At 41.2% G+C, this 70,325-nt stretch overlaps 2 protein-coding genes across 2 annotated transcripts; both read right to left on the bottom strand.

Annotated features, from left to right (window-relative positions):
- Window positions 1-10,379: 10,379 nt before the first annotated feature.
- Window positions 10,380-58,931, bottom strand: LOC132526260 (tripartite motif-containing protein 77-like). Its single transcript, XM_060160288.1, has 8 exons — window positions 58,792-58,931; window positions 49,075-49,248; window positions 17,555-17,969; window positions 16,761-16,856; window positions 14,253-14,483; window positions 13,201-13,223; window positions 12,374-12,471; window positions 10,380-11,046 (listed from the first exon to the last, which is right to left on the bottom strand). The coding sequence occupies exons 1-8, from the start codon at window positions 58,929-58,931 to the stop codon at window positions 10,553-10,555; spliced, it is 1,671 nt and encodes a 556-aa protein (XP_060016271.1). The 3' UTR covers window positions 10,380-10,552.
- LOC132526259 (lysine-specific demethylase 4D-like) lies at window positions 36,178-38,534 on the bottom strand. The gene is given in 1 exon segment (XM_060160287.1): window positions 36,178-38,534. A coding segment is annotated over 1 exon segment (1,971 nt). The 5' UTR covers window positions 38,209-38,534; the 3' UTR covers window positions 36,178-36,237.
- Window positions 58,932-70,325: the final 11,394 nt, after the last annotated feature.

Here is a 70,325-nt window from a genome sequence, read left to right as displayed (position 1 = left end):
TCAAAAATAATCTTCTAAAAGTTTGAAATTTACTGAAAAGTAAAAAAAAAAAAAAAAAGCATCACTGTTGTGGTGGGGATTACTTGACCTCTGGCAACCATTACTGGGAGCCGGATGTGGGTGACTCTTGGGACTCTAGGCTGCTGTAAGGGTTCCTAGGTAAGAAAGAATGGTACACTGAATCTGAGGACATATTTCTTCTTTTATTTGAGGGGGAAGATAATCATGACTGTCTCTTGACCACTTCCCCAGTGTTGGCAGTATATAGAGAAACCTATATGCTGGGTTGGGTTTGTGTGTTCCTTGATAATCACAGTGGAAAGTTGAGGTGTTTTAATACTGTTAAAATTTCCTTCATATGGAGGTGCCCAGCTTGATCCTTCAGTTTTCCTGTCAGCCCTTTGTTAAACACTGGCCACATATAATGAGGGATAAATCAGGAACCTGACTATACCCAGCAACTCCCTATCTGAGAAGACCTTCCCAGTCGAAGTAAATCAATAATACTTTATTGTCGTTTAAGCTTTTTCTACTTTAACCTCCTTTTATTGCTATTTAATATGAAGATACCAGGAGATAAATTTTGTTGGTTCCATCTTTTTAAAAGTAAAGTCATCTCTCATGGCCGATTATCTAGAATATATGCTGTGGCTGCTTACCTGTTTTGTGAGCTGGATGTAGTTACAAAAATATATGTGTGGTGTGTATGATTCCAACTTAATGGTCTTTTTTTAACTCTCAGGTTTTTTTTCTTTCTTTCTTTCTTTCTTTTTTTTTTTCGCGATACACGTGCCTCTCACTGTTGTGGCCGCTCCCGTTGCGGAGCAGAGGCTCCGAACGCGCAGGCCCAGCGGCCACGGCTCACGGGCCCAGCTGCTCCGCAGCACGTGGGATCCTCCCGGACCGGGGCACGAACCCGCGCCCCCTGCATCGGCAGGCGGACTCCCAACCACTGCGCCACCAGGGAACCCCTAACTCTCAGCTTTATTACCAAAGACAGACTCTCAGACACTTCATTCAATCCTCAATTCTTTTTTTTTTAATATAAATTTATTTATTTATTTATGGCTGCGTTGGGTCTTCGTTGCTGGGCGTGGGCTTTCTCTAGTTGCAGGGAGCAGGGGCTACTCTTCATTGTGGTGCGCGGGCTTCTCATTGCGGTGGCATCTCTTGTTGTGGAGAACGGGCTCTAGGCGCGCCGTCTTCATTAGTTGTGGCTCGCGGGCTGTAGAGCACAGGCTCAGTAGTTGTGGCTCGCGGGCTCTAGAGCGCCGGCTTCAGTATTTGTGGCTTGCGGGCTCTAGAATGCAGGCTTAGTAGTTGTGGTGCACGGGCTTAGTTGCTCCCTCCCGGACCAGGGCTCAAACCCGTGCCCCCTGCATTGGCAGGAGGATTCTCAACCACTGCACCACCAGGAAAGCCCCAGTCCTCAATTCTTCAGAGATTTTACCTATACATATTTTTGAAGCCACGATTGATTGATTGATTGATTGAAGAGCAATTAAAGGTCCTGCTTCATACAGTTCATGCCTTGGGGACCAGGCTGAGTTTTGTCTCACATTTCCTTCCTGTTCTCAGTGAAGTGACCCTTCTTCACCCAGGCTCAAGCCTCACCTTTCTTATGAGGCCTTCCTACCCAACCCCGGCCCAGGCGTTCCTGCAGACTGAAGTGCTTTGTCACCACTGCTGCTGTCTGCTTCCTTCTCCAGATTCTGAGCACCTCACTTGCAGGACTCTCTTCGTTGGTTTTACAACTTGAATGTCCTGCCTATAACGAGATGGGGCTTTACGCAGTGAATGAGCACGTTTAAGGTAAGCGTGGGAGGGATGGAGGTGGCGTTTAATTGATGAGCAGGGCTGGATGGCAGTCTGGCAAGAAACACAGGGTTGCACATCGTGGACAGAGTTGGTTACGTACAATCCCCATATCAATTGGAAACCATCTCCCTACTCTTGTTCTGGTATATCCTACTCACTAATTCACCCTCAGAGAGAAAAAAAATCTATTTCACAGGCAAATCTGCACTGACCCTCAGGACCAGAATAGGTCTTTCTTTATATAAACTCTGGTCTTTTCTTACATAATAGTTTAAATTGCAAGAGATAAAGGAAGTGTTCAGTGCCATATTCCCAGCAGATAATGTCTTTATCTGCAGATAAAGACAGATAATGCCCAGTGTCTGGGCACTAAAATATTTGATGACTGAATAAATTAATAAATGAGATGAGATGATTGTCTTATTGGCAGTAGGGTTTTGATTACGGTGTGCTACTCAATAATCTTTTCTACGGTTTACATAATATACAGTTTCCTTCCAAATTACATTTCTGAAAGGAACGTAGTTTTGAAACACTTATGATACCAAATATTTCTGATTAATAAGTGAGAATAGTCATTAAAAGAAATGTTATAAGCCACTGAAAATGACATAAAATGAATCAGAAGAATAGGAAATGTTGAAGAGAGTATGGAATAAAAAACTTACTTCGGCCAGTGGTTCTCAAAGTTTGGTTCCAATTCAAACAGTATCATCATCACCTGAACCTTGGTAGAAATTCAAATTCTTGGCTTACACCCAAGACCTCCTGAATCAAAAGTCATGTGAGTGGGACCTGAAATCTGTAGTTTATCAGTCATTCCAGGTAATTCTGATGACTTCTAACGTTTGAGAAACACTGAATTAGGCTGATTTACAAAGAAACAAAGACTTGGGAAATTTCTTACTTCTCAGATCTAAAGTATCACTAGACACAAATTGATTTATTACCGTTGATTAACTATACTTTAATGATAAAAGCATAAAGGTGAAGATTAAGTTTGTTTTTAAATTTATTTTATTTATTTTTGGCTACGTTGGGTCTTGTTGCTGGGCGGGGGGCTTTCTCTAGTTGCGACGAGCGGGGGCTACTCTTCCTTGTGGTACACAGGCTTCTCATTGCGGTGGCTTCTCTTGTTGCGGAGCACGGGCTCTTGGTGCACAGGCTTCAGTAGCTGTGGCACGCGGGCTCAGTAATTGTGGCTCATGGGCTCTAGAGCGCAGGCTCAGTAGTTGTGGCGCACGGGCTTGGTTGCTCTGGGGCATGTGGGATCCTCCTAGACCAGGGCTCGAACCCGTGTCCCCTGCATTGGCAGGCAGATTCCCAACCACTGTGCCACCAGGGAAGCCCAAAGATTAAGTTCTTAAAGAGAGTGTTGAGGATTCCAAAAATAAATTTGAATAACAGATTATTTTCGTGGACAACACACATACTCATATTTCTTGAATTGCTAACTACTTAAACTACACTTTTTTTTTTTGGTCTGGGGAAATACAGGAAGCAGACAATATTAAAAAAAATTCCATATGTAGTTAGGTATAAAACTAATGAATTTAATTTACTTTCTTGAAAATTATTCAGAAAAGACATACAATCAGATTTGTAGGAATGTTATTTTTGGAATAACATTTTATTGGAATAATTTGGAGGAATGTTATTTTGTACTTAAAATTCTGAATATATGTGGTATGATGAGATGATTTCAACATGTTATATAGGCAGCACAGGACAGTGAACCCTGAGAAAGAGGAAACAAATGAGGGAAACCCAGTGATAGACCCACCTTACTGCCTGAAGATTTCTAGGTCACAACACAGGGTGGGGGGACCCTGAGTGTAGATGTGAGTTCAGGGAGGTCAAGGTGGTTGGAGTTCCCAGGACTGAAGTCTGGTTGAGGGTAAAGCTGCACAGAGAGACAGAGACAGACAGAGACAGACATCTCTAGAGGGCCCCAAAGGTGGAGTCTGCAGCTGAATGCCGGTCAGTTAATGTTTGTGAGGAAATATTCCAGGTCAAGAAAAGAGGACCCCAAAGAGAACCAGTAGAACAATCCTGCATCTCACACAGGGCTGGGAATAGTTGTTGTTTCCTCACTCACAATGGGAAATCCTTGAACTACATGGGATATAGGGGAGAGGACGCGGAAGGGGACTGGCCCTCTGGTGGGGAAATCAAGCCCAGATTAAAGACTTCTCTCTCCCCACTAACAGAGTTTAAAAGCACGCTTTGAAAGTCAAGATTTGTTCCAGAGTTAACCCCACTTCTACACTCCTGTGCAGCCATGACGTCTCTGGCACAAAGAGGCAAAGACAACAGAGAAATTAAAGGCGGTTCCCCCGCACTCTTCAAGTAACAGACACCCCTTCTCCCAATTACTCTGGCCTGAAGGAAGGGCTCTCCCAGGGCCACTGGTGCCCATGCCACTGGCACCACTCTGCCATTTTGCTGTTGCTACACAGCGCAGCTTCATGACTGAGCCTGGTCTTGGGTCAGGGGTGGGAGAGAAAACAAGAAAAAATGAGACTTCCCACCTCCACACTTTTCTGTTTTCAGGGGCCTCTTTGCTGATCCTCTGACGGGAAAGAGAGGGTCTCTTGGAGTTTTTCTGTGAGCTCCTGCTGTGCAGTTCAGAGACTGGGGACTTTCTTTGGTCCCGGAGCAAAGCCAGGAAAGAAAAGAGCCGTAGGAAAACCAAATTTTTGTCACTCAGTTCTTTGAGATTCTAATTCATTAGACTGATGCGCCACCTGTGCAAGCACCAGGCTGACCTGGCTCTGCTCAGAGACACCCTCTGGTCTGAGTCTTCTTGTCCCTGACAGTCGATCACTCTCCCCAGCCTCTGCCACCCCCTGCCCTGCTGTGGAGCCGTCGGGCTCACGTGAGCTTTCCGCAGGTATCGGAGCAGTGGGCTATGGCAGTCTGGCCTCTGTCAGAGATCAGGACTTCTCCTGATGTGCTGCTGGGTAAACTACAGCAATGCCTCTCCCACCCCGCTCAGATGCCTCCCCAGTCCAAGAAGCCTCTGCATTCTACAGCCAGCTCTTCGCCGGGCCCTGGCAGCCCTTGGTCCAGTGCAGAGCTGCGATGTGAAGTATGCTTCGTGGGGCTGGAGTGTTCGCTAGGCTCAGGCTGGCCACGTGCTGGGGCAGTTTTCAATCTGCCATTTCTGCCCTGCCAAGGGAGCCAGCAGGCACACACATACTCCTCACAAGCAGAGCCCAGGCCTCCCACATCCCTCCTGCTAGTCCCAGAGCAACTCCAATCAGCCAAAGGAGCTAGTCTTCCCTACACAATATTATACACTAAATGTCCAAAAGGGTTGTTTATGTACTTCTTAATGAAAGAAGTTTAATGAGAGAGCTTAAGATTTTAAAGAGAATGTTGGGGATTCAGAAAATTAGTGAAACATTTTGGAAAATAGATTATTTTCATGGAAGATATACACGGTTATATTTTTTGAGTCATTTGCTTACTATAAAAAGAAGAAAACTTCCTTTCTTTAGTTTAGAAAATACAGGAAACGAACAATAGCCAAAAAATACTCTAGATGCAAGTAGGTAAAACATTAGTGAGTTCAATTTACTTTCTAGAAGATTAGTCAGAAAAGACTTTGTAATCATATATGCATTATTGGATTATTTAAATTTCTGGGAATACAGTCCTAAAATGAGAGGATTCTAAGTGATTACTGTATACATATAAATTTTACACTAGACATGGATATCAGCAATATTAGAGCAGTATCCTTTCCTGGGTCAAAATATCAAGTACATATTCTGAGATGTCAGTAGCAGATGTTATGATCTCAGGACGCTGTAACAATTAATCCATGGCCCATTGGCACAAAGATGGAGAAAATGACCACAGGAACCAAAGAGAACGCCTCAAACTCTCCTGATGTATGAATGTCTGATTTATGCGTGAACAGGCACGCATTGCATGTGGGTGTAAAATAGACTTCTCAATAAATCTGCTGTGGTATTTACCTAATGCCATCCACGAAAATCAATTTCATGTGGATTGAGTTCAATGGGAAAGACAAATTCATCATTTCAAAAGGAGTGAATATTAAAAGAAAATCTTTTTGACCCTTTTTTACACAGTGATTTCCTAATAAAGAAACAAAACACACAAATTGAATAAGAAAAATGATCAATTAACTACAAACATTAAGCATTTCTGTTATCAAAAGTCATCTTAATGGAAGAGAAATGCTGGGAAAAACACTGTAATCCATAAAACTAGCAAAGGATAAGTGACCAGTATATACCAAGAGACCTGAAAATCTATAAGACCAATATAAGCCCACTACCCCAAGCACAGAAGGACAAAGCAGTAAGTTCACAGGAAATAAAGGCAGATATACATAAAAAGATGCTCAAACTCATTGGAAATCAGAGAAATAAAAATTAAAATCACAATCACTAACCAGATATTTTTTAAAATAACATTTATAATATTATTAATATTATTTTATTTTAATTACATTAAAATAATATTTTTTAAAAACTATTAAGCTCTGGTGATGACAAGAAGAACCCAAAATATCTCATGTTATGGGAGTAAAAATTGATACAATTCTTTTGGAAATCAATCTCTAGTAAAATTCAAGTTGAACATATTTAGAATCCTGATTGAATAATCTAGACAAGAACAAGTGCTATATGTGGCAGGTACAAATTGGTCATAACAACATAATATACAATCACCAAAATAATAATAAAAAAGAAACTCTGGACAATCTCTATTCCATTACTGGTGAAATGGCTAAGTAAACCTAAGTATAGTCTCATTAAAGAATGTCATATGTCCTGATTTCAAACTATATTCCAAAGCTACAGTAATCAAAGTGATATGGTACTGGCATAAAAAAAATACATAGACCAATAGAACAGGATTGAGAGCCAGGAAATTAACCTGTGCATATACAGTCAACTAATCTTTGACAAGACCAAGAACACACAGTGAGGAAATGATAGGTTCTTCAATACATGATGTTGGGAGACTTTTAAGTTCCTTCCTGCATAGGGCAGTGCTTAGGTGTTACCAGGGTTAAGAAGTGCTCAAAGGAATTAGGAAAGCTCTTGGACTTTCCCAGCAGTCCAGTAGTTAAGAATCCACGCTTCCACCGCAGGGGGTGTGGGTTCAATCCCTGGTCAGGGAACTAGATCCCACATGCCTAGCAGCTCTGCCCACCCCCCCAAAAAAAACAAAGGAAAGTTCTTATCCAAAGCACTGGGTGGGTGCTCAGCAATACTGAAGCAATCCTGACTTCAGGCTTCTAAAACACTGGCCCCACGAGGGTTGTGGGATCCAGTGCCAGGGGTCCTTAGCCCCTGAATGGGAACATCTAAACCTGGGAGTCACCTAGCAAGGCAGGGTCCTGATGGACCGTAGTGACCATGATCCTGGAATTCTCACCCCTCTTCCTTCTTGACCCAGCACTGACTCATTTGCCTCAAAGGTCATGGGATTCCTCTTCTTCTAAGTCAGATCAGTGCTTAGTAACCACCCAGAAGAGCTTCTCTTTCCAGTGGGTACTTCCTGCCATGGGGATGGGATAGAGGGGGAACACTCATCCCACATCACCCTTTGCTGGGACCCACAGCTTACAGTGCAACCAGGGCTTAGAATCTAGTTTCCATAAACTCAAATGGAAGCCCCCACCGCAACATCATCAAAACCTGGCATACGTCATTTATTCGGCAAAACAAATATCTAGCAAAGGCCAATGTTGATAAACTTGACAGTCTAGGTGAAACGGGTAAATTCATTGGAAGATACACACTACTAAAGCCCACTGAAGATAAAAGTAAGTAAAATGAATAGCTGGATACCCATTAACAGAATTGAATCTGTAATTTAATAAATTACTCTCAGACTTCTCTTTTGAGCAAAAATGAAGCAGCAGGGATGGGATTTGCTCTTCTATCTTAAACAAGGACAACCCAGAAATGTGACATATAAAGGCAACAGTTTTCAGACATTTGACAATAAGCATCGCAGGAGAGTAAATTTAGAGAGAGTGACCAAAGCAGGGGAGCCTTGTGACAGTCCCATTTTACTGCCTGGAGATTTCTAGACTTGTCACAGGGAGGGGGAACCCAGACAGAGCCCAGTGGTCTCCCCGAGTTGAAGAGACAGGGTTGGAAGTTCTGTAAAACCAAGGTGGCTGGAGTTCCCAGGACTGAGTACTAGTTGAGGATAGAGTTGCACAGAAGAGAGCTCCAGAGAGCTCCCACAGCAGGAGCCTACATCTGAGTACAGATCAGTGAATGCTTGTGAGGAAAATATCCAAGATCAAGGAAAGAACCACCCCAAAGGGGAAGATGGAACAATACCTCAGGTCACACAGGGCTGGGAATAGTTCCCACTATCCAGAGTGAAAAACCCTCACGGTACAGGGCATATCTTTTAGAACACTCAGGGAGCAGGGGGGTTGGTATTGTCCCAGTGGTGGGGAAAATCCAGCCCAGATTAAAGACTTCTCTGCTTTCTCCTTACACCGTTTATAAGCAAGCCTTGAAAACCGGAGATTCTTCCAGAGTTAACACCACCTTCTGGCCCCTATAGGACTGTGGTGGTCCTCAAGTCAAAGCAACAATAGAAAACACTTAAGAAGATTTCACGCACACACCCCACTTTGGACAATAGGGGCCTCTTTCTGCAGTTCCTCTGGAAAAAGGAAAAAAGGGCTCTCTTGGGACAAAGCCTCCCCATCTGCCATTTTACTGTTGCCACTCACTGTACCTTTTTGACAGTGGCTGATCTTGGGGCAGCACTGGAAGAGAAAAAGAGAAGCTGAAAAGAGAAAAGGTGATTTCCTCTCACACTTTCCTGTTTGCAGGACCCTCTTTTCCTGGTCCTCTGACTAGAAACCAGGTGTTTATGTTTGAGCTTTTGCTGCATGCGCATGCTGTGCAGATCAGAGAACTGAGTCTTCCTTCAGTTCAGTCAATGCCAGGAAGGAGAAGAGGAAAAATAATTCCACCAACTCACCTCCACTGTGGGTAATTATTCAAGTCTTAACTTCTCTCCTCATTTCACTTTCTAGTTTTAATTTTTCACATTCCTCACATGGTTAATTTTTATGGTCAGTTCAGAGTTTTCAGTTGTAATCTGTAGGTGAGACAGACTATGGAGAATTTCTTCCATTTTGGCCAGTGCAAGAGTCAATACAAAACTTTTCAATATGCAGCAATTCTTGGACCCCTTCCAAAGATGAGGGCATTATTAGATTGCTTTAAATCCCTAAGCAAATATCTGGAAATCTAGTTATAATTTCTTTTCCACTACAACTTCATAGAAATACATATAATCCCCAAATTCTTCCCTAAGCAACTTCTCTTTAAAGAGAGAGAGCAAAAGTTGGAGAGATATACTCCAATAAAGATGTAAAAAAAAAAGATGGAGAGATGGAAGGAGAAAGGGGAGTGGGGAGAGAAAGATTGATTCTTCTAAAAGAGAAGAAAAAGAAAGAATTGTTTTTCCTTATGATAAGCTCTCCTAGAATCTACTCTTTTAACAGCTTTCCTATCTATCATACATCAGTGTTAACTAGAGTCATTATGTTGGACAACACATCCCCAAAGAGACTGATTTCAATGTCTGATCACTTTACAAAGTTGTAAGATCTAAGTCAGTGACACTCTCTGAAATGAAATTTCACTGTTAACAGCTTGGATGTTTTGTGCATGTAAGAAATAAAGTTTATTGTCCATCCTTGAAAATGTATATTCAAGGTATTTTCACTCTACATATCTTCCTTAAAAGTACTGCAGTATCCAAGCATCTAGGTCTTATTATCTATACTACTACCACTCTGATAAAATATGTGTATGTTCCTAAAAATCTCTGTTCATCATTGAGAGCTACTAATAGCAACATTGAGGAATCAGATCATACACAGTCTATATTTTGCCAGTTAAAATGAATTTCTGAGCCATGTACCTGAACAATAACTTAATTCACATCTTTATTTAATATTTCTCATCGCTTCTTGAGCTGCTAATTATGTCTACATTAGAGTAACTTTTTTTTTGGTTATATAGCCTTTGCTTTTAATAATTTTCCTACACATTCATTCATTTTTTCCAATATATTTTTGATGTCTCTCATATCCTTAACCTGGTGTTTCATCCCTGGAATGTGGCTGGGAAGAGGACTAATGTTGGCCTTCGCTTCTTGCAGTCTGCAAACTAGAAAAGAAGACCCAAAATCTATTGTGAGTTTTACAAAGAGAAAGAATAAGGTGTTCTTGAGGTCATATTATAATTGACCTAATCTAGTTTGGTAAACTGAGGATTAAAAGAGGAATAGGATTTAGCCAGATGAGTGCAGGGAGAAGAGAATTCTACGCTGCCCTTGAGTTTTGACAAGGACTCTCTGGAAGGAGAAGCCTCTGTGCTTTTTGTTCATGCATTTGGCTGAGTTTCCACACCCATGTATTCTTTAATCTCTAGCAACTTCAGATGGCAAATGAAAAGTACATGTATCCTACCCAATAAAATAAAAGAGATTACTTTTATTTAAACAAAACAGAAAAGACAAATGTACATCGTTAACATTATCACCACTTTAAAAAATAACGCAGCCATGATATCTCCTGAAGGTAAAATGAAGTTAAACACAGTGAAGTATACTTGATTTTCCCCATTCTAGAAGTCCCCAGGATAGAAGCCCCTCAGCTATTAGAATTGCCGAGACCTTGGTCAGGTTTGGGAGCTGTTCCTGATCATTTGGGTTCACACCAAATGAAAGGTCTGAGAGGGAAAGAGAAAGAGCGTGAGAGGAAATTACAAATGAGGGAACTTCTGGCAACATTAATAAAGCTTATTATACCACATTCATAATCTAGAAACACCCCTATCCAGCCCTGCGGTCTTTGGATATAGTGGGGTAAGAGTGGGAATGTAGAAAAGAGACTGAAATGGTCCTCCACGCTGACACACAGAAGTAGAAAAATATCCTCAGAGTTAAGTAGCATATCATTCCTACTTGTCCAGGATTCCTTGCAAAGTCCTATAATCCAGTTACGAGAGTTTCCCACATTCACCTCCCAGTAATGTTTGCCAGTGGTGAAGGTCTGAGCACCCCATGAAGGAGTATTCTCTGAACTTGCTGGATTACGGGGCACCTCTTGATGGTCAGGACTGCACTGCAAACGTCTCAGGTCTTCAGTCAGAGCCACGTGACAATTTCTTATTTTATGATCCAACGTAACATACACTTCAGTAAAAAGAAAACAGCAAAGTCAAAGAACAGAGTTTTAAAGTTCTGAGGGACGGACAATTGTGGCGGTATTGTGGCAAAGGTTTAGCAACCAAATCTCTGGAACAAAGCAAAGCTGGTTTGTCTTATTTGCTGGGAATATTCCAGCCCACCATGACCATTTTCAAGGTGCCAGCCATTTAGTAATTGCTCCTAAAATTCTGGAACTTGTAACAATTTGCTCCCATGAGTGTGTCAGTACGAGCTAGCTCCAGAACACCCCTTTACCAAAGGTGACTAGACAGAGTGTGTCACTGGAAATCCAGAGAAAGGACAGGAAGGGCTTCTTGTCTATCTAAAGAGCCAGAAAATCTCTAATCGTACAACTAGATGAAGGACAATTTTGAGAATACATAAAGATGTGGGATATCAGGCTCTGGCTTATTTTTACTAACTAACTCCTCAAAAACTGGGGAGTTCATTCATAGATGTCAAGAAAATAGCAAAAAAAACAAAGAAAAAAAAAAGAAAATAGCAAAATGGCCCTTAATTCACTTAAGTCCTCTCATTAATCCACTCTCACAAAATAAAATAGTAATAAATATATTATACATTATACTTTAAATATGATATTGTTTTTATTTTTAGTCCTAAATAGTGATCACATTGCTTAACATTTAAGCAAGCAAAAATAAAATAAACCAAAAACCCATCTGTGCCTTTTTTTAGAAGTGATTTCTCTCTTAGGATTTCTAATGGAGCCACCGCTGAATCAGAATCCAGCTCATCCCATCTCAGGCCTCCTTCTCCTTTGTCTGCCAGGCTCACTCTTCAGTTGCATTTGTCTTAAGGGGCCCTCTATGCAAAAAATCATGGGTTCAATTTGTTTTGTGGTTGTACTTGTATATAAAAATACTTTTAAGCTTTTTAAAAGTCTTGTGATTTTTCAAATATAATTATTACATTCAATATTCAGATAAACATTTAAATAACAACATTAAGGTGATTCTAAGAATCTGAATATCTGCATATAACCACAGTTAACTACAAGATGAAATACACTGAATGGATATGCAGTTTTATAGGGCAGAGTGTTCTTTTTTTTTAAATTTTAACTCACCACAAGTAACTATATAAGAAACTGTCATATTCGATTGATTGTTTTTGACAGGCTTCAGTTAGCTTTCTGACTGATAATTAACAATAAATTATAAAGTTAGTTATAAAGCAGTGCCTGCTTCCCTGTTCTCTACAAAGAACAGACAGAGCAATGAAGAGAGATCACCAGCATGTATCTAGTCGTGAAGGAAATATTACTGCCTTCACCCAGAGAGCTGCCTCTTACCTCGGAAGCTGTTAAGCCTTTCCAACATCCCAGTGATGGCCCATGTACTGAGCTGTGGGTCCATAGGCTGAGGAATGTACAGCTGCATTAACTGACTCCTGTAAAAAAAAAAAAAGACCCACTTACTAACAGGCCCAAAGGTACCATTAGCAGTCCACTGATGGGGCTGCATCAGAATCCTCATAATTAGGTTTGAACGGTGTGAATCTAACTCCTCAGATGGAGGAACACTACAGTTGCTATTATATTTTACAATCTGTTTCCCTGCTCTTAGCATATCAATCTTAGTAGAATATGTCACCTCAATCATAATTGTGTCTGTTTCCTCTCTTCTAGCTTCCCTAGGGGATCCACACAGCAATTCTCATTTAATTCCTGAAATCTAATAGGTGGCAAATAGTTAGAATTTGCCATCTGATACATATGGATCCTCAGCACTATCGTATGTTCTTTCTTGATGATTCTACCTCCCTCCTCGTCTCAGCATCCGTCTACCTGCTGCCTCTCTGAGCTTATCTGCCTTTCCCATAGATGACCAGGAATAATCCTCAAATATCAATAATTAGAATTTGGAAATTAGGGGGCAGGAAAAATAGTTGTCTCTTTGCAACTTCTACAGTAAGGCTTGCAACTGAAACTACACTCCCCTCAACCCTACTTTCACCTAAGGGTAGACTATATAAAACCTGGCAGACTTTTAGAGAAGGAAGGAATAAACGCAGACAGAAAGAAACTTCTCATTAAAAAGGGAGGGTCCATTTCTATCTCAATAGAAATAGCCTGATCACTATCACAATTACCATGATTTGAATAGGGGGCAAACTTACCTTTTCATTGTGTCTCCCACACCCTGTAAAGAGAAAGAAAGGAAGGCTTAGCTTTCAGCAAAAGCTCTCCTGTTTAGTCTAGTTTGAGGATATGAGATTATACTGGGCAATTCACTCTCTCCAGTTTTCTTCCTTGGGGAAAATCATTTGCCATTTCCCTTATCCTTAAAAAGATGAAACCCAGTCTGACACTTACATACAGTTGATAAAGTCATACTCTTGATAAAATTGAAAGTCAGAAGATGTTCTTAGGGTGCACGAATGGCTGTGCTTTGTTGTAATCTACAGCAGGATTCACAGCGTTCCCCAAAGTTCTTATAAGGATGTGAAAGCTAGAACCTCACAACAGAAAGAAGGCATACATCCCATATTCACACATATTACCAAGTACACATACAAAGTTAAATTATCTGCTCACAAGCTGCTCTCTCGCAGCTGGTCAGAAACTGTAAATATAGTCGTCCCTGAGTATATGAGGGGAATTCATTCCAGGACCCCTTGTATACCAAAATCCATGGATGCTCAAATCTCTTATATAAAATGGCACAGTATTTCCATATAATGTATGCACATTTTCCTGTATACTTTAATCACCTCTAGATTACTTATAATACCTAATATAATGTAAATGCTGTGTAAATAGTTGTCAGCATTGACAAATTAAAGTTTTGCTTTTTGGAAATTTCTGGGTTTTAAAAATATATATATTTTCCATCGGCAGTTGGTTGAATCCCCGGATGTGAAACCTATAGGGATATGGAAGGCTAACTGTATAGTAGAGGAATAGAACAAGAAGGTTTGGGAGATTTTCTTCTGGATCTGTTACTTGAACCTTTCCACACAGTTATCCTTCTTCCATATAAGGCAAGAGTGATGTTTCGTCTCCAGATTATACTGGAGGAGCAAAACTCGCCATCATAGAGGCAGAAGAAGAATCTGGACTTTGGAACCAGAAAAATAATGGAGGCCAAAAAGGATATAACTCCAGTGGATATAAATGCTTTCCAAGCAGGCTGGTGTTCAGCACCCTAACGTCCTTCCTCAGTCCTTACCTGGAGCATGTCCACGTCTCCTTTAAGGCACAGTTCCTTCAGTTCCTCATATATTCTTCTCAGGAGTTTCCCCATACGAACCATTCTGGCTACATTTCTCCTGAGTCGCTGAAAAACAATCTTGCCTTCAATTGCCAACATCTCTAAATGTTTTTGCTTTTCTTCCTGGAGATATTGATATACCTTAGGGTATTCAGCTCCTATCATCACCATCCGTAGATTTACAAAACCCTGCAGTGACATTGGATTAATTAGATCATGTATCTGGATGGCTTTATTCTTCTCTTATCATCTATTGTCTACGTGTTATGTATAGAATACTTGTCTTAGTTTGTTTGGGCTACTATAACAAAAGCACAATAGACTGCATAACTTATAAATAACAGAATTTACTTCACACAGTTCAGTAAGGTGGGAAATCCAAGATCAGTGCCAGCAGATTTGGTGTATGGTGAGAGCCACTGCCTAGATAGCTTTTTTTTTTTTTTTTTTTTGCTTAATAATGATTAAAATATATTCCACTTTACAAAGCACATTCACATACTTGGTTTTCATTTTTTTACCATATGCATGTATCTTTTTTATTGAAGTGTAGTTGATTTAAAATATTGTATTAATTTCAGGTATACAGCAAAGTGATTTGGTTATACATACATATATATGCATATATCTATATTCTGTTTTTTCCCAATTCTTTTCCATTATAGGTTATTACAAGATATTGAATATAGTTCCCTGTGCTATAATGTAGGTCCTTGTTGTTTATCTATTTTATATATAGTAGTGTGTATATGTTAATCCCAAACTCCTAATTTATCCTTCCCCCACTTTCCCCTTTGGTAACCATAAGTTTTTTTCTATGCCTGTCGGTCGATTTCTGATTTGTAAATAAGTTCATTTGTATCATTTTTATTTTTAGATTCCACATATAAGTGATATCATATGATATTTGTCTTTCTCTGACTTAATTCCCATAATATGGTAATCTCTAGGTCCATCCATGTTGTTGCAAATGGCACTATTTCATCCTTTTTCGTGGCTGAGTAGTATTCCATTGTATAAGTATACTACGTCTTCTTTATCCATTCATCTGTTGATGGACATTTAGGTGGCTTCCATGTCTTGACTAGATAGTCATCTTTTGGTTGTGTCCTCACATGGCAGGAGGGGCAAGCCTCCACAGGGCCTCTTTTATAAGAATCCCACTCATAAGGACTCTGCCTTCATGACCTACTCACCTCCCAAAGGCACAACCTCCTAACACCATCACTTTGGGGGTTAGAATTTCAAAATTTGAACTTGGTGGGGATGTGAGGGGGGAACCCAAACTTTTGGACCATACCTTCTGTTTTCTCTGCTCCAGAAGGATGGGTTCTCAAGAGAACTGCTGGTTCACTCCCTTCGCTTCTTTAGGTCTCTACCCTGATGTAACGTTCATAATGAGTCTTCCCTGACCAGCATACTTTCTCCCCAAGCCTGTACTATTTATACACATCACTGCTTTAATTTTCTCCCAAGAACTTTACAAATGTGAGGTATTATAAATGTTACTCTTTTTTATTTGTTACATGACTTCTCTTACTAGATTATAACCAACTGAGGTCAGTGATTTTCTTCCTTTTGTCCATTTCTGTATCTCTTTGTGGGCCTAGAACAGTGAGCAATGCATCATATGCCCTCCTATGAATGAGTGGTTTGTTAGGAAATCCATCCTAAATGATCAAGATAATTTTATTATTGCCTTTGGTATTTTCACAGCACTGTATACAGATTTCTGTTTAATGACATATTCTATACCATAGCCTGTTGATATGTCTTCTTTAGAAGTGATTGAGTTCTTTGAAAGTAAAAATGTAGTTTATTTTTATTAAGTCTTCAGTTTCAGGTTCCCAGTTCATATATCTGAATCAATGAATGATACAACCCAAAATCCTTAGGTAGACATTCACAATCTTGCCATGGTTATAATTACATTTCTAGCCATAACTCTCACTGCCTGCTTCATACCCTATGTACTAATTAATAGGAGCTACTTGCAGGTCCCAGACAATTCCATGATTTGTCTCATTTTTAGCTTTCTTGTCCCTTAGGTGTCTGTGTCATAAATACCCATGAATTTACAGATTCTACTAACACATTAGCATTGGGATGATTTTTACTTGTTTGAGAAGATTTTCTTAACATTCAAAGTTTATTAATCTCCTACAGAACTCTATTTTTACCTCCATCCCAGTGACCATTGCATTTTGTTTTGTGATACTGCATTTTCTTGTCCCTGCTAAAGTACAATATTAGTGGTAGACATTGCTTTATCAAGAAAATCAGGAAAAATCTTTTAGTTACATTTTGGGTTCATTCAACATGAAATCCTATATTGAAGGTCATGTATGTAGCTCTCTCTGATCACTCACTCAGGGGACATTATGATTTAATTCAAGTTCTTCCACTGTAAGTTACGAGGATATTTGTCCCAAGCTGGTTCCAGTGGATACAGGGTCTACTGCTTACCTCCCATACTCTGAATATGTTGGTCACTTTTTTTATATTTCTCTGATTTTCTTTTTTCTTTTTCCAAATAGATTTCATTTGCATCAGAAGGTTCTCCTGCAAAATAACCATAAATTGGAGTACTAGAAAAGCAAAGGTAGTACATTTCAGATACTTAAAAGAAGATAGAAGGGTATGAACATGGGACAAACAGTAAAGAGAGCAGAGATGTCAGTGATTTTCCTGGGGAACACTAACTGATAAATCTGAGAGATCAACCAAAAACAGAATGCCTAAATTTAGAAAATGTAATCTATTATCTGAGGAATCTAACACTGATATTGTAGTAACCTGGTCAATTTTCAGAAGTGAATCTTGCTTTATATTTAATTGTGAAATATTAGCCCTCAGTTTTCCTAAGGCACTATAAGAAAATATTGGCCAGTGTTTCTAAATCTTCTATAATTAGAACAGCATCATCGTAATCATAGTTGTAGGAGCCAATGACTGTTACTGAAACTAGAGATTTATCCAGCACGTTACTTACACTGAAATACCAGCACCCTAATTCTCATCAATTTCATCATCATTCCTGTCTTTCAGCCCAACAGAATTTAAACTTAAGGAGAACAAGAATGTTGTCTAGTTTCTTCACCGCTTTATCCCTAGATTTCAGAATAGTGCCTGGCACATGGTGTTCAGAAATTCGATTTGTTTCCTACATAAAATAATAATAACAATCAATGTATTTGCCTCATTGCCTATCAGATACAGGGTCGTCCACATTTCAAAGTGCATTCAGAGATATCACTTACCCTGTAGTGCTCTGCAACCTGCTTTACTGGATAGTGTTCATGCGTGGCATGCTCTGGGGAATGAGAGCAGAACAAACACAGCAGGCTCTTGTCAGTTTGACAGAAGTAGAGCTTTATCACTTGGTGTATCCTACACATCTGCTTGGCAGAGCTAGGTAACTGGCAGACAACTGATCCTCTGGTAGGAAGAACACGTTCCTTAGCAAAAATAGTGCTTTTGAAGTCCATTTTCGGAGATACTGCCTTGCACACAGGACAGCAAGGAGCTGTTTGGACATCTTCCCACAAGAGACAGAGGCAAGGAGTACAAAATCTGTGCCCACAGCTAATGGTGACAGGGTCTGTGAAATTGTCCTTGCAGATGGAGCAGATGAACTCACTGGGGAAACACTGCGTGAAAGCAGATTCCATGTTTCTGAGAAAATAAAAGGAAAGGACATTCTTTACCCTTGGCATGTGAGTTGAGCTTTGAGCCTTCTCTCACTAATACACATATGTACTGTAGGAGGACAGGCCATGTTTTGAATAGGATGGCGAGGCACAAAGAGAGTCCTACAGACTGGTAAAATGCATTATTATTTTCTTACATTGGCCTCCAGCACTACTTCTCATTTCCCTATTAGAAATCCAGGATTTTTCACATATATTATCTCTCTTTCAAAGACAAAGAAATCAGAGGTTCTGGGCTCATTCATAGGCAGTGGGTCATATTGTGTCCAAAACTATCACAATTTCCCCCTTTTTTCCTCTCTCTGATTGGTTAGCACAGGGTATTTGTTCCAATTCTGGCCAATGAAATAAGAAACTAAGACTCCTAGGACAATTCCAGAAAAGATTTTCTTGCTTCAGAAGAGATGCGTGGAATTTAAAAAAAAAACCTGCCTTTTCTGTTTCTGGACATTTCTTGGATACAATACCCATTTGCATAGCCATCTTGTGGTCACAACATGAACTAGCCTAAGGAGAAAAGACAATAGTCTAAGGATAACAAAAAAGATGGAAAGAAACTGCGTTCTTAACAATGACATTGAACAATAGTTAACCGAATTCTGGAGATGCCAATTTCTGACTAAATTAACACAAATCCCTGTACTAAAGACCTAACAGAAGAAAGTTTGTGCTCACTACTACATAAAAAAAGAACTTAGTACAGTATCTACTGTCATATGTGATACGTCGGGGTTCAACAAAAATTATGAGGCATATCATAAGGCAAGAAAAATGTAGTCTGAACAGGCAAAGCAGGCATCAGAACCAGACTTAGATACAACACAGTTGTTAGAACCATCAGACAAAGAATTTAAAATAACTGTGATTAGAATGTTAAAGGCTTTTGTAAAAAATGTAGACAACTTGCAAGATAGGTAATTTCAGGAGAGGGATGAAAATTATAAGACAATCAGATAGGCTAGATATAATATATGCAGAGAATTTTGTGTTTGTGTTCAGGAGTATATGCAATACAAGAAAGAAAAGTATCAGTGACCATAATGGTAGGTCAATATAAAATACCAAAACTAAACACAAAGAAGAAAAACAAAGAGTAAAAAATTAAAACAGAACAGAGCATCAAAGAGCAGAAGGACAACATTAAGTGCTGTTTAACATTGTTTAGCATCTGTGTAATTAGATTTCCAGAAGGAAAATAAAGATATAACAGAGCAAAAGAAACATTTAAAGAAATAATTTGAGAGACTCTTCCAAAATTAGTGACGGACACTAAAAGAAAGATCTACGAGGAAAGATGGCGGAAGAGTAAGACGCGGAGATCACCTTCCTCCCCACAGATACATCAGAAATACATCTACACACGGAACCGCTCCTATAGAACACCCACTGATCTCTGGCAGAAGACCTCAGACCTCCCAAAAGGCAAGAAACTCCCCACGTACCTGCGTAGGGCAAAAGAAAAAAGAAAAAACAGACAAAAGGATAGGGACGGGACCTGCACCAGTGGGAGGGAGCCGAGAAGGAGGAAAGGTTTCCACACACTAGAAGCCCCTGCGTGGGCGGAGACTGCGGGTGACGGAGGGGGGAAGCTTCGGAGCCTCGGAGGAGAATGCAGCAACACGGATGCGGAGGGCAAAGCAGAGAGATTCCCGCACAGAGGATCAGGGCCGACTGGCACTCACCAGCCCGAGAGGCTTGTCTGCTCACACGCGGGGACGGGCGGGGCTGGGAGCTGAGGTTCCCGCTTCGGTTGGAGCGCAGGGAGAGGACTGGGGTTAGGGGCGTGAAAACAGCCTGAAGGGGTTAGTGCGCCACGGCTGGCCGGGAGGGAGTCCGGGGAAAAGTCTGGAGCTGCCGAAGAGGCAAGAGACTTTTTCTTCCCTCTTTGTTTCCTGGTGCACGAGGATAGGGGATAAAGAGCGCTGCTTAAAGGAGCTCCAGAGACGGGCGAGAGCTGCGGCTAACAGCGCGGACCCCAGAGACGGGCATGAGGCACTAAAGCTGCTGCTGCCGCCACCAAGAAGCCTGTGTGCAAGCACAGGTCACTCTCCACACCTCCCCTCCCGAGAGCCTGTGCAGCCCGCCACTGCCAGGGTCCCGTGATCCAGGAACAACTTCCCCGGGAGAACGCACGGCGCTCTTCAGGCTGGTGCAACGTCCCGCCTGCCTCTGCCGCCGCAGGCTCGCCCCGCATTGTGCCCCTCCCTCCCTGCGCCCTGAGTGAGCCAGAGCCCCCGAATCAGCGGCTCCTTTAACCCCGTCCTGTCTGAGCAAAGAACAAACGCTCTCAGGCGACCTACACGCAGAGGCGGGGCCAATTCCAAAGCTGAGCCCCAGGAGCTGTGAGAACAAAGAAGAGAAAGGGAGATGTCTCCCAGCAGCCTCAGGAGCAGCGGATTAAAGCTCCACAATCAACTTGATGTACCCTGCATCTGTGGAATACCTGAATAGACAATGAATCATCCCAAATTGAGGAGGTGGACTTTGGAAGTAAGATAGATTATTTTTTCCTCGTTTCCTCTTTTTGTGAGTGTGTATGCTTCTGTGTGAGATTTTGTCTGTATAGCTTTGCTTTCACCATTTGTCCTAGGGTTCTGTTTTTTTTTTTACTTTTTACTTCAAAAAACGTCCGTTTTTTTTACTTCAAAAAATTTTTTTTCTTAATAATTATCTTTTATTTTAATAACGTTATTTTATTTTATCTTACTTTATTTTATTTTATCCCCTTTCTTTCTTTCTTCCTTCCTTCCTTCCTTCCTTTCTTCCTTTATTCCTTTCTTTCTATTTTTTCTCCCTTTTACTCTGAGCCGTGTGTATGAAAGGCTCTTGGTGCTCCAGCCAGGAGTCACTGCTGTGCCTCTGAGGTGGGAGAGCCAACTTCAGGACACTGGTCCACAAGAGACCTCTCAGCTCCACGTAATATCAAACAGTGAAAATCTCCCAGAGATCTCCATCTCAACACCAAGACCCAGCTTCACTCAACGACCAGCAAGCTACAGTGCTGAACACCCTATGCCAAACAACTAGCAAGACAGGAACACAACCCCACCCATTAGCAGAAAGGCTGCCTAAAATCATAATAAGGCCACAGACACCCCAAATCACACCACCAGATGTGGATCTGCCCACTGGAAAGACAAGATCCAGCCTCATCCACCAGAACACAGGCACTAGTCTCCTCCACCAGGAAGCCTACACAACCCACTGAACCAACCTTAGCCACTGGGGACAGACACCAAAAACAACAGGAACTATGAACCTGCAGCCTGCAAAAAGGAGACCTCAAACACAGTAAGATAAGCAAAATGAGAAGACAGAAAAACACACAGCAGATGAAGGAGCAAGGTAAAAACCAACCAGAACTAACAAATGAAGAGGAAATAGGCAGTCTACCTGAAAAAGAATTCAGAATAATGATAGTAAAGATGATCCAAAATCTTGGAAATAGAATAGAGAAAATGCAAGAAACATTTAACAAGGACTAGAAGAACTAAAGAGGAAACAAGCAACGATGACCAACACAATAAATGAAATTAAAAATACTCTAGGAGGGATTAATAGCAGAATAACTGAGGCAGAAGAAAGGATAAGTGATCTGGAAGATAAAATAGTGGAAGTAACTACTGCAGACCACAATAAAGAAAACAGAGGGGCTTCCCTGGTGGCGCAGTGGTTGGGAGTCCGCCTGCCGATGCAGGGGGCGCAGGTTCATGCCCCAGTATGGGAGGATCCCACATGCCGCAGAGCAGCTGGGCCCCTGAGCCATGGCCGCTAGGCCTGCGCGTCTGGAGCCTGTGCTCCGCGGCGGGAGAGGCCACGGCAGTGAGGGGCCTGCGTGCTGCAAAAAAAAAAAAGAAAATATAATGAAAAGAACTGAGGACAGTCTCAGAGACCTCTGGGACAACATTAAACACACAAACATTCGAATTATAGGGGTCCCAGGAGAAGAAGGGAAAAAGAAAGTTACTGAGAAAATATTTGAAGAGATTATAGTTAAAAACTTCCCTAATATGGGAAAGGAAATAGTTAATCAAGTCCAGGAAGCACAGAGAGTCCCATACAGGATAAATCCAAGGAGAAACATGACAAGACTCATATTAATCAAACTATCAAAAATTATACAAAGAAAACATATTAAAAGCAGCAAGGGGAAAACAACAAATAACACACAAAGGAATCCCCATAAGGCTAACAGCTGATCTTTCAGCAGAAACTCTGCAAGCCAGAAGGGACTGGCAGGATATATTTAAAGTGATGAAGGAGAAAAACCTACACCCAAGATTACTCTACCCAGCAAGGATCTCATTCAGATTTGATGGAGAAATTAAAACCTTTACAGACAAGCAAAAGCTGAGAGAGTTCAGCACCACCAAACCAGCTTTACAACAAATGCTAAAGAAACTTCTCTAGGCAAGAAACATAAGAGAAGGAAAAGACCTACAATAACAAACCCAAAACAATTAAGAAAATGGGAATAGGAACATACATATTGATAATTGCCTTAAATGTAAAGGGATTAAATGCTCCCACCAAAAGACACAGACTGGCTGAATGGATACAAAAACAAGACCCATAAATATGCTGTCTACAAGAGACCCACTTCAGACATAGGGACACATACAGACTGAAAGTGAGGGGATGGAAAAAGATATTCCATGCAAATGGAAATCAAAAGAAAGCTGGAGTAGCAATTCTCATATCAGACAAAATTGACTTTAAAATAAAGACTATTACAGGAGACAAAGAAGGACACTACATAATGATCAAGGGATCTGTCCTAGAAGGAGACATAACAACTGTAAATATTTATGCAGCCAACATAGGAGCACCACAATACATAAGGCAAATACTAACAGCCATAAAATGGGAAATCGACAGTAACACAATCATAGTTGGGGACTTTAACACCCAACTTTCACCAATGTACAGAGCATCCAAAATGAAAATAAATAAGGAAACACAAGCTTTAAATGATACATTAAACAAGATGGACTTAATTGATATTTATAAGAAATTCCATCCAAAACAACAGAATATACATTTTTCTCAAGTGCTCATGGAACGTTCTCCAGGATAGATTATATCTTGGGTCACAAATCAAGCCTTGGTAAATTTAAGAAAATTGAAATCATATCAAGTATCTTTTCTGACCACATCACTATGAGACTAGATATCAATTACAGGAAAAGATCTGTAAAATATACAAACACATGGAGGTTAAACAATGCACTAATTAATAACCAAGTGATCACTGAAGAAATCAAAGAGGAAATCAAAAAATACCTAGAAACAAATGACAATGGAGACACGATGACCCAAAACCTATGGGATGCAGCAAAAGCAGTTCTAAGAGGGAAGTTTATAGCAATACAATCCTACCTTAAGAAACAGGAAACATCTCAAATAAACAACCTAACCTTGCACCTAAAGCAATTAGAGAAAGAAGAACAAAAAAACCCAAAGTTAGCAGAAGGAAAGAAATCATAAAGATCAGATCAGAAATAAATGAAAAAGAAATGAAGAAAACGGTAGCAAAGATCCATAAAACTAAAAGCTGGTTCTTTGAGAAAATAAACAAAATTGATAAACAATTAGCCAGACTCATCAAGAAAAAAAGAGAGAAGACTCAAATCAATAAAATTAGAAATGAAAAAGGAGAAGTAACAACTGACACTGCAGAAAAACAAAGCATCATGAGAGAGTACTATAAGTAACTCTATGCCAATAAAATGAACAACCTGGAAGAAATGGACAAATTCTTAGAAATGCACAACATGCTGAGACTGAACCAGAAAGAAATAGAAAATATGAACAGACCAATCACAAGCACTGAAATTGAAACTGTGATTAAAAATCTTCCAACAAACAAAAGCCCAGGACCAGATGGCTTCACAGGCAAATTCTATCAAACATTTAGAGAAGAGTTAACACCTAACCTTCTCAACTCTTCCAAAATATAGCAGAGGGAGGAACACTCACAAACTCATTCTATGAGGCCACCATCACCCTGATACCAAAACCAGACAGAGATGTCACAAAGAAAGAAAACTACAGGCCAATATCACTGATTAACATAGATGCAAAAATACTCAATATACTAGCAAACAGAATCCAACAGCACATTAAAAGGATCATATACCATGGTCAAGTGGGGTTTAACCCAGGAATGCAAGGATTCTTCAATATACACAAATCAATCAATGTGATACACCATATTAACAAGTTGAAGGAGAGAAACCACATGATTATCTCAATAGATGCAGAGAAAGCTTTTGACAAAATTCAACACCCATTTATAATAAAAACCCTGCAGAAAGCAGGCATAGAGGGAACTTTCCTCAACATAATAAAGGCCATATATGACAAACCTACAGCCAACATCATCCTCAATGGTGAAAAACTGAAATCATTTCCACTAAGATCAGGAACAAGACAAGGTTGCCCACTCTCACCACTATTATTCAACGTAGTTTTGGAAGTTTTAGCCACAGCAATGAAAGAAGAAAAAGAAATAAAAGGAATCCAAAATGGAAAAGAAGAAGTGAAATTGTCACTGTTTGCAGATGACATGATACTCTACATAGAGAATCCTAGGATGCTACCAGAAAACTACTATAGCTAATCAATGAATTTGGTAAAGTAGTAGGATACAAAATTTATGCACAGAAATCTCTTGCATTCCTATACATTAATGATGAAAAATCTGAAAGTGAAATTAAGAAAACACTCCCATTTACCATTGCAACAAAAAGAATAAAATATCTAGGAATAAACCTACCTAAGGAGACAAAAGACCTGTATGCAGAAAATTATAAGACTCTGATAAAACAAATTAAAGATGATACAAATAGATGGAGAGATATACCATGTTCTTGGATTGGAAGAATCAACATTGTGAAAATGACTCTACTACCCAAAGCAATCTACAGATTCAATGCAATCCCGATCAAACTACCACTGGCATTTTTCACAGAAATAGAAAAAAAAAATTTCACAATTTGTATGGAAACACAAAAGACCCTGAATAGCCACAGCAATCTTGAGAACAAAAAATGGAGCTGGAGGAATCAGGCTCCCTGACTTCAGACTTTACTACAAAGCTACAGTAATCAATACAGTATGGTACTGGCACAAAAACAGAAAAATAGATCAATGGAACAGGATAGAAAGCCCAGAGATAAACCCATGCACATATGGTCACCTTATCTTTGATAAAGGAGGCAAGAATATACAGTGGAGAAAAGACAGCCACTTCAATAAGTGGTTCTGGGAAAACTGGACAGCTACATGTAAAAGAATGAAATTAGAACACTCCCTAACACCATACACAAAAATAAACTCAAATGTATTAAAGACGTAAATGTAAGGTCAGACACTATCAAACTCTTAGAGGAAAACAGGCAGAACACTCTATGACATAAACCACAGCAAGATCCTTTTTGACCCACCTCCTAGAGAAATGGAAATAAAAACAAAAATAAACAAATGGGACCTAATGAAACTTCAAAGCTTTTGCACAGCAAAGGAAACCATAAACAAGACAAAAAGACAACCCTCAGAATGGGAGAAAATATTTGCAAATGAAGCAACTGATAAAGGATTAATCTCCAAGATTTACAAGCAGCTCATGCAGCTCAATAACAAAAAAAACAAACAACCCAATCCAAAAATGGGCAGAAGACCTAAATAGACATTTCTCCAAAGAAGATATACAAATTGCCAACGAACACATGAAAGAATGTTCAACATCATTAATCATTAGAGAAATACAAATCAAAACTACAATGAGAATCATCTCACACCGGTCAAAATGGCCATCATCAAAAAATCTAGAAACAATAAATGCTGGAGAGGGTGTGGAGAAAAAGGAACATTCTTGCACTGTTGGTGGGAATGTAAATTGATACAGCCACGATGGAGAACAGTATGGAGGTTCCTTAAAAAACTAAAAATAGAACTACCATACGACCCAGCGATCCCACTACTGGGCATATACCCTGAGAAAACCATAATTCAAAAAGAGTCATGTACCAAAATGTTCATTGCAGCTCTATTTACAATAGCCCGGAGATGGAAACAACCTAAGTGTCCATCATCAGATGAATGGATAAAGAAGATGTGGCATATATATACAATGGAATATTAGTCAGCCATAAAAAGAAATGAAATTGAGACATTTGTAGTGAGGTGGATGGACCTAGAGTCTGTCATACAGAATGAAGTAAATCAGAAAGAGAAGATCAAGTACAGTATGCTAACACATGTATATGGAATCTAAGGGAAAAAAAAGAAAAAGGTCATGAAGAACCTAGGGGTAAGACGGGAATAAAGACACAGACCTACTAGAGAATGGACTTGAGGATATGTGGAGGAGGAAGGGTAAGCTGTGACAAAGTGAGAGAGTTGCATGGACATATATACAGTACCAAACGTAAAATAGATAGCTAGTGGGAAGCAGCCGCATAGCACAAGGAGATCAGCTCGGTTGTTTGTGACCATCTAGAGGGGTGGGATAATGAGGGTGGGATGGAGGGAGACGCAAGAGGGAAGAGATATGGGAACATATGTATATGTATAAAAGTGATTCACTTTGTTATAAAGCAGAAACTAACACACCATTGTAAAGCAATTATACTCCAATAAAGAGGTTAAAAAAATTTTTTAAGTAATATAAAAATAAAAGAAAAAAAAAAAGAACAGATATGGTCCTTAACCTTCAAACAACCTGAGGTAAAAGCAGATATAATAGGTCTTCTATTGCTGATAAACCTCCTGTAAATTGATGCAAGGGGCTGAAGAAAGGACTTCCTCTGGATTTCACTCCTTAAATCCCCATGATTAAACATAAGTAAAGAGGGGAGAGATATGGGAACATATGTATATGTATAACTGATTCACTTTGTTATAGAGCAGAAACTAACACACCATTGTAAAGCAATGATATCCCCAATAAAGATGTTAAAAAAAAAAAAGTAAGGAATGAAAAAAATAAATAAAATAAGGTAAATTAAAAAAAAAAGATCCATGATTTTCAGAGAATATGAAACAGAAAAATACAAAATGAATAAGCAAACAAAAAACACACTCAGGCAAGTCATATTCAAACTGAATAAAAACCAATAACAAAGAGAAATTCTTGAAGGGAGCCACCGAAATAGAAAAAAGAAAAATGAAGATTATATACAGAAGAACAAAGATAAAAATTATGGCAGAAACCTTATCAGAAACCATGCAAGCAAGAAGACAGGGAAGTGACATCTTTAGATTGCTGAAAGAAAACAACTGTCAACCCACAATTCTATATCCAGTGAAAATATACTTCAACAGTAAAATAAATATTAGAATTTTCCAAAAAAAGACAGCTTGAGAGAATTCAGTGCCGTCAGGCCTAATCTGTAAGAAATACACAGCGAAGTTCAAAAGCATATGATGCTGGGAAGAAAACTGATCTACAAAATGAAGAACACTGGAAATTCAATAAAGACAAAACATATGCTCTTATATTTTAATTTTTTTTAAAGATAACTTACTGTTTAAAGCAATAGTTTAACAATGTATGTGTTTATGAACCTCATGACAACGATGACACAAGAAATGGAAAAGAGGAATTGGAAATATTATAAGGATTTTACATTACATGAAAAGTAATATAGTATTACTGAAGGTGGATGAAGTTTATTTAAAGAGGTATATTTTTAACTATATGTATTCATAGATGACATGACTGTGAGTGTAGAAAATTCCAAAGTATCTACTAAAAAAATCCTGGAAGTAATAAGTAAGTTTAACAAGGTCAGAGAATAAAAGGTCAATATATAAAAGTTGATTTCATTCCCATATACAAGTAATGAAAAACTTGTATTTTAATTTTTTTGAACCTCATATTTATAATAACTTGAAAAAGTGAATTAACAAAATGCAATAAGTGCTAGAGGTCTGATATACAACATTATAACTATACTTAACAATAAAGTATTATATAATTAAAAATGTGTTAAATGGGTAGATGTCATGTTAAGTGTTTTTATACTACAAAAAGAAGATAAATTAAAGAGGCAAAGGAAACTTTTGCAGGTAATGTATCGATATGTTCGTTGTCTTGACTGTGATGGCGGCTTTGTAAGTGTTTACATATATCAAAAGTTTGTCAAATTGTACATTTTAAGTATGTGGAGTTTATTCTTTGTCAATTATGTCTGAACACATAAGTTTTAAGAAAGTGAATTAACTAGTTATCATTTTTAACAAAATATGTGCAGGATCAGCATGGCAACAGCTACAGAACATTGATGAAAGAAAAGAAAGATCTAGATAAACGGAGAAACATATCATGTTCATACATTGAACAATTTAATACTGATAAGGTGGTAATCTTCCTATATATGATCTATCAATTCAGTGTAATCTCTAACAAAACTCTAGAAAAATTGTGTAGGTATCCACAAGATGTTTTTAAAATTTGTTATGGTATACCAAACAAAGAGAATAGCCAAAACAATCCTAAAAAATAAAATCAGAATACTCACGTTACTTGATTTTAAAACTTAGTGGAATTCCACAGTATTACAACAACACAGCATGGAGAAAAGGATAGACATACTGATCGTTTGAACTAAACAGAAAGTGAAGAGGAGACCTGCAGAAATATAGTCAGCTGATTTTTTACAAGTGTAATGGCACTTCAATGGAGAAAGAACAGCCTTAGATAAAACACCAAAAGCACAACCCATGAAAGAAATATAAATTTGACTTTATCAAAATTTAAAACTTTCACTCTCTGAAAGATATAATTATAAGAATGTAAACCAATCCACACTCTGAGAAAATATTTGCAGTCAAACAACTGATAAGGAACTCATATTCAGAATATAAAATGAACACTTAAAACTCAAAAATTAGAAAGCAAACAACCCAATTTTTTACATGGACAAAAGATATAAACTTCACTAAAGAACATATTTAGATGGCAAATGAGCATATGAAAATGTGCTCAAGCATTAGGCATTGGAATTAAAACCACAATGACATATTGCTATATGTCTGTTAGAACGGCTAAAATAAAATTTTTAAAAACTGACAACATCAAATGCTGGTAAGGATGCAGAGCAACAAGAACTCTCCTTTACTGCTGGTGGGAGTGAACAATGGTACAGTCACTCTGGGAGACAATTTGGCAGTTGATTTTTGTTTGTTTGTTTTGTTTTTATGAAACTAAACGAAGAATCATCACACAGCTCAGCAATTTCACTCCGAGATATTTATCCAAATGAACTGAAAAGCCTGACAAGACAGAAGACAAGACTTCTCTGGATCCACAAAGATCACAGAAATGTCTCACTCTTCCTATTAAACCTGGAACTACTATGAAGGGAGACACTGCAGAGGTTTCTCCCCTACAAGTCAATAGGGAACCCCCTCAAAATTTGCCCCACCTCCTCTCCTGGCTTCCTTAAGTCTCAGCAAAGCCTAACCGTGAAGACATTTAGCCTGAGAATTAAGATACTATATCCTACAGAAGCTGGGAGAATTATCCAGCATGTACTTGAAGAAATTGTGAGAGTCCCCTTAGGACTGGATTTTGAGGGTGCCTGATCAAGGGGGCTAGAACATAAAACAGGATAAGAGAGAGTTTATTGGTCTGGGAGCACCTTCTCAGGATATGGGATATAACACTCTGGAAGGATATTAGAAGATTAGAACATTTGTTGCTTGCAGGCTCCTACAAGCCTGGAAAAAGCAATGGCCCATGCTTAGTAACAATGAAATGCATGAATTGCTTTGTAAGATGGGACAGGACGGGATTAAAAGGCAAAAGAGGCTTCCCTGGTGGCACAGTGGTTGAGAGTCCACCTACCGATGCAGGGGACACGGGTTCGTGTCCCGGTCCGGGAAGATTCCACATGCCGCGAAGCGACTGGGCCCGTGAGCCATGGCCGCTGAGCCTGCGCGTCCGGAGCCTGTGCTGCGCAACGGGAGAGGCCACAACAGTGAGAGGCCCGCGTACCACTAAAAAAAAAAAAAAAAAAAAAAAAAAAAGGCAAAAGGGCATTTGTATCTTGGAGTGGATATATTATGAGGTCAGAAGGTCAACCATAGCATTGTGTTTGTCAATAAAGAGAATACGCTATTCACCAAGGTTATCACAAATGTGCTGGTGAGAGGGATCTAGCATCAGAAAGAAGTTCAGTGGTAGCTATCCTCTCCAGGATTGGGATGATGATAAAAGTGCTTACAGAGCTTGGCTACTGATATCACTCAGATGATAGGGCATTTAACTGCCCGATGCCAGCAGACTGCATTTTTGTAATGGCCAGCAAGGATTGAGCAGGAACCAAGATGGCTTGGCCCACATGGAATTGCAGAGATGGTTAATAAAATGAATAGGATCCCCGGGGGCAGAACAGATACAAGAGAAGCCAAGAATACTGCTTTAAGATATAATCAAAAGAAATCAAGAAAGTGTGATCAGGAGGCAGAGGGTTGTTTTCTCCAATTAATGTAATGATCCTTTTTTCCGGTTCCCAGGACTGAGACAATTTTCAGACTTCGAACTCCTTGATTGATGAGGTGACCACATCCCTAGGCGTAAGTTCCCTGTGACACCGTGACACAGTATTATATATTGTAATGATTACCCAGTCCTAATCCAAAGGGACCTATGGCTAATAACTCAAGTGACTGTTCATTAAGAAAATGGGAAGATGCATACATTTAGATTTCACACAGGGTATGAGATTTAATTGATACCTGGAGACCTGAAGCGTAACCCTCACCTCATGTTAGACTGGGAACTAATGAGAATCAGGTAAGAAATGCAGCTCTGGAAAATCCCAGAGCATAGTGAGTCTGTTGGGTCTGTAGACCCACCTAGTGGTCATTCTCTTGGTAACTGAACATGCACTGGAAACACAGAAGACCTCACTCACAAGTCTGGCAGTTGACGCTCTCTGAGTTACCTCAGCTGGGGCTGTTGCCCAGAATATCTTCATATAACCTCTTCATGTAGTTGCTTGGGGGCTTCCTCACAGCATAGTAGTTTGCTTCCTAGAGCGAGGATCCCATTACTGTCAGATGGAAGTTATTCTACCTTTTGTGCAACACAGAGTGTCTTATCTGTTATTGCCACAACCCTACCCGTGTTCAAAGGGACGGAACACTTTCGACGGGGAGCAGTATTGAAGTTACATTGTAGGAAGAGAATGAGGGATGGGATATATTGTTGAGTCTATTTGGGGGTAAGGAGGGGAGGAATAAAACCCGCTATATCCGCTCTTCCTAAGAAGCTGATCTCAGGGATCTGCATCCAGAGAGTGAGGGCCCTGGATATAGTGGATTCAATGAGATAGCGCCACACTTCAAGCTCCACATTTCTATTAAATGCATCTCTAGTTCTCTGGAAAATTGGCACAGTAAATATTTCTTCTGTTGTGGGGCCCTTCAAGGACAACTGGACAATTACTCTGAATACAACATAGTAAAAGAGTGTTGACACAGATATGCACAATACTGAGTGGGAGAGATGTTCATCTCCTCATAGAGCACCAGGAAAAGACTTGGTGATTCTAGGACTGAGTGGTGAAGAAGGTCAGTACCTCTCCTCTGCAGGAAACCCCTTCTGATGTCTCCATATTTCACTGAAAGTCTTATTAATATGGGCCTTGTGGACTTCTGTCCATGGGAGTATTTCTGAGTAGAGGGTGGCATATCCTGCCTTTAATAGACAGATGTTAAAAACCCATACCTGAGTCATCCACTGGACTTTACCAGTAAGTGTGGCCCAAAGAGACTGAAACTTGCCCCCACTCTCAGACAGAAATTGTTCTATTCTCACAGTCCCCGTGCCTCCCATACTCTGAAGGGACAGTCAGCCTAGTTCTTGTGGCCTCCCACTCTTCTGGATTGTGGAAGTTTCTGATGCTGGCTCTGAGACATGGCATCTCTTTGCAAAAATCTAGTGTCTATATTACCATTCTGCTGTAAAGGAACAGGCCCTGTCCTTGCCACAGGCTTTTGACTGTCTTCTTATATGCACCTCTCCTCTGGCCCTACTGAACCATGATGTCTGACAAAATCACTCTGACATCTTTCTCCTTCTCCTTCAGTCCTCTGTCTGGCCCGGATCTCAGTACAAAAGTCTGGAATGTCTCTACCCACATTCCAGGGCTCTGCCCTTGCTCTTCACTTTCATAACAAAAGATGTGTTGATCATCTAAATATCCCAGAGTGAGAAATGGCTGCTGCTTGTTCTTACCTGAGACCCAGCAATAAAGATGTAGGATCAAAGGGAGGAAGTGGCAAAAGAAGTTTTCCAGAATGTTCAGTCACGTTCCTGTGATGTGGCCTCATTTCCAGAAGCTGGGGTGAAGGTTCTCCTGTCCTGACTGATTCCACAAACATGTGAGGAGGTCATGCCTAACAGGACAAGGGGTATTTGGGATTATGTAATAGGAAGAGAGGAAGAGGAAAGTAAAGTCCAGGTAAAGGATCAGAGATGAGACTAGAACAATAGAGACATGAGGAGTAGAGAGGAACTTAGAGAAAGCAGTGCAAAAGAGATGCATTTGTAGAGAAATTAGCATAAAAGGGTTACTGTGACCCTGAGGGCAGATATAGAGAAAAAGAGGTTCAAACAGTGCCTGGACCAAAGTAAACTGTCCTTACTTTAATAGATGTGCCAATAAATCCAAAAGAGAGATAATCCTTGGGGAATTTCAGCAGGGTTGTAGACAATATGAGATACGGATATGGGAGGCAACAGGCAAAACTTCCTGCACATTTCAAAATTATTCTCGGTGGTAGAAAATCCCATTTCAAGGAGTTGGCATGAAGCTTCTGCTGTTTCTGAACACCCAAAGTGAAAAAGACAGTGGAGAGCACTGTGGCCTGTGGTTAAGAGCACAGGCCCTGAAGCTAAACTGCTGAGTTTGATTCTCAGACCCATTGTTCACTAGCCCTGGTCAACTTGAGATGAGATGCGGCCATGCTCCCATTTGCAAAACAAACTAGGTACCTATCTCAAAGGGGGGGTAATTGGATCAGTGCCTTGCAGAAGTTTTAATTACTACTATTATTGAGTACATGAACAAAATGACAACAAGAGAGAGAGGGAGCTCACTCACGAGAAAAGCAAAAATACAGGAATTGAAGCAAAGGTAATAAAAATCGAGCAAGAGAGAGAGAGAGAAAACCCAAATGTGAGACAGTAGTTGATGAAACAGGGAAAGCATTTAAAAGATTTTCAAAGCTTTGAAATTTGTTGTAGAAGAATGATGTAGGAAAACAGACATATCTGTATATAACCCAGAGTGGAGATTTCATCTGTTTTTCACACTCAGCATTCTAAGTCCCACCCCCACTCTCCATATCATGACCCACGATAGTAACAGATCTCAAGTATCTCTACTTGGAGCTCTTCAACCTGGCTTAAAAGACACAGTAGGAAATGGCCAAAGGTCTCAGCTAAGGAACTCACAATCAAGGAGGTGGGCTTTAGTTAGTTGGACCTTCTTTCATTTAGTTCTCAATTTGTAGGGTAGCAGTAAAACGCTTTTTCATGCTCCCACACCTCCTAAAATGAATCCCTAGACTGCTCCACCACGCTCTTGAACCTTGGTGTGGCTTTTAATAAGAGTTTCTCAGAGCCAGAGGGTCTCAGCTGCCCTTAGAGGTAGATGACATCAGGATCCCTTTAGGCTCCTAGTGGAGCCACAAAGAGATGGGAGACATACTGAAGCTGTGTGAGGACTCTAGGCATAGTAAAGCATGAAGAAGTGAGTTCATGAGTCCTGGGATCCTCTTTTCCCCCGGAGACCCAATCAGCCCACAACCAGGACTCAGGTTTCCTTTTGCTTGATCATGCCATAGCCTGCCAATTGTCTCTGAATACAGCTCCCTTAGATTAGGGAGTTCTGCATCATAGCCCCCGTTCTAGCACTGAGAACAAGCACCCTACTATTACACAGAGCAGAGCTTCTCATAGCTTCTCCCCATTCCTCATTCTTTTGGAGATTTGGCCACTGCAGCATGAGTACAATATTCCTAGGTGGGAATGCCCACAAGCCCCATCCTGGGTTTACATGAAAACAGACATTTAAGAAGCCTCCTGGTGTCAAAGGTTCTAAGTGGGGCTCTTCTCCCCTCTGTTCCTTGAAATAAGTAATAAACTCACAGAAACAGGGAAGAACAAATTGGATGAATTTCCTCCTTTATACAAACCAATTCAGTGAACGATAACAGTAAAAAAAAAAATCTGTACTATTCCTTTCAAAGCCATTATATGAAATCTTTCATCAATAATCACCCCTGCTTAGCCTATCACTTACCTGAAACCAGCTTCTCACAATTAAAAAAAAAAAAAAGAAAAAGCAGATAAAAGAGAAAAAAAATTTCTGAATTTCATTTATCCTTGAAAAACATGGCCTCTTTTTCTTGCTATTTTTCTCCAGAGACAAGATCCCCTCAAAGATTAAAGTCTTTCAGAAGGGTGGGAATATCTGACTTTCTTCTCTCCCCTTCTCATTTGCATGTGTGCCTGTAAGCTCACACACACTCAGAGGTTTTCAAAAATATACAGAAATTGCTGTGATATGTGAAATACATTTGAAAACATCATCTCATCCCTAGAAGATTTGCTTCTGAATTTTTCCCAAGAAGGATATCAACACTGCAACTGATTTCACACCATGTGGATCTTTTCTTTCTCTTCCCCTCAATCCTTCTTTCAATATATATAAAAGCAATCTTACCAGTCAATCCCAGTAAATTTTGTTGGCTAATTTTCTTAATAAAATTTTCTCCAATGGAACACAAAATTTAAAAAGAAGTATACAAAAATATTAACAAAATCATTAATAAAGGCTATTTATGTATTCTGGGTTAAAACAGTTTATTTTTGTTATTTTGTACTTTACAGATTTTTTTGCAAGTAGCAAAAATATGAGTGCAAGATTGTATTAGAAGAGGAGATGTAGTTGGTTAACCCTATGGTACCCACAGACATTTGTATGAACTATAATGAAGCCTCTTTCATTAATAGGAGCAAACTCAGAACCTGCCAAAGAGGGGAGGGGAGTCTCCAGGTGCAGAGGCCAGTTCTCACTCCAATTCCACTTCTTTGAAGGTTTTCTGGATAACCCCCATTACCATCAAGGTGACCACAGGTGGGTTTGTTCCACATAATATGGTCCTGGTCTAATTTTTATTCAAGCAAGGGGCAGAGATGAGGTTGGAACTTTGATTAAAGGCTTAATTCAAACTACAGGGAAAGACAAACTAACAGTAACCAGAAGCAAGGTAATTTTGTTTTATACAACTCACTTTTCTCACCTTCTAGTTGATGCTTCGTCTCAAGGAACCCCTGTTGCCTGATTTTGTCTGTCCCCAACACCAGGAACTGATTCTCTGTATCCCTGTCCACTGTCCACATTCAGGAAGGGGAGGAGACGAGCGAGGGCAAAAGAAGCTGCCCTTCCCAGCTGTGCTTTGTTTCCTTTATAAGAAGGGATCCTAGTCAGATTTGATGTTAATTATCAAGACTGACTTAGCCTAGTAGGTGCATCAGAATCACCTGCAGGGCTTGTCAAACCACAGCTTGCTAGGCTTCAACCACAAAGATTCTTTTTTTTTTTTTTTTCGGTACGCGGGCCTCTCACTCTTGTGGTCTCTCCCGTTCCGGAGCACAGGCTCCGGACGCGCAGGCTGAGGGAAGCCCAACCACAAAGACTCTTGATTCAGTAGATTTGAGGTGGAGCCACAGAGTTTGCACATCTAACAAATTATGAGATGCTGCTGTTGGTGCTGGACCGCAGTTTTAGAATCTCTGACTGAACCCATATCCATTAAAGATGATTCTTTTAGAGACTTCCCTGGTGGTGCAGTGGTTAAGAATCCACCTGCCAATGCAGGGGACACGGGTTCGAGCCCTGGCCCGGGAAGATCCCACATACCGCAGAGCAACTAAGCCCATGCACTACACCTACTGAATCTGCGCTCTAGAGCCCACGAGCCACAACTACTAAGCCCACGTGCCAAACTACCGAAGCCTGTGTGCCTAGAGCTCATGCTCTGCAACAAGAGAAGCCACTGCAATAAGCCCACGCACCACGATGAAGAGTAGCCCCCTGCTTGCCACAGCTATAGAATGCCCACACGCAGCAACAAAGACCCAATGCAACCAAAAATAAATACATTTATTTTTTTTAAAAAAGAGCTTCTGTGGTTTCTGGGGTGGAGGGTCAGATAAAGTCACATTTAGCAAAGTCTTCAGTAGTCATGGGCTCACAGATTGAATACCATGCATTGGTGAGGAATTCCTCGCAGGACTCAAGAGATGCAGGTGCCTCTAGCTTTAGCCCCAGGGGATCACAGTCAAGGGTGTGCGGGAGACTGGTCTCTGCAGCTGGGACAAGACTCCTAGAGGCATAAGATTGGTCCAAACTTAAACCCTCACATAAGTTCACGGGGGCCCTGCAGTTCCCAGCATCGTCCCTGGGAAACACTCTCACAGTCCCAGGAACGTTGGGAGGAATCAAAGGGAGGCTGTCAAGGACACTGGATGTAATACCCTCCAGAGATGGCAGGCATGGGCCAGGGTGCATCGCATTTTCGGGATCCAATGGAGGACCCAAGGGTTGAAGATCAGGGGCGCAACAGCACCCGGAAGGCTTAGAAGGATGCTGCAGCCATGGGCTCAGCAATGCAGGGTTGTCCATCAAGGGATCGCCGGCAAACGGGAGCTGAGCTTCTAAGTCCAGAGATGGGTGTGTTGTGTCTAAGGACAAGCGCCTCTTAGTCCGGGCCCGGACAGTCGGATCCTGAGTCCCCTCTTCCTGAGGACGACGACGAGGACTGTATCGTCCAGGTAGGGGGAGATCCGCAGCAGATGGACCTGCGGTCAGCGGCGGAGTCAGACCGGGTTCCGCGGAGCTGTAGGCAGCCGCAGCCCCGAACTGGGCAGCAGAGCAAGAACCCCGGGCCGGCTAGGGGGGCGGGGACGCAGGATCCACAGGGGCTCTACAGCGGGTCCCATGGCAGGCGGCCACGGGCGGACGGCGGTGCGAGGCGCTGCGGGACGGACAGTGCCTCCGGCGGAGCGTGGGTCCCCCAGGCGCGCGGACCTCCCTCCAGGGGTTCAGGAACTGGCTGCTGGGCACCGTGGGCTGCGTGTGGTCCACCACGGTCCGGTCCTGCCCGCGTTTCCACAGCTCGTAGCGCTCCGGTTGCAGGATGCGCACGAAGGCGTCCATGGAGAAGGCGACCCGGGCCTCCCCGCAGCTGCACTGCGATGCCACTTTGCCATAATCGATCCAACGCGGGGAGGCGAAATTGATGGCTTCCGCGCAGTTGAAACCGTGGTTGAAGCCGGAGTGGTAGCCATAGGCAAACGTCACCATGAACTCTCCAGCCTCCTGAGTGACCCGACCGAAGGGGATGCCGTTGTCCTTGAGGACCGTGGGCGAGATGAGAGCCACCTTGTGCCGCAGGAAGGCCTCACAGCCCCGCGAGCTGCCCGGGAAAAGCTCCCTGGCCAGGCGTTCCAGGAGCCGGCCGTGCTCCGGGGGCACCACGTACCAAGTCTTGGGCTCCCCTAAGTGCAGGTAGTTGATGCTGTAAAGGTCCATGTCCTCCGTGTGCCAGGCGAAGGCGGTCTTCCACATCCCGAAGTAAAGGCAGGGGGTGTTGATGCCTTCGATGACCACTCCGCACTCCTGTTCCAGCAGGTCCTGAATGGTTCCCAGGTGTCCAAGGTTCCACTGCTTCGTGTTTTCATCGAATAAGGAGCCACTGACGTCCGCACCGTATACTGGTGAACCATAGGGTCGCGTTTTCCAATATTTTCGCTCCAGATCCTCAAAATCAGAGTAGAATGGAGTCTGGTGTGTTTCACTGTTTGTTAAGCAGCGATACTCGCTCACGGTCATGGCTTTCTTCTTTTTGTGGTGCTGAGTAAACACACCTGCCTGCCCAGAAATCACCGGCTGGAGGGGAGCGGCTATTAAGATGTCATCGATGTCATCATAGGTCTCTCTGGCTTTCCAGTCCTGGGGTGGAATGATCTTAGCCAGGCCTGCTCGGTGTGCACCTTGGGATTCCATATAAGCAATGTATTTATTGAAATCATTAAACTCTTCTTTGGTTGGACGAAATACCATTATGCTACAACTTGGGTTCTGGGCCCAGTTGGACTTAGACTTCATAGCTTTCATTAATAAGCAAGAAACTCCCAAGCTTTTACTTATGTTCTGGATAGGTGAGGATGCTGGAAAACACTACTTTTTCAAAAATGGGTTGGAGTATATCAGCAGGAACCCCCAGTAGACTTTAATGCAATGAGTTGATAATATTTCTTAGGCTTGCTGATTCTGCAGGGGACTCCACGCTGGGCAGAAGCCTTGCTCAGGACTGATGCTGGCTGAGCCTGCAAGTCTGTGATGTCCTTGGTTGACACTTGGCTCTGGTCTCTTGAGCTCTAGTGAATCACCACCCAGCCCTGGGTGGATATCTCAAATGTAGTGTCTTCAGGGCAGTGTTGGAAACAAAAGCTAAGAAAAAATACAATAGAGACAGGTTGCAAACTAATGTTTGGAAAGAGTTACTAGGGAACTACAAATAACACACCACCATGGAATATAATTGCATATTCAAAGAAAGGCTAAAATTTCATAAGATTGACAGGACAAGAAATGATGTTGTTGTGAACAGTGGAAATTCTTGTACTCTAGTAAGGAGAATGGAAATCATTACATTCACTTCGAAAAACTATTTGGACAGTATCCACTAAAATTGAAATTACCCATGTGCTATGATTCATGCCTAGGATATGTATATGTCTGTGCAATGAAAGTCAAGTCCAAGAATGTTCAGAACAACATTATTTCAGTAGCCAAACACTGGAAACAACTCAAATGCCAGTCAACATTAGAATGGTTAAGTACATTGTAGTATATTCATACAATGGAATACAATACAGCAATGAAGATAAACAAGAACTACATGAAAATATAAGAATAATTCTATAAACAGAATACTGAGCAAAATTATCCAGACTCAAAAGTATACCTATTCTTTGCTTCCATTTATATAAAGAGAAAAAGGAGGCAACGTAATCTATGTTAGAAGTCAGAGCAGTGGTTACCTTTGTGAAAGAGAGAGGTTGTGAGTGGGGGAGTGAGGAAGTCTCTAGAAAAATGTGAATATTCTATCCTGAAGCCAGGTGCTGGTTACACAGCCATCAGAATGGCTCACTGTCAAAAATCATCAAGTTATGATTATTTTTACAAATTTCTGTGAAATAATATTTTTAATTATTTAAATAAATTTAAAAATATAGTTTAGGGTTAAAAGCATTAAAGGAGACAAATATCTTTCATCGTACCAAAAGGAAAAGGAAGGGTGATTGAAAATATATGAACTAAACATTCAATTGAAGAAGCTACAAAATAAAGAAGAGAAAGAAGGGGTAGGAGTAAAAAATAACAAAGAATAAAGACAAAGTTAATGAAAGAAAACACATACAACACCAAACACTGATGACCAAAAGTATTCTTGGAAGAAATTAATGATAGCAATAAAACATGGGCATAACTGAGCCTAAGAAAGAAGGGAAAAATAAACCACTAGGAATGAAATAGTGCACAAAAGAACTTTTAAAATCTCAAAAGAGAATCTTAGGAGAAACGTGACAGCAAGATTTTCAAAAGATAAGAGAAAAGAATAATTTTCTGGAGAGGAAACATATCCAAAATGGATCCAAGAAACACCACAAAGCTTGAATAATACCCCAGTATAAGAAGCTGGTTCAAAGTATGACCCCTGAAAGTCCAGGGGACACATCATTTTATATGTGAATCTAGAAAAGTTGCAAGAAACAGTTAACTCTTATTGTGCAAACTGTCTCAGAGCATAGAAAAAGTTGGAAAGCTACTCAGATGAGGCTATTCTGATCTCTGATAGCAAAACGAAAAAAGGACAATAAAAAAATAAAGCTACAGGCCATCTTTGTTTATAAGCATAGATGAAAACATAAACTGGAATGTTATCCAACGAAATACAGCAATATAATAAAAGAATAATACATCATGACCAAATAGAAAGGAAGGATGATTCAACATTGGAAAATTTAATGATATAATTCAGAATATTAACAAAGTAAATGAAAACTACCATCCTCTTATAGGTACCAAAAAAGCATCTGATGAAATGAAAAATCCATTCATGATTTTACATTCTTACTTGCAAAGCATCAAGAGAAAACTTGTTTTGTAAGATAAAGAATTTCAAGATAAAAAATAGCAAGGAGGGCTTCCCTGGTGGCGCAGTGGTTGACAGTCCGCCTGCAGATGCAGGGGACACGGGTTCGTGCCCCGGTCCGGGAAGATCCCACATGCCATGGAGCAGCTAGGCCCGTGAGCCATGGAGCGGCTGGGCCCGTGAGCCATGGCCGCTGAGCCTGTGCGTCCGGAGCCTGTGCTCTACAACGGGAGAGGCCACAACAGTGAGAGGCCCACTTACCGCAAAAAAAAAAAAAAAAAAAAAGCAAGGATCACTCTTAACAGTGAAACAAAAGTAACATTCTCATTAAAGTTAGGAAAAAGAGATGCATCAACATGAAAAGCTGCTCAACATCACTAATTATTAGAGAAATGCAAATCAAAACTACAATGAGGTATCACCTCACACCAGTTAGAATGGGCATCATCAGAAAATCTACATACAACAAATGCTAGAGAGGGTGCGGAGAAAAGGGAACCCTCTTGCACTGTTGGTGGGAATGTAAGTTGATAGAGCCACTATGGAGAACAGTATGGAGGTTCCTTAAAAAACTAAAAATAGAATTACCATATGATCCAGCAATCCCACTACTGGGTATACACCCAGAGAAAACCATAATTCAAAAAGACACATGCAACCCAATATTCATTGCAGCGCTACTTACAATAGCCAGATCATGGAAGCAACCTAAATGCCCATCTACAGACGAATGGATAAACAATTTGTGGTACATATATACAATGGAATATTACTCAGCCATAAACAACAATGAAATTGAGTCATTTGTTGAGATGTGGATGGATATAGAGACTGTCATACAGAGTGATGTAAGTCAGAAAGAGAAAAACAAATACCGTATATTAATGCATGTCTGGTGAAGCTAGAAAAATGGTACAGATGAAATGGATGCAGGGCAGAAGGTGAGACACAGATATAGAGAACAAACCTATGGACACCAAGGGGGGAAAACCGTGGTGGGGTGGGGATGGTGCTGTGCTGAATTGGGCGATTGGGATTGACATGTATACACTGATGTGTATAAAACTGATGACTAATAAGAACCTGCAGTATAAACAAACAAAAAACAACTAATACTACACATTCTTTGGGTTATTTGTATGGAAATGTTAATATAAATGTTTCAGGCATTATATGAAATTTCTAAAAATCTTATATGTTCTGGTATAATGTTATAAGTCATAATTCTAGTTATTACTTTAAAACATATATCTCAGAAATAACTAAATTTCCTTGTCAGTTGCATTATTATGAACTTTCATCAAATCTTTAACCGTGGTCATTTTTAAGTCTTTTGTCATTTACAGACAGTTCTGGGTGTACTCTGATGCTTTTGCAAAAATGTTCCTATAAGAGGTTTTCATCTTCAAGGAATTCATGGAAAAGACTCTGACAAGTACAGGTTTCTGGTAACTGACTATACTGCTGAATTGAATGAATAAGCATTGTCAAAACACTAATGGAAAACTGATGAATTCATAAAAGTGCTAACAAAAGATCAAGACTTGAAAAAATTTAATTACATGGCACTGAGTGAACTGAGGCGGATGGTTATAATTTTTTTGACTTTCTGTTTGAATAATAAAAAAAAATCCCACAAGGACTCAGAGGCAGAAAATATACAAATCAATTTTCACTGCAAGGAAAGGAGCTGTTACTGTGGAGGATTACTGGACTGAATGTCACTATTATGACATAGTATGAGTGTGTTTCGTGTTTGGTAATTGCAATCCTTGTTGCTCTCGTTGTGGTTATCCATTTACAATGCTTGGTGTCAGTTTATTTATCCCTTAGAAAAATAAAATACAGTGTGTGTGTGTGAAAAAAAAGAAACATATTGAACATACTCCAAGATCAACTTGAACTGTATGGAGCATATGTAATAGTTATAATTTTAGGACAGAAAATATATGTGTACAAATAAACAAAGAAAAAAAGAAAAAAGCAAACTATTTCATTAACCCCATTTCAAGTGCTCCCTTAATACTGTTTCTTAATCCTTTTAAGCTCCCTAATTTCCACCATTCAAATATTTTTTTCACCTTTCCCTGTCCTCAAACGTCAGGCACACCTATTCCACCCCACTTAGAATCCTTCGAATGTCCTAAAAGTCCCTAAGTGATCTGGCCCACCATCACCTCTTGACCTCTCCCCTTTCTACCCTGCTCCTTGTTCTCTCCTTCCAAACACATTCCTGGCTGTGTCTCAAAAAAGGCCGGTATACTCTTGTCTGATGGTCTTAGCACCATGGCAACTCTCAAGCCTCAACCCAAACATCACCTTTTTAGTGAAGGCTCCTCTGATCCTCTTGCCTTGGATAAAAGTAGAGACAATTTTCTTTCCAAGAAAACAGGTACTCTCTCAAGAAAACAGTTTCAAGTGAAACTTGAACTGATGGTCAGTACCCATGTATCTCTCCCAGATTCTACTCAAATCAGCCCCACTCTAACTGCATCATTCCTGATGCCATCACAGTTGAATGGAATCAGCTCTTCCAAATGTCTAGTAAAAGGCCTCATTTTTAAAGTTATCAGCCCACAAAACACAGGTGTTTTGCCTGAAATTTTTCCTTTAAGATTTCTTACAAGAAAATATATGGCATCTAAAGGTTATACAAATGTCAGGGTCCTTTTAGGTACAGAGGGATTTCCCTGGGAAAGCTGCCAGAATGGGCGGAGCTAGCACAGTGCTCAGGGCATTAAACACCAGTAGTATCTGGACAGCACAAGAACCAGGGAGAGGAGAAGAAAACCATGCTAAAGAAATCTGTGACGAAGAGCTCAACTGCCTTTAGAGAACAAAGGCATTGAACCTTCCTCACCCTGTAGTCTCCCCAATAAGACTAAGGAAGATCAGCTGGCCTGCCATTGTTCCAAGTAATAGAAACTCCCCACATCTCCTATGGTCTGCAAGAGGTGCCAGAGGTCCCTATATGTTATCTGGGGTCCATTCAACACAAGAGGAAGCTGGGGCCCAATCCTCTACCACCTCTCTCCCCAAAGAGGTCACCACTATTTGGCTTAAACATAACACCTTTATCCTTTGGGTCTGGGATCAGGGACAAAATAATAGCAAGGAAGGGCTTGCTCTCTGTGACCCCTGCCGGTAGCTTTTGTAAGAGTGCATCAAATGCAAGAGGGAAGAGATATGGGAACATATGCATATGTATAACTGATTCACTTTGTTATAAAGCAGAAACTAGCACACCATTGTAAAGCAATTATACTCCAATAATGATTAAAAAAAAATAAGAGTGCATAAAACGAATGTTTCCTGCAGACCAGAATACTGATGGCAGGGGCCCCTTGAGTGAGCAGTAGTAGCTCTTTATACCTCTGCCCTGGAGCCTCGTGCACCATGGAATATGCAGCAGGTAGGTAATGGAGGATCAAAAGAATACGTTCTTCTCCTTTTCTTACTTTAATGTCAACGATAGAAGAAACAATCTCAAGGTCTCTACAGAATGTATTGGTAATAAATGGTGGGTAGGGGAAGTGGTTGACAATCTAGCCTATTCCTGAGGGAGTGTCACAAATGCACTTAACTTAGCTTCTAAAGATTGGGTGGAAGTCAAATAATCTCTCTCTTCCTATTCCAGAAACACCTGATGAGCACTCAAGGGTCTTGGGGATAGATTGTTATGAAGGAGAAGCATTGTTCAAAACTGATGACATCTTAGGATGTTCATCCTAAGATGCCTGAACAGTAGGCTACCATAGACTCCTTCCATGACTGGAGGGCTATAGCATCCAAAAGGGCCCAAGGTCCCCAGGTGCCTCCTAATGTACAGGGCTGCTGGCTTTCCCAGACAGCTCCTGTAAATGGCTGGCATGATATCTAGGCAGCTTACTTCCCCAAGCAGTCTGAAGGTCCCTTTCCTAATAAAGTGGCTGTCTTCAAAGCCCTATATGAAGGAAGAGCAATGGGGAAGGGGCCTCCACTACAACAAAGCCCTCCTCAACATGGGATGCCTCTCCATGTAGATGCTGAAGAAATGCAGAGCCTATGTGTGCCTTGGCCCTGATGTGTTTCCTGAAGTTGTCTTTTATGACTTTGTGGAATTTTCTTCCATTCATAAGGGGACTCAAAAGGTGGGAAGAAAGCAAATAGTAAGGTTTCATCAGGGTTAGGGTTTTCCGCCATGTGTATCTCAAGGAGAGAGGAACAAGTGTCTTGATGGATTGGATGGAGGGATAAGAGAGTGATTAAAATGATGGGCCAGTAAATTTATCCTGGGTAAAAAAGGAAATGAGAACATGAGGGCAATGTCTCCATTTGGTCAAATACTTCTATTAGAACACTAGGAAATGTAAGCTAGAAAGAGAATGGGATGCTGGAAACATAGGTGGTACTATCATTATTCCCATTTTATGGAGGAAGAAACTGAGGTGTAGAAAAATTTATATTTAAGTTAATACCTTGTATTCTCAATCCCTAGAGTTATTTTTGTACTTGACTTATCTTCCATATAAAACTACTTTGAGAGCATTGTCTAGGCCTTTTTCATCATCATATTTTCCAAGGGATCTTGGTACTTCATATAGTGCACACTCCAAAAATGTTTATTAAAAAAATAAGTAACGAAAATCATTTGGCACACACTGCAATCTCTCTCCTCTTGGTTACACCCCATCTTTCTTCCTACTCTCCTATCTCAGGAGAAGAGAAGATACTCCCCCTCTCCAGAGCTAATCTTGCCATTTAAACTCCTTAAATTGACACCTCCCATGCATTCCAAAACTATGCTCAATTAAATGATCACTATCACCTCTGTAAAGAGTTAAATCATCAGTCATCAGTCTGTTTCCTGATTTAAGCTGCATCCTTTCTCTTACCTTCCTTTCAATACCCAATATGTCAAAACATAAACAAAAATAATCTACGTTTACAAAAACATTTCCCCATCTCTCTCCGCCTATGATTCTGATCCCACTTCTCCACTGAAATTCATCTCTGTAAATCATCACATCGTCTCCCAAGTGCTGCTCCATGGGTTACACTTTATCTCTCTACATCATTGATTCATGGCGCACCTCCTTCCTCCTAAAATGTCTCTGATCTCCAGGGTACTGACAGTCTTCTCCGGTTCTTTTCTTTCTCCTTGGTTCCACTTCTTTTTCTACTACACAAATGCAGTCTTATTTCAAAGCTGAATTCTCATCTCTCTTTTAACTCTTTTTATTTTTCCCCTTAAATTTCCTTTTTATGTTCACGGCATTCTTTAGTATCACACTCTCTCTCTCTTTAAAGATATAATTTAGTGCCGTAGCTTTCTCTAATAGCACTGACTTTCTCCTGTGCTTCTGATTTGCTTTTCCTTCATGACTCGCCACTGAGCCCCTGCAAACCAACTTGTTTAGTACAAATTGGTCATCTTTCTCCTGAAATTAACTTCCTCCTTTAGAAATCATTTTTTCTAAGGATAGGAATACAGTATCCCAGTTACCGTTGGATATTACATCTCCCTCTCCCTAGTCATATAATCGGTGATGTCAGGGGATCCCGTGACAGTCTACTGTGAGGCCCCAGGGACATCTGTATACCCCAGGGAGGCTTCCTGTGCTCTCCTTCCTTATATAAGAAGCCAAGGATCCAGCTTGCCTTCCTCTCCTACTTATAGCTGTCACCACTCAAGCTAGACCCTGAGGATCTACAAGTAGCGGTCACCTGTATCATGTGATAATCTGCCCATCTCACCCTAATTTTTAATTTTAAAAATTCTTCTACAATGATTTAATTTAAAACTATATAAATATATAATAAAAATTTTCATTCTATGTGAAAACGTCCTCTAAAGAAATGAAAAGTGAATAGTGAAACAATTTAGAAGGAAAATTAATGTCAAAAATTTAAATACCATGCTAAGGGCCTTTCCTGTAATAAACCATAAAATGCTGATTATGAATATCACACAGGCCCTCATTTCTTATTGAATTATTAATAGACAACGAAAACAACGCTAGAGTTGCATATTTGTTTTTGTTTTTGTTGGTTTTGCCACGTGGCATGGGGGATCTTAGTTCCCTGACCAGGGATCAAACCTGTCCCCCTGCAGTGAAAGCAGAGAGTCCTAACCACTGGACAGACAGAGAAGTTCCCTGTATTTGTTTTATAAACTAAATTATTTTCTTTTTACATTTCTAAGGATCCTAGGAGGAATGAGGCTGGGCTACCATCTATATAAAATAATCTAGATACACATTAGTCTTCAGATATTGAGCATCGAAAGGAAACACTGTGATTTTGTAAGTGTAACTCTTTGTGCAAATCAAAACTTCTCAGAATTTGCCGATTACAATTCCGGTGATCCTTCAGTGCTCCAGACAAATGTCTTCTCTATGGGTCTCAGATGGTTGCTTTTACTGTGAAACCGCCTCCATGTTTCTTTCAATTGGAGCCACAGGTACTAGTTGAGAATAAGTGCCCTTTCGTTTCAGTTACTCTTCCATTTTACCCTTATTCATGGTATCCCCAGTAACACAGAAATTCTTCATCTAAGGAAACCTGACAATTCTGACAATTGAAGAAAAGTATTTTTATCAGAATGATTAGACTTGATGGACTTCTGGAAATTCGGAGTCTTTCAAAAATAATTCCTCCAAGCTTTCCTGGTGTGTGTGTGTGTGTGTGTCTGTGTGTGTGTCTGTGTGTGTCTGTGTGTGTGTGTGTGCGTGTGCGTTTGCGTGTGTGTTTTAAACTGGGGAAGGTAAGAAGTGAAGTCAGTTTAATAAATCCTCTCACTGTGGCCATTGTCCAGTTTGCTTATCGTACAGATTGCTCAACAATTTCAGGACAGCAGGAAAGCCTTCTTGTCTTTTATGTTCCGTGCATATTTCAAAGCTATTATTTCAAATGAGGATTGTTGACAGAATGCCTCAGACGTTAGCCATTGTTTCTGCTGACAGCCAATATCTAAACGCTGTGTTTAATAAATTTCCTCTCAAGTTAGAAAGTCTACTTACCGTTTATTGAAAATAATTTTACCCATATTATTTGATGGCAAAATAAATTCTATTTGACGGAGATAAGTGACTCAACGTTCCCCCTATTATTGGACAGTTATTTTGTTTTTTACTTTTCCACAAGTATTACTAATCCCCTATAAATATCCTATACTTCAGTACCTAGAACAGTATATTTGGTAAAACATTAAATAATGAAATGCCTTGGATTAGATATCTAGAAATGGAATTACTGAATTGCAAGATTTAAACATTAAAAATACTTATAATGTATTGCCAAACCTTTCCGGAAACATATCACTTTACATCCTCACCATTAACTTTACTCTGAAAAGCAATCTTTAATAATTTGTTAAGAAAATTACTGTGAAAAATTTTGGTGAAAAACTGTAGCTCAAGTTTTAATTTATACTTCTTAAATTACAACTAAGATTGACGTTTTCGTCTTCAGTGAATCTAGCCATTTGTATTGGTTCGTATCCTTTGCCCATTTTTCTCTAATATGGTTCTAGTGTTTTTTCTCATCTACTTACATCAATATTTTATACATTATGTGACTATTTCGCATATTTTACACAGTATATGAACATTTTACAAATTGCTCATGTGAATACTTTACATGTTAAACCCTTTGTTTAATCTGTTCATAGTTTTTTCCCAGTTTGCCATTTCTTCAATTTACATTTAATTTTAATTTTAAATGGTTTTGGCACATATTTCAGTTTAGTATATTAAAATGTTGAGTGGGTCGTTTCCTTTGTAATGCCTTTCATGGCCTTTATGTTTAGAAAGTTATTTGCCCATCCAGAGACAGATAAATATTATCTTATGGGGTTTTTCCTCTTTCTACGGTAGTTGTACTTTTAATTTGGATTTTAGTTATACCTTTAATTCTAACTGGGGATTTTGGGTTTGTTTTATTAACTTTTTTTATTGTTTTGCGAGTATGGTATGAGGAATAAGGGAGATGTATGATTCCTAGTCCTAGTGTGTTGTGTTCCTCTCTATTAGTTTATAGGCGCTTTTCTTTGTCCCAGTGCTCTTAAATTTCTTCTGTCTCAAAATTCTTGTTCTTTAGTTTTATGAAAACTTTAGTTCCTTCTTTGACAACTTCCTCTAGTTTGTCCCTCTGCACATTTTCTCCTGTATTTGGATATCAGACCTCATGGACGGGACCTCCAATTCTTGTGTCTTTTCTTCTTCCAATTTTCTATCCCCTTATCACTATGCTTTATCTTCTGAAATTTTCTCTCATCCTTATCTTGTAAACCTACTTCTATTGTCTTTTTCATTTCTCCTATCAAACTTTTAATATTTAACAGCTCATTTCTGTCCCCATAGCTTTTTCAAGTGTATATAGCTTCCTTATCTGCCCCCCACCATTGTCCTATTTTTATTTCACAGGTGCACTTATTTCTTCTCTCAGAAAATACTAAAACCCGGACCCATATTGTGAAAACAAGCTTCATGTAACAATCCTTATGCTTAAAATTGACATTGCAATCTAGTATTTCTGCTGTGTTCTATTTTGTTACCCTTTAAAAAATATGCTGCTGCTACCCCACAAAGTTGTTTCTATGACCCACTAATGGCTCATGTCCTGCAGTTTGGAAAGAAATATTATATAAATCATGTTGAGGGTTTTGATCTTTCAATGTCGGAGACACAATCACATTTGTTTTCTGTGCAGAAATGGATAGACTGGAGTGGCCCAGAATAAATGAAGACAAACATTTATAAAGATGCAGATGAGAGATGGTACCTTCACTGCGGTGGTGGTAGAGACAGAAGCAGAGTGCCTACTAGGGTGCCTTCACTCACATCTTATTATTTAATCTTATTTCCTCAGTGTGACACGTGGGGAACTGGACCAGAGCGTTCAGATGCGTGTCCGAGATGGCATAATCAGTGAGTCCTGAGCCAGATTTGAGCCAGGTCCGTCTGTTTCGTAAGCCTGGCCTTTCCTCTAAGTCACAGCAAATCCATGAGGTAAGCCTATAAAATAGGAGAGAAATTGTCAGAAGAGCACATTTTGGAGCTTAAGAACCAATTCCTTGGAGGTTTCAATACCTGAAAAGGTTGACTATGTTTGACCCTTGAAATGAAACCTAAATTTATTTCTTAATTATAAAAACAAAAAAAGACACATACAGTGTGATGTCACAGTAACAACCTGACTTGGAGTCCCCTTTGATCTGGAGTTCATGACCCTGGTCATGTGGTACTTGTCCCTCAGCCAGGTCATTCTTACCCTTGTACACCTCTGCCATGTCCTCCATGCGAGGCTGTGAGGATTAGGGTTTTCATGGGATTTTTTAATATTTATATTACTATCTAGGATTATACATGCTCCCCAATGTCGATTCATGTTGTCAACTCTACACAAAAACAACTAGAAATCAATCCCTCTCTTTCTCATGTTCTTTATACATGCTCTATTATGCTACTTGTCATGTAAGGGTATTAATCGTTCCTCTGTCTTCTCTACTAGATCATGTACTTTGGGGGACAGCGTGGTCCCTTCTTAGTCTCTGGGTCCCATTGGCTACCACAGAGTCTGGAGTAATAGATGTCAAATTTGATAATTATGTTGTGTTTGAAAAAATGCAGAATATATAAATAAATTCTCAGTTTTTATGACTAAAGCACTTATATGACTTTAATTCACTGTTTTTCAAACTTTCTTGATCCCTGCTCCCCCCTTTGATAAGCATAACTATCTCTGCCACTACTCCCCCACCCTCTTCGGCAAATTCTACTTTTTCCCCAGACCCCTGTCAGTGACCAACACGCACATAACACAGAACATTTGCACATCCCACAGCCAGGCTGATTTTGTCTACTTTAGTTCCTTTTACTTTATAGTACAAACAAGAAAGCTTCTTTTTGTTTGCTGCTTTCCAAAGGGAAGTTATATGATGATATTGAGTTTACTTTTGCAAATTACAAATGTCCTCACCCCAAGATTCTAGAACACAGTACGTCATGGGAGTACCTTGATCTAATTAAAGTTTTTACTGACAGCTCATTCTAGGGGAAGCCTGTCTTTCCCAGCATCTTTATGAGCCATAATTCACGTCTCCATTTGATCACCTCTGGTCCCTTTTCTTTGCCACTGACTCTCTTCTCCTGGGGACGAGGTTTCAAACCAGATCCTCTTAGGCCTCTGCACTCACACCCATGCCAATCCAGCATGTGTCAATAGCTGTCAGCAAAGACCTGAAGGGGAAGAATAATGGCTGATGTGGAATAAAATGACATTCTACTTGGATTTCAGTGGGTTGGTTGATTCTTTTCCAAGCTGTTTGAAGACATGAGTCAAACTAGACTCTTCTCCAGCCCTGCAGTCCTCACCACCTCTTCTCTCAAACCCAGTTTTTAATCCCTTCATCCCCGCCAATCCATTCTGCAGCTGGAGTGACTTCCTAAAATAAATCTGATGACATCATCCTACTCTTACAGCCCGTCAATCGCTCTCCATGTGCCTTAGGATGAAACCCTGCTACCTACCTGACCCCCAACACCACTGAGATCTGATCCCTTCCTCTTGGGCCTCACGTCTGGCCTCTGCCACCTGGCCGTCTTTGCTCTGAGCAGTACTATTCAACTTCTTGCAGTTTCTACCACAGACAGTGCTCTCTCTTGTCCTGAGACTTTACATCATAAAATACTTCCCTTGGCCTGGAATTCTCACCTTGTATTCCCATCCCTTCAACTCTTTCATTTACCTTTTTTTTCCTTTTTTTTTTTTTAAACACAATGCAGCCAAACATTAGGTCCTCAACTCATCCATCTTCCTAACAATCATGTACTCACTCACCCCTTGCCCTCCTCCTGACCTACGTGATGTTAAGGGCCCTGATTGTGCCTTTTTTTTTTTTTTTTTTTTTTGCAGCTTGTGGGACCTTAGTTCCATGACCAGTGATCGAAGCCAGGCCCCTACAGTGGAAGCACAGAGTCCTAATCACGGGACCACCAGGGAACTCCCTGATTGTGTCTATTAATCCCAGTATTTCCCCTGTATCTAATTGCTACCTTCCCCCTCATATATATACATAGTGCCTGTTATACAGTAAGTATTCAATACAGGGATTAAATAAATGAATAAAAGAAAGGGAGAAAAACCCTTCCATGAAATTTCACTTGGAGTCTCTTGGCTCTAGTCCATTCATTCATTTTCAAAATGTTTTTATAACATCTACCATGAGCACTGGCTAGATGCCGAGTATCCAGGGAGGAACGAGCTTAGACCTGGTCTCTGCTCTCAGGCCAGCACCTCGCAGGGCTCCATGGGTAACCAGAAAAGAAAGCAAAAGTTAACTGATGCTCTGCCTGAGACAGGGAAAGGCAACGCTGGGGAACTTTCACGCCACCAGTGAGTTCTGTAACATAGACTTCATGCTGTGTCACCTCTAGCCCAGGGCAAGACAGATACAGAACTTTGTACCACAGAACTTGAAGTAGGTAGGGAAGCCAGACAGACAGACAGACAAGGAGTTCCGATACAGTGTGAGAAGTGCTCTTTAAGAGAGCTATGTGCTATGAGGGCAGAGAAAGGACGCTGAAGCTAATCTGGGAGAAGTAGCTCTGAAAAAACAGTAGCAATGGTGTAAAATCATACTTAATGATGAGATATGTTGAAACTGTGGCTTCTAAACTAAAATAATGATTAAATTTCTAGGTTCCTGAAGCTACTTCTTTGTCACTCCTCTCTGTTGATTGTCAAACTCGTGTATGAAATTGACATGTAGCAAGGAAACTAACCACATTTGCATTACCAGGAGAGGAAAGGAGGCTGAGGAGTAGGTGCTATTTGGGTGAGGATGCCTGATTTATATTCCTAATCATGACTAAACCTAAGAAAGGACACCAGGCTCAACCCTCAAGTGAGAAGCAGAAGGCATCAGAGTCAAAAGGGGTGGTTGACACCCAAGCCAACAGGAGGCTGAATCACGCTCTTCTGAAACTGTGGGCAGAAGTGTCTTCTTTCTAGCAAAGCTAAACCTTGGATGATGTCTTGAAGTAATACTAGACAACCTCAGTCCTCACAGAAGCAGCCATGTGTCCACATGCACACTCTCACCCCATGACCTTGCACTAAAACGGACATATGGTCCATAGAACTCCTGAGCACTTCCAGATTGCTCAGCTTTTGGATATAGATCCAGATGTTAGGGGTCAACTGCAGACAGGAATAACTTTGAGTCTCCTCATGCAGAGAAATATTTACAATAACTTTTCTGAAACTTTTTTTTTTCCGCTTTCCTTATCTGCAGGGAGAACAGTGTAGTGGTTATGAGCTGGGCCCTGGAGTTAGACTGTCTGGGTGTAAATGCAGTGTGCTCCTGGGCATATTGTGGAGCCTCTCTATGCCTCAGTTTCCTCATCTACAAAGTCAGGATAGTAATAGAACCTACCTCCTAGAGTTGTTTTAATTAAGACAACATGCATTAATATACCATGTTTCATTAATTCTAAGACATATATTTTTCACATTTTAACATGTCTGAAATTGAGGTGCAATTTACAGTCGATAGCATAGCAGTTTAGTTGCCTCAGTGGTAGGAAAAATAATGGTGTAGCTTATAATCAGTGGCATCTTAGATGTGATGAAATTCAGGATACAAAGAGCTTAGAAAAATACATAGCACATAAACAGTACTAAATGAATATTTAATAGATGATAGAGATATAAAATATATATAGCTCTTCTACATCAGAGCCAACCTATATAGCTCATTTTTAAACCAATGTCCATGATAGCAATGGCAAATGATAGCATGACTGACCCATTTCCCAGGAAAGAGAGAAGCTGCTCTTAATACTTGGCCTGGAGTTGGTGGCAGCATCTGGTACCCATCCCTTTATCTTAGCCAAGGTCTCAGAAAGGTGATATAACTGAGACCCACTTAGATGTGGATACCTTGGACAGGTAGAAGTTTGATGTCTCTTTAGGTCAACATTCTTTACCATGAAGTAGGGGGATTGAGCACCATTTTCTTTTCACAGTTCTGGAGGCAGGAAGTCCAAGACCAGGGTGCCAGCATGGTCAGGTTCTTGGTGGGGCTTCTCTTCCTGGTTTACAGACAGCCACCTTCTTGCTGCATCCTCACATGCTGAAGAGGATAATCCTCTCTCTTTTTAGAAGGGCATTAATCTCATTCATGAGGGCTCCACCCTCATGATCTAATTACTTCCCAATGGCCCCAGCTGCAAATCCCTAACTGGAGATTAAGCTGTCAACATATGAATTTTAGGAGGACACATTCAGTCCATAGCAAGGGGGGAGATCGTGGGAAAACGGAATGGAACACAGGAAACGGAACTGCAATGACCAGGCTCCCTAAAGGAGCCAACGAATGTCAGTGTCATGAGTGGAGGAAGGGAGGGATTTGACAGTAAGCCACACTCAATTCCTAGAGTGAAGCAGCCAGTGGGAGCATTCAAAGCCAGTCCCATCCCCCTGCACACCTGGTAAGAAAGGAATGCCCGGAGTAGCCATCATTCTCCCAAAAGGTGACCTGTGCCCATTTGTCAGGTACGATTGAGAAAAGTGAACAAGAGAGCTGCCATGAGCCCGAGAACAGACTGAAACAGCTCTGAGAGTCCCAAGAGGCTTTGGCCCTGAACTTGAGGCTGACTGTTCCCAGTAAAAGATGCCTTTCTTCAGAGGCTCTAAAACCAGCAGTTTGGGGGAGAGCCTGGCTATGGTTACTGTAGCTGGGAAGAAGCTGTGGCGTGGTGAAACTGCCTAACTGCCTGTCTGTCTCCAAGCAGATCATAAACGTCATACTATGTTTCCTTAGCATGTAGGACTAGCCTGGCACGGTGAGGGTGCTTAATATTTGTGGAGTCAATGAATGAAGGTCTAATATTGGAATAAGAGAAACAGAGTTTATTCTCTGGCTCTGTAAGTTATTTCAAACCCCAGCTTAGAACTGGATATCTTATTTTAAAAAACAATTAACACGAAAGCAATTATGCTGTAATAGGAATTATTTATTTATTTTAGGTGTTGCTTATGCTACTAGCTCTTTTTTTCATTTCTATTGGTGGTTTCAAGTCATTCACTCAATCGACAATACTCATTGAGTCCTCACTAAACAGAGAAAGCCAAGAAAGATAATTATCAACTGTTTTAATCTGGTTCAATCCATGAGCTAAACCATAGGATAATAAAGTACTCAGGGTCCTAGAGGGTCATGTGTAAGTACAGTCAAGGTAATATACCACAAGAGAGCTGAGGTTAGGTCATCTGGTTACTAAGGAGTTTCTCAGGAAAAAGAAACTTATGCAATAGACCCTTGACATTCCCAGGGAATGGATCCTGAGCTCTTTCTTTGCAAATTCTTAATCCTAGCTCTTTCCTAAAAATTAACCGTCTCTGGACCCAGGATTTCCCATGCATAGCCTCAAATTCTAAATCTATAGCCCGTTCAACTCTCACACCTGATCTCTCCCCTGGTAGCTGTTTTTCCAGAGGATTTCTCCTGAAGTCTCCTGAGGAGATGCCTTCACTGCCCTCCACATTATGTGAATATGGGCCTCAGCACAATTCCAAAATACTGACTGCATTGATTTGCTGCTGCTCATACATAGCTGAGATGGCTGTTGTCAACTTAGTGAATGTCAGTGATCTGCTGGCTCTGTTAAAGTCCCACCTAATGCAATACAAGTCAGAAACGTGACATGTCAGCTGGTACAGCAGGAAACGAGAACATACAGACATTCTGCTCTCAGGATTTGCATCTGGTAGGAACGACAGAGCCATTTCCAGGGATGGCTGTGAATTATCCGTGCTTTCAAAGACTCTGTGGCCCCCAAATTTCTCCATCCCCAGGTCACCTAAAACACCAATGGCCCCAATCACACAGTGGGAGGAGTTTGCATTCACTGAGTTATGACATTTTATGCCACAGCTCCTGCCACAGCTCCCGCCGCCTCTCTCCTGCTCTCCAGCCACTTTGCTAATCTGTGAGCCCCTTAAGGGTGCCCCCACCGCAGGTATTTGCATGTGTTGTCCCTCTGCCTAGAGTGATGCTCTCGATCCCTTGTCCACAGCACGCATTCGAAGACCACACTCCCAAGAGGCCACCCTCTCCGACACAGCAGTCCTGTCACTCTCTAACCCCTTACTCTGCTTTATTTTTTCTCCTAGCCCTTGTGACTGCTTGACTTGTTATGTCTCTCTTTATAATGAGAATATAAGCTCCAGGAGAACTGAAACTTTGCCTTTTTCACTGTTGTGCCTCCAATTCCACAAACAGTGCCTGGTACACGGTAAGTGCTTAGCAAACATGTGCTGAATGAATGAATTAATTAATAAGAGAGTGAATGAACAGGCACTGAAATCTATAGACACCATGTGAAGCTTTTGAGAAAAGGCTCTCTGAGAGATGGGACAAAGAAAAGATGCTCTCTGAGGTCTACAGGACTGGACGTATCTCTTTTTTAGGTAGAGGGGCCTGAACATTTAGGGCATGAGGATACTGGATCCCAGGATCCTAGAAATATCCAGAAACCCGGCCACACAAATGTTGCATTTTCATTGAGTGGCACCTCCAACATGTTACCCATGCCCAACAGGGCTCAGTTCTGCCCTTCCTCTGTCCTCCCTGAAACTGCTTATCCCCCTAACACCCACCACTTGCTGAGGAACCTTGAGAAGGGTCTCACTATTACCCTGTAATCGCTGCAGGTCAATGACAAGGAGCTTGGGAGGCATTTCAGTTTGAGCGGCTGGTGAGCAGAGCGGGATGGGCAAGGGCTGCTCCTCACCAGGATCTCTTCAACTCAGATCAGTGACCATTCCACTTATCTCGGTAGTCAATTCCTACCAACTGTTTGTGCTTTCCTATTTAAAGTGATGAAAGGTAACACAAACATTGGGAGAAAAAGCAACTTTAAGACCCATATACGGTAACAATCTAACGACATAAATATCATGGTAAAGTTATTTCCAAATATCTGGAAAGGAACCCTTACACACACGGAAACTGAATTGGTGTAATGGTTAATCTCTACGAATAATTCATTGTGGCCAGGTAGTCAGACAGATCCATAACTGACCCTTTATACAAATCTTAGAGGAATCCCAAGACCCAAACTCCAACCTCTACGAGTTATGTTTAAGTACAGGTTCTAATGTCCATCTTACAACTTTGGGCTTCTAAGTAATAATGATAATAGGTAATATTTATTTAGCACAAATTATGTTTGCACTGATCTGAACCTGTTATGTGCAAATCTAACAGAGGTGCAATGTGGCTAAGAGCTCATTTTGCCTAAACTGGCAAGTGGAGAGCCATCGAAACCTGATTTGTTGAAAGACTACTAAACAAGTTGGTGTAGGAGTCTGAATAAAGGCTGGGTCCTCTGGCTCTTGACTGATTGTGAAATCTTTACCTTGCCTTTGTAACACTGCAACAAGGACAAATACGACAAGGAGTGGAATTTGTAAATGGGTATGTGTGACCTTTTGTGCAAACATGCAGTAGATGCAGTAGATGATGAGGAAAAAAACCCAAAAAAACCCCATCAGTTTTCTACCGGTAAAAATAATTAGCAGGGCTTCCCTGGTGGCGCACTGGTTGAGAGTCCGCCTGCCGATGCAGGGAACACAGGTTCGAGCCCCAGTCCAGGAGTGGCTGGGCCCGTGAGCCATGGCCGCTGAGCCTGCGCGTCCGGAGCCTGTGCTCCACAACGGGAGAGGCCACAGCAGTGAGAGGCCCGCGTACCGCAAAAAAAAAAAAAAAAAAATTGGCAGTTTCTTACAAAACTAAATATAGTCTCACCATACAATCCAGCAGTCACACTCTTTGGTATTTACTCAGATGAGCTGAAAACTTACAGCCACACCAAAACCTGCACACAAATGTTTATAGTAGTTGTATTCATAATTGCAGAAAAAATTGGAAGCAACCAAGATGTCCTTCAGCACGTGAGTGGATAAATAAAGGGTCATACATCATAGAATGGAATATTATTCACCAATACAAGGAAATGAGCTATAAAACCACTAAACGTGGAGGAAACTTAAAGGCATATTACTACGTGAAAGAAGTCATCTGGAAAAGACAAAACTATGGAAGCAGTAAAATGATCAGTGGTTGTCGGGGGAGGGGGAGGGGGGATGATTAGGCAGAGCACAGAGGATTTTTAGGCAATGAATCTATTCTGTATGGTATTATAAGTGTAGATACATGTCATTATACATTGGTCAAATCCATAGACTGTACAACACCAAGAGTGAATAAATTAAACTAAGGACTCTGGGTGATAATGAGGTGTCAGTGCAGGTTCTTCGACTGTAACAAATGTTCCTTTCTGGTGTGGATGCTGGTGGAGGAGCCTGGGAAGGAGTATGTTGGAATCCTCTGTATTTTCCACTTAACTTTGTTGCTAAGTACTCTGCAAAAATTAAGTCTATTAATTAAAAGAAAAGTAACGTGTAAGCCTGGGGGTGTGGTGAGGAAAACAACAGTAGAACTGAGCATCAGAGAAAGAATACGAGCGGATGTCCTAGGCATTGGGCTGGCCCTAGACGCCAGGAGAGTGTACGGATGCACATCAAATTAACTGAGCACCTCTTACACGCCTGTCACATTTACATCCCCAGTATCTTCACAAAATTCTCGCACTGTAATTCTGGCTCAGAGAAAATCAATGATTTTCTGGCTGAAGCTCCCACAACTAGACAGTAGCAAAGCGCAGGTCTGAATGCCATTTCTGCTGACTCTAAGTCCAGTTCTCCCCTCTAAGTAACTGCTGGAAAGCTCAAAGCAGTGACTACGGAAAAGTTTGCTTTACGAAGGACATCACGCTTCAGATTCAACTTTGCACATACGCATACATAGTGGGTCCATGGATGGACTGAGTTTGTGGCTGGAGGGACAACACAAAACCACATCAACAGCATCACATTTATTTACTTCACCATTAAAAGAAAAATAAGAGGCTGCAGGGGAGGTGATAGGGAAGGAGAACTGAATAGAGAATTGTTATTACTATCCAGAGTAATAGGCTTTCCGGAATTTCCCATACCAAGGACAAAACTTCATAATGGACAGAGTCAGCTTCCCCTGGGGGTCACCCTCTCTGCCATGATGAGGAAGGAAAGCTTCTGCAGCTCTGGAGAGGGGCCAGGGAAGGGGGCCTCACAGTCTGGTGACAATGCAGACCTCCCCAAGTCTCCTTTCTTCTCTACAGTGCATGCCAGGGACACGGCCCATCTTCCTCACCTCTTCATGCCCACACTCATCTTATTGTTCCATCTCCAAGCCTGGCTGGAAAGGAAGATAAAGCCTCCCCACCTTCCTATTTCCTTGCTGCTCCAAGAAAACAAAGTCTCCATTCCATATTGCTTCAGGAAACAGAAGACACACACACACACACACACACACACAATTTCAGTACCTTACAGGGCTCTTGTGTTAATGTTACTATTCTAACATCCAACTCCTTTCCCAGCTGGTAATTATAGGTCCCTTTTAGAGTCCCCACCCAACAACCCATTTTTAATATCCTAAGGGTGCTCACCTGAAATCTCCCTTATTCTGACGAAGATCTTTCCAAAGGTCATGCAGAGCCCTATTCCCAGGCCACTTTGCCATAATCGATCCAGCGCTGGGTGGCAAAATTGATGGCTTCCACGCAGTTGAAGCCAGAGTGGTAGCCATAGGGAAACGTCACCATGAACTCTCCAGCCTCCTGAGTGACCCGACCGAAGGGGATGCCGTTGTCCTTGAGGACCGTGGGAAGAAGAGAGCCACCTTGTGTCGCAGGAAGGCCTCACAGCCCCGCGAGCTGCCTGGGAAAAGCTCCCTGGCCAGGCGTTCCAGGCGCCGGCCGTGCTCCGGGGGCACCGCGTACCAAGTCTTGGGCTCCCCGAAGTGCAGGTAGTCGATGCTGTAACGGTCCATGTCCTCCGTGTGCCAGGCGAAGGCGGTCTTCCACATCCCGAAGTACAGGTAGGGGATGTTGACGCCTTCAATGACCACTCTGCACTCCTGTTCCAGCAGGTCCTGAATGGTTCCCAGGTGTCCAAGGTTCCACTGCTTCGTGTTTTCATCGAATAAGGAGCCACTGACGTCCGCACCGTATACTGGTAAATCATAGGGTCGCGTTTTCCAATATTTTCGCTCCAGATCCTCAAAATCAGAGTAGAATGGAGTCTGGTGTCATTCACTGTTTGTTAAGCGGCGATACTCGCTCACAGTCATGGCTTTCTTCCTTTTGTGGTGCTGAGTAAACACACCTGCCTGCCCAGTGGTCACCTGCTGGAGGGGAGTGGCTATTAAGATGTCATCGGTATCATCGTACATCTATCTGGCTTTCCATCCTTTCGGTGGAATTACCTTGGCTAGGCCAGCTCGGTGTGCACCTTGCCACTCCATGGCAACAATATATTTGCTGAAATCTTCACATTCTTCCATGGTTGGGTGGACGATCGTAATCTTACTACTTGGGTTCTGGCTCCCAAAGTGCTTAGACTGCGTGGCGGCAACAGAATAAGCAACGGACTGCCAGCTTCTTAGGTATGCTTTGGATACCTGAGAATGCTGGGGAGTAACCTCTTCCCTATACTTCCTTTATTTTTAAAGAAGTTTTGATAGAGCTGAGAGGCAGGAACTCAGACTTGAACTTTTAAACAAACGAGGTGGTATCTTCTCCAGGCTTGTCAATTCACCAGAAGGACTCCACTCTTGTCAGCATTTTGGAGCCAAAGGAAATCCAGTATTTCCCAGAGGAGATGGCTCTCCGAGCCAAGTCCTGCCTCAGCCTGCAGCTCTGTGAGTTTCCTCTGTTGGGGGTATAAGTGCCTGAGACCTTCCAGATTCCCAGGCTTGAGTGCATGGGTGGTTTCTCACCTCACTGTAGCAGAAAGCCTCTTCATGGAAATTTCCAAGCCAAGCCTAAAGAAAGTACAAAATATTGAAAATAAGTGGATGACAGAACAAACTGATTTAACATCAAGTAAAAGAAAATTGTATAGCAATCTTAATTTCAAAGTTTGAATGTAAGGGCAAAAGGTACACTCTTTTGGTAGGCATGTAAACTGGTGCAGCTATGGTGCATACTATGGAAAACAGTATGGAGGTTCCTCAAAAAATGTAAATAGAACCACCATATGATGCTGCAGTCTCACTTCTGGGTATATAGCTAAAGGAAATAAAAACAGAATATCAAGGAGCTATCTGCCCTCCCACATTCACAATGGATAAGATATGGAAACAACCAACATGTCCAGCGATGGCTGAATGGATATAGAAGATGTGGTACATAGATACAATAGAATACTACTCAGCCATAAAAAGAATGAAATTTTGTCATTTGCAACAATATGGATGGTCTTGGAGGGTATTATGTCCAGTAAAGTAAGACAGAGAAAGACAAATATGGCATAGTATCACTTACATGTGGAATGTTAAAAAAAAAAAAAAAAAAGAGTAAAACTTACAGAACCAGAGTAGAAAAGTGGTTGCGGGGGAGGGCAGGGAGGGGAGGGTAAAAGGGTACACAGTGAATAAAGTCTCAGGAGCTAATGTTAACCATGGTGATTATAGTTGATAACAATGTGATGTATAGTTGAAATTTTCCAGAAGAGTAGGATTTAAATGTTCTTACCAAAAAAGGTAAATATATGAAGGAAATGTGTTAATTAAGTAGATGGGGGGAATCCTTTCACAATGTATAGCAAATCACCACAAAGTTGACTGAATATTTTACAATTTTAAAAGTCAATTATACAGCAATAAAGCTGAAATTTAAAAATAAAGAATTAGGACAAATCATAAGACAGAAAAAGAGGAATTAAAACTTAACTGAACAGTAAGGACATTAAGCAAGCTTGAAAAGGAGTTAAGCACTCAACTCAAGAAATTGGATGGCTTAACCTAAAAGATAAATTAGGGAAAGGAAAACAATGAAATAAGCTGAAACAATTACAAAAGAAAACATAACACCCAATAGAAATGATGACTGAAACCAAAATGCAATTTGTAGACCATGAAAAGTGTAAAACCATAGCAGAAGAGAAAAGTACAAGCATATCATGTTATAATAAAACAGGGGACGCAGATAAAAATCTACCATTATAGAAAGAGTGCCTATGTAAACAAAAGCAGGAAAAAAGTACAGAACACAAATATACACATCCTTAACAAGCATTATCCTTAATGTGTAAATACCTGAAACATTCTCATTAAAATCTAATCATTAATTTGCATTGATAGACAAATTATTAGAAATATAGGGTTCACTCAGAATGCAAGAAGATATTTGCAAATGAAGCAACTGACAAAGGATTAATCTCCAAAATTTACAAGCAGCTCGTGCAGCTCAACATTATAAAAACAAACAACCCACTCCAAAAATGGGCAGAAGACCTAAATAGACATTTCTCCAAAGAAGATATACAGATTGCCAGCAGACACATGAAAGAATGCTCAACATCGTTTATCATTAGAGAAATGCAAATCAAAGCTACACTGAGATATCATCTCACAACGCTCAGAACGGCCATCATCAAAAAATCTACAAACAATAAATGCTGGAGAGGGTGTGGAGAAAACGGAACCCTCTTGCACTGTTGGTGAGAATGTAAATTGATACAGCCACTATGGAGAACAGTATGGACGTTCCTTAAAAAACTACAAATAGAACTACCATACGACCCAGCAATCCCACTATTGCGCATATACCCTGAGAAAACCATAATTCAAAAAGAGTCATGTACCAAAATGTTCTTTGCAGCTCTATTTACAATAGCCAGGACATGGAAGCAACCGAAGTGTCCATCAACAGGATGAATGGATAAAGCAGATGTGGCACATATATACAATGGAATATTACTCAGCCATAGAAAGGAACAAAACTGAGTTATTTGTAGTGAGGTGCATGGACCTAAAGCCTGTCATATAGAGTGAAGTAAGTCAGAAAGAGAAATACAAATACTGTATGCTAACACATATATATGGAATCTAAAAGAAAAACAAAATTGTCATGAAGAACCTAGGGGCAAGATGGGAATAAAGTTGCAGACCTACTAGTGAACAGACTTGAGGATATGGGAGGGGGAAGGGTAACCTGGGACAAAGTGAGAGAGTGGCGTGGACATACATACGCTACCAAACGTAAGATAGATAGCTAGTGGGCAGCAGCCACGTAGCACAGGGAGATCCGCTCAGTACTTTGTGACCATCTAGAGGGGCAGGCTAGGGAGGGTGGGAGGGAGGCAGTTGCAAGAGGGAATAGATATGGGCACATATGTATAACTGATTCACTTTGTTATAAAGCAGAAACTAACACACCATTCTAAAGCAATTATACTCCAAGAAAGATGTTAAAAAAAAAAAGAAATATAGGGTTCAATCAAGTTTCTGGACACTGATTAGCAAACAAAATCTATAGATCCCATACACCAGTTAACAATCAATTATAAAGTGAAAGAGTAAAAAGGTTTTAATCCCTTTAATAACAGAAATACATGGCCCCAATGAAGAAATCTAAAAATGATATGCATGCAATGCTTGTACTTTAAATGCATAAATAAATGTGAATTTTACCAGGGAAAAAAAGTTGCTTTCTGGCATAAAATGTCATCCTTTTCATCTTTATGCTTTAAAGGAAAAAAAAAAGGCCAAAAAAGTGCTTGCCTTCTGCCAGTCTAAAATCTTAATTCCAAATGATGATACACAGGACCCAGAAAATGGTTTCCTTGAAGGATTCAGCCTCTGAATGAAACCGGCTGTGCTCAAAGTCTGGCTATATATGTCCCACACCAATTTCAATTCAATCAGTACCACCCCAAATCTAATACCCTCATATGCAATCAAAATCTCTAATTTGATCCCACATATTTTTCAAGTGCCTTCCAACTGACACACTCCTTACCCAGTTCTAGAAACCCTCTCATTCCCATTAGATCGCAGTGCACTAAATGAGGTGCTTTTTCCTGAAAATCTTTGTGATTTTTACCAAGAAAATATTAAGAAAAAAATTAACTTCACAAGTTGGAAAATAGTTTAAAAATAAACACTCAAGGAAAGGATATCCCAATGTATAGTACCCTCTCTCTCGCTCTCTTTCTATATATGCATAAATAGTGTCATTTTTTAAAAACTTCTGGTAGGAAAATAACTCTTTTGCTCATAAGCACAAATTACAGAAATAAAGTGACCTACCTTCTACCAACAAAATCCTTATTCCAGCTGGAGATATTCAAGGACCCAGAGAGAGAGAGAGACAGTGTTCTCTGGGCAGCTGGCCTCCAAATGCAGACCCATGTCCTGATGGCTCTGGCTTTCTACCTGGGCAAAGGTATAATTTGATCAGCACCAGTCAACGGTAATTACTCTCATTGGTCAGCCCACTCTGTCTGCGCCCCTTTGATTTTTTAAACCAGTCTTACAGCGAACTAAGAGGTTGAAAATAAAAGAAGTGGGAAAGTCAAACCAAGCAATTATTAAACAAAAGAAACTTGGTCTAGCAGCAATTAATATCGAATGTATTTATAAGGTAAAAGAAGGGCAGCTTATAGTTATGAAAAAGAAAAACTCATGGGAAAGATTACAATGATGCACTTTACGCACCTAGACACATAGCACTGAGACACAGAACACAAAGACTGAGAATTATAAGGTAAACTGACATATTTGCAATCATGGTGTGAGGTTTTTTTCCAAACACCGTTCTTCCAGAAACTGATACATGAGGAGAGAAGAAAATTAATAATGTTACAAAAGTATAAACAATAAAGTTAACAACTTTGATTATATTTCCTGCAGCAACCACATAGCAAAATGGTTTTCAACACATATAAAACATTTACAAAAATTTACCGCTGTTAAGACCACATAATAAATCTCAATAAAAATTCCACAGAATCTACGTATCGAGTACCCTCTTGATCAATCTTTTATTTCAATCATGAAATAAAATTGAAAGTCAATAATGAAAAAAGGGAACACCACCATATTTATTTAAAAATGAATATCCACATAACATCTACAACAATATCCATATAATAGCTAAAAATCTATTGATTCTTCTGTTGTTTGCAAGTAGTTAGTAAAAACTAAACCAAAATACCTCAGAATTATTTGAAAGAAAAAAAGATAAAAATGATAAAACAATTCAAAAAACAAAAGGGAAAACAACCATATACAAAAATATAAATGATTAATAAAATAGCAGTCTGTTACTTAGAAAGTAAAATAAAGGAAGAACCGGTTAATAAATTATATATTACTCCCTGCTACAGGAAGAGAATGCTCCCTGCGTGGGAGAAGCTGCTGCAGAGTGGCAAGTGGTGATGGGACTCGGGGAGGGGTAGTCATTTTATAGAGGAGGACCCTGCCAAACACCATTTTAACCAGGTCAACATCAAGAGTCATAAACTGGGAATTCCCTGGCTGTCCAGTGGTTAGCACCCCACGCTTTCACTACGTAGGGCCCAGGTTCGATCCCTGGCCAGGGAACTAAGATCCCACAAACTGCGAGGCGTGGCCAAAAAAAAAAAAAAAAAGCCATAAATTACTTTGATAGTATATGTCCTTGATATGATGTGATTAAAATGTGACAAAATTCCCTCCATAATCTTCCTCCAAAAAAACAGAGAAACCCAAGATAATCATAAGGAAAGCATCAGATTCCAATAGAGGGGCATCCTACAATATACCTGACCAGTATTCCCCCGACTATCAGGTTTCTATACAAACTTTTGGTCAAAAACAAGGAAAGTCTGAAAATCTGTTACAGCCAAGAGAAACCTAAGGAGACATGAAATCTAAATGTAATTTGATATTTTAGATGAGATCTTGGAACAGAAAAAGGACGTTGGGTAAAAGGTGAGGAAATCTGAACCCATGATAGCCTTTAGTAGACAATAACATATTGACATTGGTTCATTAATTGTCATCAATATACCATGGGAATTAAGATGTTACTAACAGGGGGACATGGGAGTGGGGTCGGGTCAATACTCCCTGATCCACATGCTCAATGCTTTGTAAATCTAAAACTGCCCAAAAATTTAGGTATTACTAAATATTGTAAATAATAAACAAACAGGAGAAGGCATAAACAATATTAGAATGAAAATAATTTGATAAACAATAAACAATATTAGAATGAAAATAATTTGAAACATAATCTGAGTTTTGGAAACAGTCTACCATACAGCACATTATAAACCAAATGATTCTATGAACCACTATGTGACATAATCTTTTAGAGCACTTTTAAAAATATTTTAGATTATGAAATATAAAGTGTTCACAGAAATCTATAAAGCATATATGTACACTTCAACAAATAACTATAGAGTGAGCAGAAGTGGAACCACTACCCAGGTCAAGAAATGCAACATTGCCAGGCACCTGGCTGCCTGACTTGTGCTCTTCTGCCCAGATTACAGCCCCTTCTGCCTCCTGGACTGACCTTATCCTAACTATTCACATAGTAATTTGGGGAAACATTATAAAATTAAAACTATGTCCATTTTTGAAAACTTTATATAACCTTGAGGAAAGACAATTGTATTTATGTCCTTTAGTGTATTTTTGGTGTAGTTTTTCATCACTTACGCCTTTGCATGCAGCTGGACTTTTCTGTTTCAGTGCTGTAATGTATTCAACCATATAATCGTGTTGGGCCGGGGCCTGTGAGAACGGGGTCTGTCGCGCTTCTGGGTCGTGCTCCCTCCTTCCGGAGCCTGATGGACAAACCTGGGGGCGGCAGAGGTTGGGCCCCGGTTGTGGCCGCGAACTCTCCTGTGGGCCGTGTTCTTACCCATACCGCAGACCCCCCGCCCACCCCCCGCCCAGTCGTGGACTTGGCGGCTCGTGGAGCGCCTCCGTGGGCCCAAAGGGGAGAGTCGATGGGTGGGGGTGACGCACCGTCGGTGAGAAGGCCTTCTCTAGCTGTCCGAAAGGGAGCCTTGGGGTACCGGATCCCCAGCCGCTGCCCCTCTCAAGCGTGCAGTGGTCACGGTGGCGACTGCCAGAGCACGTGGGCAGAGGCCCTCGCCTTCGCGGGAGAGCTTGCGCCGGCTCTGCGCTGGGGCCGAGCGCCGCTCTTTTCCTACCGCGGGACGCCCCTCCCCGCTCTGAGTCGGGGGAGGGTCCCGCCAGGCCTGCGTCCGGCGCGGGGCCGCGCGTATGCGTGTGCGTGCGCGTGCGGTGACCCCAGTGGCGAGCCCAAGGGGGCGGGGACGCCCCCCAGTCCCGCAGCCGCGAGGAGCCCGTCGCGCGTACCCTCTCTGCTAGTCGCCGCCGGTGGCGGTGTGTGGGCGCGGTGTGGGTCGCCTCGCTCGGGAGCGTTTCCCTGGGGCGGAGCCCCGGGGGTCGGACTTAGATGAAGGCGGATCTGGCGAGGACGGAGAGGTTGAGTTTGGATGGACGGGTCCCTCCGTGCCACGCGGGGGCACCGTCGCACGCGGGCCCTGGCGGCGGTGCCGGGTCGTGGGAGGCCCCAGGGTGGCTGGGGCCGCCCGGCGTCTCAGGCGTCGTGGGACCGCCCTCGTGTGTGTGGCGGTGGGACCCCGCGCTTGTTTTTCTGGTGGCCCGGTCGTGTCTCGGCCCTTCCTCTCCCTGGGCAGCGCCCCGCGCCCCTGCCCCGCGGCCCTCGCCGTGTGTGCGTGCCGCCACCTCTCCGTCGCCGCCGGCCCTCACCCGCCCCCACCCCTCCGCTCCCCCTTCCCTGTCTGGGACCGAGCCGGCCTCACCCACGTGAGGGTGTCGTCCTCCCGGCCGCCTCGGCTGGCGGCGTCCCCGGGTGGAGTGCTCACGGTTCCCGAGGCGGGGGAGTCGGGCCCGGCGGAGGTGTGAGTGGGGCCTGTGGGGCGGCCGGTGTGCGCGCGGGAGAGTGTTGTCGCGGGCCGGCCGCGGCTCGTGGGTGTTTGGCGGTGGTGGTCCTGAGTCCCGCGAGGGGGGCCCCTGGGGGGGGGGCCCGAGGAGGCCAGTTTGCGTCCTGGGTGCCGCGGGACGGCCCCTGCGCTGGAGGCCTCTGGCGGTGAGACCCCGTGTGGAGCCCTGGCAGCCGAATCGCGTCCTGGCCCTTAGGATGGCCCCCGGGCCCCCTCGCGTCAGCGCAAAAAAAAAAGCTAATATATGATGACTATCTAATGCCAGACACTGTTCAATGCACTCTGCATAGAAGAATTTATTTATGCCTTATCTTCATAGTGACCCTATAAGGGAAATCCTGTGAATCCTGTTTCTCATATGAGGAAACCGCATCAAGGAGATATTAAGAAACTTGCTCAAGGTGACAGATCTAGTAAGTAGGGAAGTATTCAAGCAAGAATCTCCAAGATGATTCCTTAAAAGAAGAACAAAGAGGAGTGATTTCTCCTCCACCGAACTGTGATATTTGAGCCGCAATCGACAAATATATCTACGTACAGAATAGAGAGGCCAGACACAAACACATGGATATGTGAGAGTCTGCCTATGATGGAGGTAGTGTACCAAAGCAATGGGCAAGGATGGGCTATTCAATATGTGGTAGTGGCATTGGCACTATTGTGGGGGGTAGAATTGGAGCTTGACCGCATACCACTTACATAAATAAATTTGAGGTGCATTAAAGACGGATACAACATAGAATTTTAAGAGAAAATATTGAAGAATGTCTTTATGAACTCAGGGTGGAACAATGTCTTAGAGCACCAAAAGCACCATGATGGGAATGCCGGATATATTTAAATGATTCCAAACTAATGACTGTAATGGTTACTGGGCTAAGAGATGCCCAGATAGCTAGTAAAGCATTACTTCTGTGTGTTCTGCATGGCTGTTCCGGGAAGAGATTAGCACTTGCATCAGTAGACTGAGTAATGATCGCCTTCATCACTGCAGCTGGGATCACGCAAACCACTGAGAGCCCAAATGCAACAAAAGAGCAGAGGAAGGGTGAATTTACTCTCTGCTTGAGCAGACGCATCCGTCTTCTCTTGCTTTGGGACATCTGACATGGGCACTCCTGGTTCCCAGGCTTTCGAACCCAGACCCAACCATATTCCCAGTTCTCCATCTTGCAGACGGCCCATGTGACAGATCGTGGGATTCCTCAGCCTCCATAACCAAATGAATGAGTTCCCCTACTAAGAGCTATACATATATCTCCTATGGGTTCTATTACTCTGAAGAACCCTGACTAATACAATGACGTCAAAAATTAAAAGAAACTACAGTCTAGGAGAAGTTTGTCATCATACATGAAACAGACAATGAATTAGTATTCTGAATATCACATAATTTCTACATAACAAGAACAAAAAATAGTCAAACCAAAAAGAGTAGGCAGAGCTTTAGAATAGGTAACTCAGAAAAGAGGAAATCCAAATGGCCAATAAATACAAGAAGATGTGCAGGATCCCTAGCAATCAGAGAAGCCATTCTCTGCCCATTTTGATTAGGTCTGACAATATAAAAAAGTGGGTCAAGATATGGAGAAACCAGAGCTCTCCCACACTGCCAATAGAGGTGGAAATTGGAGGGCAAGCTGGCTTTTCCTAAAAAGTTAAAAGTGAACATAAATACAACCCAGAAATCCTATATACAAAGCTGTTCTCTAAAGCATTGTTTGAAATAACAAAGATTTGGAAATGACCCTATTGTCCATCGTCAGCAGAGTGAATAAAATAAATTACACAGATCTAGTTGACTTTGTTGAACTGACTAGGAACTATAGATAGGAAAGTATTTAGATCTTGTTAACTCAGGCACTGCCCACTCATTATTACATTCATCCCTCCAAAATCCCTGCACTTAAATTCTCCCAACTCCATGGTTCCCAAACTTCCAGATGCACAAGTGGACTCATGGGATAGCTTAAATTTTCAGGGGAAATACAGCAGTGCTTAATGTTTCTTGGAAATTGGACAAAGTAGTAGTTTAAAGTAGTTCACAGTTTCAATATTAGATCATGCTACATTCCTGTAGAAGTCATCAAACTTTGCAAAACTGGGTTTTCCACAGGTTTTGTGATAAAAAAGCAAGTACTGTTTGAAAATCAGTGTGGATTGATCTTCCCAAAAATCCAGAAGTCGTGCAGTGTCCACCAGGAGCACACGTACATTCCATTAGTAAGAAATTGTGATTATTTAAGGATGAAATAAAAATTATTTTTCTTTCAATTTATGTATATTCTTTTTTCAAATAGCTTCTAAGTTGTTAGGACATAATTATGAAGTTGATTTGGACCTAACTACTTAAAAAACAGGACTGTTGGACATTTCTTTTGGATTAGAGGCACTGCAAAAAAATATAACAAGACCCAGGGGACCAGAAACAGAGTTTTAGAACCTCTTTGTAGAGGTAAAAAAATGGGCTCAGAGAAGTTAACTAACCTGTCCAAGGTGATAAAACTGGGATTTGAATCAATATGTATCTGATTCCAAAGTCTGTGTTCTTTCTCCCACCCTATATTGCCTCCTGCCTGTCAGACAACAAACCATCTCCATCAGTACAAACAGAGGGTCAAACTTGGTCACTGCCGCATCAAGGGATTCGGAAATGTAGTCAAGTCTTCTGTGGGGGCTACAGTAACCCTTCCAGCATGATATTACCCACCCCAAATATCTATAATCCTCCAGTAACCTCCATTCTGCCTCCCCAACTCATGTTCTCTGTCTGGCTGATAACATACACCAAACTTAGGTCCCTAAGGACAAAGACCACCCCTTATACAAAATAACTTGGCTTATAATATATAGAGACATAATGTCAATTCAGGCCAGTCTGTGATGAAGGCTAGACATGGGATGTGGGAAATTCAGTAATGAAGAGGGCCCCATGAAAGGAGAACTGGTGGGGTTTCCTAATAACCAAGGGGAATCTTTCTGACTGTACACTTTGGGAAATTTTCAGACTTAGAATGACTGGAATAAGACGTGATGTTAGAATTACTTCTAAAGGATGTAGTGAACATTATAGAAGTCTTTCCTTCACCATAAATGAATGCAGCTTCTTCAAAACAAAAAAGTAGGCAAAAGAAAATCCTGATAGCAAAATTATTGAATTTATTACCTAATGTCACACACAAAGAACAGCGGCTACATGTCTAAT

The sequence above is a fragment of the Lagenorhynchus albirostris genome, chromosome 9 (assembly GCF_949774975.1).
Source record: "Lagenorhynchus albirostris chromosome 9, mLagAlb1.1, whole genome shotgun sequence".
Taxonomy (NCBI): Eukaryota; Metazoa; Chordata; class Mammalia; order Artiodactyla; family Delphinidae; genus Lagenorhynchus; species Lagenorhynchus albirostris.
The sequence above is the reverse complement of the archived record's forward strand: the minus strand, read 5'-3'. Positions and strand labels throughout refer to the sequence as shown.

What these genes read in the sequence shown, in the direction of transcription:
- LOC132526260 (XM_060160288.1), bottom strand. Translation starts at nt 58,931, where the DNA reads ATGGCTACCACTCTGGCTTCAACTGCGTGGAAGCCATCAATTTTGCCA. An exon ending in ATAAGATTAAATAATAAGAT is followed by an intron (nt 17,970 to 49,074) that starts GTGAGTGAAGGC and finishes TTATTTTCTCAG; the next exon opens with AAACATGGAATCTGCTTTCA. An exon ending in AGGTTGCAGAGCACTACAGG is followed by an intron (nt 16,857 to 17,554) that starts GTAAGTGATATC and finishes GTTATTTTGCAG; the next exon opens with GAGAACCTTCTGATGCAAAT.